At 43.3% G+C, this 72,089-nt stretch overlaps 1 protein-coding gene across 1 annotated transcript; it reads right to left on the bottom strand.

The window, feature by feature from the left end:
* Positions 1-26,610: 26,610 nt before the first annotated feature.
* Positions 26,611-71,441, bottom strand: PPAT (phosphoribosyl pyrophosphate amidotransferase). Its single transcript, XM_077477435.1, has 11 exons — positions 71,242-71,441; positions 64,913-64,979; positions 58,758-58,964; positions 52,617-52,729; positions 49,371-49,513; positions 43,165-43,237; positions 41,151-41,305; positions 40,487-40,614; positions 40,184-40,405; positions 33,070-33,190; positions 26,611-27,170 (listed from the first exon to the last, which is right to left on the bottom strand). Exons 1-11 carry the CDS (start codon positions 71,367-71,369, stop codon positions 26,995-26,997), a joined length of 1,533 nt encoding a protein of 510 aa, XP_077333561.1. The 5' UTR covers positions 71,370-71,441; the 3' UTR covers positions 26,611-26,994.
* Between the last annotated feature and the right edge of the window lie 648 nt (positions 71,442-72,089).

The following is a 72,089-nucleotide window of genomic DNA, read 5'->3' as shown; positions in this document are numbered from 1 at the left end:
CGCTGGTCGGGAACCGGTTAAAGTAGCAATTCAGTGTGATTTCAGGTGCTACTTGATAGACATCTGTGTGGCTTCATACAGATTTCTATTGAAGGCACGCCTGAAATCAGAAAAAAGAAGTGCAGCAACTACTTTAGCAAATCGGTGTCGCATTGATTGGAACAGTGCCATTGCCGCTAATAGGCTGTGACTTGTCATGCAATTTGATGTCTCAAATTGCATGACAAATCGCTCCAGTGTAAACCTAGGCTTCAGCACGCCTGCAAGTGAGAAAGGTGGAATCTTTATATAACAGCTGTGGAGAATTGCAGGTAATGAATTCAGCTGGTGGATAGGCAGTGTTGGAATGTGTCAGCTCTGGTTCACATTGGTGCGATTTGACATGTCAAATCGGTGGCAACTGCACTGTTCTAATTTGTGTGACTTTGGGGTGCGATTTGTATTGATATCATTCTCCCCCCCCACAGTCAGGACTGACATGCGGTAATGAAATTGTGAGTTCAGCTGAACGATTTCCTCCCGCTGCCAGTGTGAACCAGGGCTCAAACTGGGCTTTTTGTCTTTGTAATTCACCTGCTGCTATCCCAGGGACACAATTTCTTATCAAACTCCTTTAAGTTTACCATCGCATATCATATGTAGAAATATAGATTTGCATATCTGCAAATAAAAATACTTATTTTGGTTGTGATCAAATATTCGGAGCTGCAATCGAAAGAGCGTGGTTTCACCTTCTAACCTGCAAATGAGAGCTCCTTTATTTAAAATATATGACTTGTTTCACAGTTGGGCGAATTTTCCAGCAGATTTGGACCTCTGAGTTGCATGACAAGTTGGACCCCATGCTTCTCAATGATAACCATTCATATCTGTGCTACTTTAAGTCGCACCAACTTCAAAGTAGTCTCTGTACTACTTTGGTGTGACTTGAGGTAAATCGGGCGCAATATTACATAGGTATTCCCAGAAGTTGGGGCAAAGTGGCAGCAAAATAGTGTGACTTTCAGGTGGCAGCAGTGTAAATGAGTTTCAAGGATAACACCTTTGAATTTGACCCTATTGTCACTAGTGCATCCTGAAAGTGTGGCAAATTCGTCTCTGCACTACCTTGGTTTGATTCTGATGCGATTTGAGGTCCATACACCACAAGATTACACAGACATTGCTTCAAGTCATGGCGAAGCTGTGCAATTTTAAGGTCGCACAAGTGCAAATGGGGCCTTATTCAAAGGTGTTATCAATTAATCTCATTAGGTTGCTTTCACACTTGAGTGACTTTTTGTGCAGCTTTGGAACTCAGAGTCAATGGAAAAGTTGTCCCCCATGATTTCCATTCATATTTATTAGAGCTGCACGATTAATCGTCAAGAATCGTTATCGCAATTTTTTTCCCCTTTGTGATCTTGAAAAAAAGCGTTTCATGATTCTTGCTGTGCAAAGAATTCTCTCTTCTGAAGCCACAGCCTCTAAAGAAAGGAAGAGAAAAACCAGGCAGTCTGCCAAGAATTTGAACATTCTTTTTCAGTGAACTTAACTAGAAACATTGTAACAATTTGTCAATGAAATTGTTACACTTACACTTCTATGTAAGTGAGGAAAGTTTAACCACTTAAAGTGGAGGTCCACCCTAAAGTGGACCTTCCGCTCATTGGAATCCTCCCCCCCCTCTGGCGCCACAATTGGCACCTTTCAGGGGGGAGGGGGGTGCAGGTACCTGTACAGTACAGGTATCTGCACCCACTTCCTGGATAGCTCTCTGCGGAAAGGGGCGTAGATTACGCCCCCCTTTCCGAAAGTCCCCCGCTGCCTGCTGGGAAACACACAGATCCCAGAGACAGCGGGTCCATCCTCATTGCGCAGCGCGACTCGTGCATGCGCAGTAGGGAACCGGGAAATGAAGCCGAAAGGCTCCACTTCCTGATTCCCATACCCAAGATGGCGGTGGCAGCACCCGAGAGACGATCGACAGATCGGCTTCGGGTGCCGACATCGCGGGCGCGCTGGACAGGTAAGTGTCACTATTTTAAAAGTCAGCAGCTGCAGTATTTGTAGCTGCTGGCTTTTAAAAAAAAAAAAAAAAAAAAAAATAACGCGGACTCCCGCTTTAAACACTAAACCTTTTTCAGACATTTGTTGGTTACAAGTTAAAATCATATATATATATATATATATATATATATATATATATATATATATATATATATATATATATTTTTTTTTGCTAGAAAATTACTTAGAACCCCCAAACATTTATTCGCATAAAAATCTCACAACTTTCAGGTCACACAAGTGTGAGAGGGGCCTAAGTCACTGTTCTGAGTACTATTATACCTAGGATATAAAGTAGTCCCAGTAGTAAACCTATGTTCTCAATATAATTGTGCTCAAATGTGTGAAAATCACACAGATGTTATCACCTACTGAAAGTTTGCGTTAGACTCAGCAGCATATGCTGAAAAGAGGCGAATGCCTGTTAGCCAATGCCCCATCAGCATGATTGTTACTATAATATTAATGCCTGAAATGAAAACATTATTGTATAGAATCAAACATTAGTAAATATATTTTCTCCATAGGTATGAGTTCAACTCTGTAGCATAGTGGTATGCCCTGCTGCCCTCAAAGGTTCAATTCACGAGTTCAAATCCCACTGACAGCATCACCTCCTGAAAGTTTGCATTGTACTCAGCAGCATAGTTAGCCAATGCACGTCAGTTTGGTTTATTTCATATTTTAACTTCAAATGCATGCAATGGTATGTAGTTATTCAATAATATTATGTTATGGAATTCCAAAATTCAAGGAAAAAAAAAAATGTCGTAGGGTCCACCCCCAGTACATACCAGGCCCAGGCCCTTCAGGTCTGTGCTCCCAGATCCTGCCCCCCACCCCCCCCCCCCCCCCCCCACCCTTTCACCAAAAAAAGCAGTGAAATGTAAAAATAAATCAGTCGGTTTTTGGCAAGTCCTTTGTTGTAAAATAGCTCCAGACGCTGTCTCTCCCTCCTCCATATTCTCCTCGAGCTGTCTCTCCTGCCACCGCCGTCTTCTCTATCTGCTGTGTTCTTCCACACAGCGTTACCCGCTAATAAAAAAAAAAAGTTGCTCTTCGTCTGCGGCAGTCTTCCTCCGATGTGTTGTCACCCGCCGTGTGGCGTCTCTTACACAGCCATGGAGCTGACTTTCTGGGTGACATTATTGGATGGCCACAGAAGACCACCACAGAAGAAGAGCGGCTTTTTTTTTTTATTAGTGGGTAACCGGCTGTGCGGAAGAACACATCAGCGGGAGAAGACAGCGGTGGCAGGAGAGACCGCTCGGGGAGAAGAAACATCAAACACTAGTAAATGTCATTTCTATGTATTAATTGTGCTACCTCCAATAGGCTAGTGGTCAGTACCTCAAACTTGAAAAACTCAGGCTTTGAAGGACTCATGGGTTCAAATCCCACAGAGAGATACTAAAAGATTGAATTGGTGAAAAAACAGGCAACTGACTATTAGACAAAGCAGCATATGCTGAAAATAGGTGAATGCCAATGCAGTTTTATTTGGCTGATTGTATTATATTAACTCTTCAAATGCATGCAATGATATGTAAGTATTCAAAACCATTATGCTGTGAAATTACAAACACCACACACTAGTTAATGGGCAGATTACATATCTTTGTTTGTTTATTTTAATTTGCTTGTGCACTGCAAAAAAAAAAACACAGCTGGTGGATGGTTGGTATTTGAACTTGTACCATGAGTGCTGTGGAGATATCTGAGTAGACCACTAAGCCATTGTGCTAAGTACAACACCTGAATAATAGTGTAGTATGATTAAAGAATGATCACAAATAATTACGGTTTTATAGTCACCTAAATCAGAAAATAAAAAATAAAATACAACATACAACAAATAGCTAACCTAAATGTTTAATACATGTAACTACGGAATAACAGACATTACTGTGTAATAATCATTCATAACTGCATTTGTTAGCAAAAGAAGGAAAAAAATCTAGGAATACTAATTGCAATATACATCAACAGATGCACACAAAGTAGAGCACATCCCACATAAAAATGTTTCTTTCACATACATGGATCATGGTTACAGTGCAGTTCTATATAATAACTTGGAAAAAATATGCATTCGTGTATACGCGGAAGTGCTAATTAGCGCAAATTTTCGACTTTACTGATGCTTGTTTGTGGCTAATAGCGCTCATATTCATGCGCATTCGCCTGTTAAACTTTTACTTGGCTAAAATACACGTTATTATTTTCAATAGTGCCCAGTACTACCTGTCGCTATAGTTAATGACCCCCATTGTTGCATAGGGCTTGGGAGGCCAATGCATCGGAGATGGGCCCAGCATTGGCCTCTGCATGTGTGGCCAGAAAAACGGACGCATGGCTCAACAAGTTGATGGACCATGTCTCATGTAAAAAAAAGTCCAAGGAGGTGCTAGACTCCCTGGAGGTCATTGTGAGGGCTATGGCTTACCCTAGCAAACGCGGCGGTAGAGACAGTAAGAACGATTGCTAAGTCAGCATCATTACTGAACTCAGCTAGGAGGGCCCTTCAGGTCAAAACGTGGGATGAAGACTTTAATTCTGTGGTATCCCCTTTGAAGGCTCCCTGCTCTTTGGGTCGGGATTGGAACAGGTTCTTTCCCAATCCATGGAAAAGGGTAAAAAGTTCCCTACAAAGCCCAAGAAGGAGAAAGGGAAGTAGTTTATTTGTGGCCCCGCTGCAAAGAGCTAGTTTAAGGGCAAGAGCGATCAGAGGAAGAAGTGGGGATTGGGAAAGGCAAGGAATTCTTTTTCCCGGGTCCGTACCCTCCAGTAAGGATACAAAATGACGCCAGCATAAAAGTTGGCGCAAGGCTCTCTGAAATCCTTTCCCACTGGGGGGAGAAACTCAGAGTCCTTACATCCTAAATCTCATAAGAAAAGCATACAAGTTGGAATTTCGGTCACTCCCCTCTCAAAAGTTTCTAGTTACTCATCTTCCCAAGGACCCACTAAAAGCGAGAGGCCTTTTAGGCAGTGTCCGAGAACTCGTGGAACAGGAGGTGATTACTCCTGTTCCAGTCGGTCAGATGACTCTAGGCTTCTACTCACACATTTTTGTGGTTCCAAAGCCATCAGGAAAGTTTTGGCTGATTATAAATCTGTGGAAGCTAAACCGGTACTTGCTGTACAAAAGATTCAGGATGGAAAGAATCTGCACGGTCAGGAAACACTTTCAGAAAGGAGTTTTAATGATCACATTAGATCAGAAAAATGCTTATTTGCATGTACCCATCACCCCAGAACATCAAAAGTACCTGTGGTTCGCTGTACGCACGGTGCAGGGGGTAGAGCATTGGCAGTTCAGGGCGCTCCCCTTTGGCCTTTTGGCCAGTCCAAGAATCTTCACCAAGGTTCTTGCCGAGGTGGTATCTTTTTTTTACACCTTTAGGGGGTAGCACTGATACCATACCTAGATGATCTGTTGATTTACAGTCCGTCCAGAGAACAGCTACAGAGGGACCGGATTTAGTGTTGTCCACTCTGGATTCGCTGAGTTGGATAGTCAGTCATGAGAAGTCCTCCCTGGTCCCATCACAGTCCAAGATGTAGTTAGGGTACCAGCTGGACTTGGTGGCCCAGAGAATTTTTCTTCCTCTGGAAAAGGTCTTGAAAATTCAGGGGGCAGTGACAGTCCTCCTTGAGGCCGGAGAAGTCTCATTGAGGAGCATTATGAGAGTTCTGGGGCTCATGGCCTTCTGCATTCCAGCTGTTCCTTGGCCTCAACTTGAGCTACAGGTAGACTTCCTCAGCAGGCAGCCCATTCGTCAGGGAGAGTGGGAGCTGAACAAGGAGATTTTCACTCTGGTAAACCGTCATTTTGGCAAACCAGAGATAGATTTGTTTGCCTGTCAGAAGAACATGAAGGTTCAGAGATTCTTCTCCCTCATGAGAAAACGGGGGGGGGGGTGGACGCCCTCGCTCAGAATTGAGATTTCGGTTTGGCGTATGCCTTTCCCCCCCCATAGTGCCCATTCCCTGGGTGTTAGTTTTTTTGACAGTAGTGTATCTCGGGAACCCCTGTAAGGTCAATCAGGTTTCCACCATGGGATTTGTCTCTGGTTTTGGATGCCCTAACGAAAGCGCCTTTTTATCCGGTGGCTCAAATTTCATTTAAATTCCTTCCCATTAAGATGGCCTTCCTTCTGGCCATTACCACAGCCAGAAGGATCAGCGACTTACAAGCTCTGACTATTAAAGAGCCTTTTTTTTGTTAATCCTGGAGGATAGGATTGTCCTCAGACAGGATCCACTTTATTTACCAAAGGTGGCCTCTGGATTTCATAGGTCACAGGAGATTATTCTTCCATCATTTTGTCAGAACCCTAAAAATGAGAAGGAAGAAAGATCACACCTCTTCGATGTTAGACATTGTATGTTAGTCTATTTAGATGAGATTTTAGGAGATCGAACCATCTTCTAATTACCTTTTGGTGGCCAAAGAAAGGGTCTTCAGGCCTCCAATCCAACAATAACTAGGTGGGTAAAACAAGTGATAGCAATGGCTTATAAGCAATCGGGTAAGCCGATCCCAGCCCACCTTAAGGCTCATTCGACTAGATCTCTGGTGACCTCCTGGGGCAGGCTCTTCGATTGATCAAATCTGCAAGGCAGCAACCTCGACGAGACATAATACCTTCCTGGGACACTACAGAGTGGAGCTGTTGTCCCTTCAGGACTTGCCGTTCGGCAGGAAGGTCCTACAGACGGTGGTCCCACCCTAAGGTAGGCCTGTACTTCTTGCTTATCGTCTCAGGTGTGCCGACAAAGATGACTGGAGAAAATTACCAGTTACACTTACCGGTAACGGCTTTTCTGGGAAATCTTCCAGGACGGCAGGGCTACTTCCCTACCCTTAACTGTTGGTGATGTTTTTCCCATTCTTCACAGAATGCACCCTCTGGCACTGGTGTGGGCCTATACTTTGTCATAACTGAGGGTCAGAGGGAGGAGTGGGGCTTTTTAAACTCTGTTGATTGTGTTTCCTGCCAGGTGGGACCAGTCATCTCTCAGGTGTGCCGTCCTGGCAGATTTCCCAGAAAACCCGTTACCGGTAAGTGTAACTGGTAATTTTTCGCAGCCTCATTTGGAAAAATAGACCCCCTAGGATCAAACTAGAACACTTGCAGAGACCTAAAGAAAGTGGGGGTTTGGCATTGCCAAATCCTCAGCTGTATTACCTAGCAGCCGAACTGTAACATCTTATTGGCACATTTGCAACAGCGGAGGGGACAATGACTAGGCTGCAAAAAAAAAAAAAAAAAAAGCTAATTTCAGAAACTAATGCTCCACACTGTGTGTAGAGGACCAATTCCCATGGCACTGAAGGCATCAGCCTTCTCTAAATCACACAAAAGTACCCAACCTTTAGTCTAGTCCAGAAGGTATGGAACATATCCAAATATCTCCAGAATGCAGATGGCTGTACAGAGTCCAGCCCTATATGGCAAAATGACACGTACACTGAACTGGCCAAACTGCAGTCTGGAGCTAGGTGGAAGGCATTTGGAGTTACTCATCTCAAGCAAATATTCAGTGGTGGGGTGCTGTGCTCCTTCGCTGACCTAAAGGAAACATATGGTCTACCCTTATCAATGCACTTCTACTATATGCAACTTAGTCACGCTGTTGCAGCACAGGGCCGGTCTTCCGAGTGGCACTTGCCCCTGATTCTAGTGCTTAGTCTTCTTGGGGATGCTCTTTCGTCTAAAGGATGTATCTCCCAATGCTTCGCCATCCTGTTACAGTCCGTGATGAAGCAGTATCCACTGAGGGTGAGGGAGAAATAGGAGACAGATGTTGGGCAGTTGGATGGGGAACAATGGGAGGAGATTTTCAGGCGGTGGGCATGTGCTCACTGAATGTGTCCCAACGACTTACCCAGCTATACATCCTGTTGCAAACATACTATACCCCCCACAGACTCCATTTGATGAACTTGCAGCCTGAGTCCACATGCACAAGATGTAAACCAGATCATGGAGACCTCATACACTTGCTGTGGCATTGCCCCAAGCTACATACATATTGGGCAGGAGTAGTGAACATGTTCAATTCCTTGTTCAAGGTCTCTCTTCCACAGGACCCAAAAGCATGTCTCCTGGGTGCACTGGAAGAATACGAATGGATGGGGCACAGCAGAGAGGCTATACATAGAGTTCTATTTCAAGCTAAAAAACTGATTATTATACACTGGAAGTCTGAGGCTCCCCCGACCATAAAAGAATGATATACCAGCACAGGAGAAGTGCACATAAATTTGAGAACTTGTGGGTACCGTGGCTGGATGTGCCGGGACTAGCCTCGGTGGAACTAGTGGCTGACAGACTACTAGGAATAAATGCAGGGTGAGCGATGGGCTAAGAGAAACAATAAAGGGGATAATATGAAAATGTTGAGATGGCTATGTTGTTGGTTATCATTATGATTAAGATGCATTGAACCAATCCAAATTGCAATGGAAGACATTGTATGTAATACACTTCTGCAAAATAAATAACATTTTGTTTGATAAAAATAAAAAGAACAGGAATCTGATCAGCCTGAGTGTACCAACCTCACCACCCTGCTGATCACCCTGTGTGTGCCTACCTCACCGCCCTGCCTGCCATGTGTCCTGTGTGAGAGCTAGACATGCGATTCGTTTCGTACGAATTTCCCTAAATTTGTAAGTTCGGGAGGATCCGAAATACGAATTGCCATGCGTCCAAATTTTATACGAAATACGAACTTTTATTTACGAATCCCCAGGAGGAAGTCAGCACAGCACAGGGATGGTGGGAGCTCCTCATCTAACGAAAATTCATATTTCGGATAGGAAATTCTTCAATGGAATTTCGGATAAAAACCAAACTTCCATCAGCATCGACTGTCATATTGAGGTATATTTTTACCTTTAAATTCATCGTAAAGAAAGTTCGTACAAGTTAACGAACATTCGGATTTCATACGAATTGAAATTGAATTTCGGACACGAAATACAAATTAATTCTAATACGAACCGGAACGGAACAAAACAAATTTATTGACGGCGCCCATGTCTAGTGAGAGCCCTCCTTTGACAGGTCTTATCAGGACTTCACCCCACTGTGTGCTTCCCCCTAAATGGATGTGCACCCCCTACACGACTGACCCCTCTGTGTGCTCCCACTACACGACTGACCCCTCTGTGAGCTCCCACTACATGACAGACCACTGTATTTGCTCCCCCTACATGTCAGCATACTCTGACCACCTTCTGTATCCTGTCTGCATCGTCTTACCAACACCTGTACCATTTCCACATCCTTTGACTGCCTCCTGTATCCTTCCTGTGCGCATGTTCTGACCACCTCCTGCGCAATGTCTGCAGCCTCTAACCACCTCCTATATCCTGCCCGCAGCCTCTAGCCACCTCCTATATCCTGCCCGCAGCCTCTAACCACCGCCTATATCCCGCCCGCAGCCTCTAATTATCTCTTGTATCATGTCTGCAATCTCTGACTATCTCTTGTTTTTTATCATGTCTGCAGTCTCTGAAGGGAAGTCTGGAGAGGAATCAAGAGTGAGAGCACCACTGGGATGGGGATTACTGGAGGAGTCAGATATGGACTGCGGAGAAGAGACTATAGAATAAAACCAGAGCCACCAACTTGGAGCCGTCTAACTGAGCCCTGCATGGTGCACCTATGAGGTCAGTGACAGCACCATCAGGCCAGTCAGGGGGGGGGGGGGGGTGTCACTGATGTAAAGGGGCACTGATATAAAGATTTCACCTTAGATTAGTAACCCCCTCACACATCTCCCCCCCCCCCTCCCCTTAGGGTATTCACTCTGCAGAAGGTGATCTCTAGTCACCAGAGTCTCCCACCCCACCCCTGTCTTTACATCAGAGACTGTAGGATTCTCCCTTGCAGTGCAAGGGAACTCAGATGTAAATGAAAAAGCTGCAGAGTGTGATCTAAGGAGGAACTCTGACGTAATTGGTGCTCTGGTCACCAGAGCCCACTTTATATCAGAGTCCACTGCCTTTTCATTAACATCAGATTTCCCACTTACATCAGAGTCTGCGGCATTGCCCTTTACATCAGTGTTCCCCATTACATCACGGTTCGCAGAGTTACCCCTTTTACACTGTAAGATTAACCACTTGCCGACCGCCGCACGACGATATACGTCGGCAGAATGGCACGGGCAGGCATATGGGCGTATATATAAGTCCCTGCCTGCCCGCGGGTGGGGGGCCCGATCGGGCCCCCCCCCCGGTGCCTGCGGCGGTCGGCATTCCTTCGAGAGCGATCCGGGATGAGGGGGCGGCCATTCATTCATGGCCACCCCCTCGCGATCGCTCTCGACGAATGGAAATCCCCGGTGACATCACTTCCTCTCCTGTAATGTAAACACAGGAGAGGAAGTGATGTATTCTCTCCTCCGTGTCGGTATTTTTCGTTCCGACACGGAGGAGAGCGGATCGGTGAGTTGCACCAACACTCTACACACACAGTAGAACATGCCAGGCACACTCACACCCCCCCCTTTACCCCCCGATCACCCCTCCAATTACCCCTGCCCCCCAGTCACAGTGACACCAATGTCATTTTTTTTTTTTTTTTTTTTTTGCATTGGTGTCATTTGTGACTGTAATAACTGTTAGGGCAGTTAGAGTTAGCCCCCTTTAGTTCTAATGTGCCCCCCTAACCCCCCCCAATAAAGGTTTAACCCCGTGATCACCCCCCGTCGCCAGTGTCACTAAGGCTGGGTTCACATTGCAGCGGTTTATGAGAACGAATGTGATTCGCACCGCACTGCAGTGCAAATCACATCCGATCTCTGTGCGATTCGAGTTCAGCCATTCGCCGCACCCGCCGCACCCGCCGCAAATTCGCACGGGACCCTTTTTTTGGCCCGCAGCAGAATCGGATCGCATGGGTGTTCACACCATGCGATCCGAGTTTGCAGATCGCACTGCGATATGCGAACTGATCTGGGGGTGTCAGTAACATTTCACTGACACTCCCAGCAGTTCGCATAGGGCAGTGTGAACTGCCGCCGGGAGGCATGCGATGCGGGAACCCGCCGCGGATTTGCGGCGTTTCCGCATCGCTCCAGTGTGAACCCAGCCTAATAAGCGATCATTTTTCTGATCGCCGTATTAGTGTCACAGGTGACGCTAGTTAGGCAGGTAGGTATTTAGGTTCGCCGCAGCTTTTTATAGCGCCAGGGACCCCCATATACTACCGCATAAAGCCCCCTGATTGCCCCCTAGTTAACCCTTTCACCTGTGATCACCATATAACTGTTACAGGTGACGCTGGTTGGTTAGTTATTTTTTTATAGTTTCAGGGCACCCGCCATTTATTACCTAATAAAGGTTTAACCCCCTGATCACCCGGCGGGTGTCATTTGTGACTAATAACTGTTAGGGCAGTTAGGGTTAGCCCCCTTTAGTTCTAAGGTACCCCCCTAACCCCCCCAATAAAGGTTTAACCCCGTGATCACCCCCCGTCGCCAGTGTCACTAAGGCTGGGTTCACATTGCAGCGGTTTGAGAACGGATGTGATTCGCACCGCACTGCAGTGCAAATCACATCCGATCTCTGTGCGATTCGAGTTCAGCCATTCGCCGCACCCGCCGCAAATTCGCACGGGACCCTTTTTTTGGCCCGCAGCAGAATCGGATCGCATGGGTGTTCACACCATGCGATCCGAGTTTGCAGATCGCACTGCGATATGCGAACTGATCTGGGGGTGTCAGTAACATTTCACTGACACTCCCAGCAGTTCGCATAGGGCAGTGTGAACTGCCGCCGGGAGGCATGCGATGCGGGAACCCGCCGCGCATTCGTGGCGTTCCCGCATCGCTCCAGTGTGAACCCAGCCTAATAAGCGATCGTTTTTCTGATCGCTGTATTAGTGTCACAGGTGATGCTAGTTAGGCAGGTAGGTATTTAGGTTCGCCGCAGCTTTTTATAGCGCCAGGGACCCCCATATACTACCGCATAAAGCCCCCTGATTGCCCCCTAGTTAACCCTTTCACCAGTGATCACCATATAACTGTTACAGGTGACGCTGGTTGGTTAGTTATTTTTTTATAGTTTCAGGGCACCCGCCATTTATTACCTAGTCTCACTAGTGTACCCCTAAATTTAGGGGTGTCTACTTTCCAAAATGGGGTCATTTGGGGGGGGTTTGTGCCATCTTGGCATTTTATGGCCTTCAAAACTGTAACGCCCTTAGAAAGCCTGAAGGCGGTGCTTGGTTTTCGGGGCCCCGTACGCGGCTAGGCTCCCAAAAAGTCCCACATATGTGGTATCCCCGTACTCAGGAGAAGCAGCAGAATTTATTTTGGGGTGTCATTTCACATATGCCCATGGCATGCGTGAGCAATATATCATTTAGTGACAACTTTGTGAAAAAAAAAAAAAAGTTTGTAATTTTCCCGCAACTTGTGGCAAAATATAAAATATTCCATGAACTCAACATGCCTCTCAGCAAATAGCTTGGGGTGTCTACTTTCTAAAATGGGGTCATTTGTGGGGGTTTTGTGCCATCTTGGCATTTTATGGCCTTCAAAACTGTAATAGGTAGTGAGAAGTGAACTCAAAAATTTACGCCCTTAGAAAGCCTGAAGGCGGTGCTTGGTTTTCGGGGCCCCGTACGCGGCTAGGCTCCCAAAAAGTCCCACATATGTGGTATCCCCGTACTCAGGAGAAGCAGCAGAATTTATTTTGGGGTGTCATTTCACATACGCCCATAGCATGTGTGAGCAATATATCATTTAGTGACAACTTTGTGTAAAAAAAAAAAAAAAAAATTTTTTTTGTCATTATTCAATCGCTTGAGGCAAAAAAATAAAATATTCAATGGGCTCAACATGCCTCTTATCAATTTCCTTAGGGGGTCTACTTTCCAAAATGGGGTCATTTGGGGGGGTTTTGTACTGCCCTGCCATTTTAGCACCTCAAGAAATGAGATAGGCAGTCGTAAACTAAAAGCTGCGTAAATTCCAGAAAACGTACCTTAGTTTGTAGATGTGACAACTTTTGCGCAAACCAATAAATATACAATTATTGACTTTTTTTTTACCAAAGACATGTGGCTGAATACATTTTGGCCTAAATGTATGACTAAAATTGAGTTTATTGGATTTTTCTAATAACAAAAAGTAGAAAATATCATTTTTTTTCAAAATTTGCGGCCTTTTTACGTTTATATCGCAAAAAATAAAAATCGCAGAGGCAATCAAATACCATCAAAAGAAAGCTCTATTTGTGGGAAGAAAAGGACGCAAATTTTGTTTGGGTACAACATTGCATGGCCGCGCAATTACCAGTTAAAGCAGCGCAGTGCCAAAGTGTAAAAAGACCTCTGGTCATTTACCAGCAAAATGGTCCGGTCTGAAAGTGGTTAAAAGGGGTGGAGGCACAGAGACATGTCCAGGGAACACAGAAGATACATGGGTTAGATTTGAAGGGATGAAGGCCCAGAGTACACAGAGGGTACATGGGTTAGATTAGAAGGGATGGAGGCCTCCTCTATGTTCCCTGGACATCCATCCTTTCTAATCTAACCCATGTATCCTCTGTGTACCCTGGACATGTCTCCAGGCCTCCATCCCTTCTAATCTAATGCATGTATCTTCTGTGTTCCCTGGAAATGTCTCTGGGCCTGAATTCACCTCCTCTCGGGTGCACCGTGCAGGGCTCAGTTAGACGCTTCCAGGTTGGTGGCTCTGGCTTTATTCTTTAGTCTCCTCTACACTGTTCATACATGTCTAACTCATCCCGTAATCCCCATGCCGGCAGTGCGCTCACTCTTGATTCCTATCCAGACTCCACCACAGAGACTGCAGACATGATAAAAGACAAGAGATGGTCAGAGATTGCAGACATGATACAAGAAATGGTTAGAGGCTATGGCCAGGATAAAGGTGGTAGTTAGAGGCTGCAGACATGGTACAGGAGGTGGTCAGAACATGCACACAGGATACAGGAGGTGGTCAGAGTATTCACACATGTAGGGGGAGCAAACAGACTGGCCCCCTGTGTAGGAGGAGCAAACAGACTGGTCCCCTGTGTAGGAACACCCAAAGGGGTCAGTCGTGTAGTGGGAGAACAGAGGGGTCAGTTGTGTAGTGGGAGCACACAGTGGGGTGAAGTCCTGATAATAGCTGTCACAGGAGGGCCCTCACACAGGACACATGACAGGCAGGGCGGTGAGGTTGGCACACTCAGGGTGATCAGGCAGGGCGGTGAGGTTGGCACACTCAGGGTGATCAGGTTCCTGTTCTTAGGGGAGGTGGGGGCCTGGACCCCAGGGAAGATGGGTTCCTTAGGTGAGATGGGTGTATTTTTGAAGCACCTTGATTAGAGCCATAGGCTCTAGCAGGCTTCAAAAAAGGTGGACTTAGAGCGCAGAGCATTGTGCTTGCAGTCCACCCAGGCATGTTCAAAAAGCAAATTAATATTTGCTTTTCTAACACTGAATCGTCTCTCTGCCAATCAGTTGGCGCAGGTCTAATACCGGTCACCTGATTGGCTGAAGGCACATGCAATCTCAATGGCCAGCTAGCAGAAGCGAAGAAGTGACGCACAGAGGACACAGGAGCCATTGCCTGACCCACAGCTTGCTACTGTCACCTGCTGCCTGACCCACCACCAAGATGGGGTAAGTGCCGGTCAGACAGTGGTGGGGGGGATGGGGGGGGGGCACAGAGACTGCATATGATGGGCACAGTGGTTGCATTTGATGTTTTTGTATTTTTCAGAATTTTTCTTTTTTGAATCAGATACATTTTTTTATTGAAAACAAACAGAAAAGAGAAAAACAAAAAGTGGCATCTTTCCCATGTTACATTAGAGAACATAACCTATATTTGTGAGTACATGTAATTACCGCCATTACCTAACCATTTGATCTAATATGTTATATCCAACAGTACTAAACGAACCCATGTATTCCGGTGTAAATATACTTTTGTATGTTAAGGCTTCTATTGTTGGGTTTATTTGGGTTCATCTCTGCGATATGTGTTTTCTGTGTGCCATTTACTTTTCCTTCCCTCCCAGCAAAACCAAGCACGAAGGGGCCTATTTCAGAATTTTTCAGTTTGGTTGCGCCCCCCCAAACATTTTGAGCACCAGCCGCCACTGCTTCTTATAATGATTTCTGACTATAGAATTACATGTGGTACAATATGATTGGTTGTCAAACATACATAGTAGGTGAGGTTGAAAAAAGACATGTCCAACCTATGTGTGTGATTATGTCAGTATTACATTGTATATGCCTGTATGTTGCGGTCATTCAGGTGCTTATCTATTAGTTTCTTGAAACTATCAATGCACCTCGCTGAGACCACCACCTGTGGAAGGGATTTCCACATCCTTGCCGCTCTTACAGTAAAGAGCCTCTTTTCTTCCACGAGTCTTGCTAAACTCCCTTTTGCGGAAAAGTTTTATCCCTATTGTGGGGTTCACCAGTATGGTATTTGCATATTGAAATCATATCCCATCTCAACTGTCTCTTCTCCAGAGAGAATAAGTTCAGTGCTCGCAACCTTTCCTCATAACTAATATCCTCCAGACCCTTTATCAGCTTAGTTGCCCTTCTTTGTACTCCCTCTATTTCCAGTACATCCTTCCTGAGGACTGGTGCCCAGAACTGGACAGCATATTCCAGGTGCGGCCGGACCAGAGTCTTGTAGAGCGGGAGAATTATCGTTTTATCTCTGGAGTTGATCCCCTTTTTAATGCATGCCAATATTCTGTTTACTTTGTTAGCAGCAGCTTGGCATTGCATGCCATTGCTGAGCCTATCATCTACCAGGACCCCAGGTCCTTTTCCATCCTAGATTCCCTCAGTGTATAGATTGCATTAATATTTTTGCCACCCAAATGCATTATTTCAAAATTTTCTACATTGAAGCTCATTTGCCATGCAGTTGCCCACCTCATTAATTTGTTCAGATCTTTTTGCAAGGTTTCCACATCCTGCTGAGAAGTTATTGCCCTGCTTAGCTTACTATCATCTGCAAATGCAGAGATTGAACGGTTTACCCCATCCTCCATGTCGTTTATGAAAAAATTTAATAAGATTGGTTCCAGCACAGAACCCTGGGGGACCCCACTACTACCCCTGCCCATTCCGAGTAAGCCCCATTTATCTCCAACCTCTGAACTCGCCCTTGTAGCCAGTTTTCAATCCATGTACTCACTCTATGGTCCATGCCAACGGACCTTATTTTGTAAAGTTTATGGGGAACTGTATCAAATGCTTTTGCAAAATCTAGATACACCACGTCTACAGGCCTTCCTTTATCTAGCTGGCAACTCACCTCCTCCTAGAACAGTGATGGCAAACCTTGGCACCCCAGATGTTTTGGAACTACATTTCCCATGATGCTCATGCACTCTGCAGTGTAGTTGAGCATCATGGGAAATGTAGTTCCAAAACATCTGGGGTGCCAAGGTTCGCCATCACTGTCTTAGAAGGTTAGTAGATTACTGATTACTGCTAATGATACCGTTCTCATTACTAAAATCTTGTATATAGTCCCTTATCATCCCCTCCAAGAGTTTACATACTATTGCTGTTAGGCTAATTGGTGTGTAATGCCCAGGGATGTATTTTTGGCCTTTTTTAAATATTGGTGCTACATTGGCTTTTCTCCAATCAGCTGGTACCATTCCAGTCAGAAGACTGTCAGTAAAAATTAGGAACAATGGTCTGGCAATTACTTGACAGAGTTCCCCAAGTACCCTTGGGTGCAAGCCACCTGGTCCCGGTGATTTATTAATGTTAAGTTTCCCAAGTCTAATTTTAATTCTGTCCACTGTTAACCATGAAGGTGCTTCCTGTGATGTGTCTTGAGGATAAACACTGCAGTTTTGGTTACTGAAACAATGCCGCCACCGCCCCCTCCTTTCCCTTGTGAAGACTGAGAAGAATAAATTCAATACCTTCGCCATCTCCCCATCCTTTGTAACCAGATATCCTTCCTCATTCGTTATGGGGCCAATATGGTCTGTCTTCCCTTACATCAATGTAATTAACATCAATTAAAAAGTAACGGGACATCTACAGTTCAGACAGTAAACTTGTGACTGTCTTACAAAAAATACCAGCATGAAGCAGAGGTCATCTACAGTCCCCCCCCCCCCCAAAATAAAATTAGAACTAGCCGCCACTGCTCCCTGGTGATGTCTGGGGCTACACACTGCCCATGATTGTCACCCTATTAATATAATATTGTATAAATATATATATATATATATATATTGTGTTGGCGCGACTATCTATATGTATACATTTAATATACCGTATTTATCGGCATATAACACGCACAAATTTTAAGAGGGAAGTTTCAGAAGAGAAAAAAAAAAAAAACACGACCGCCTCACAAGTGCCATCAATGCAGCCTCACCCTTGTCATCAAGTGCAGCCTAATTGATGCCCATCTGCAGCCTAGTGGGGCCCGGGGGGGGGGGAGTGGGCAGGATGAGCGTCGACAGATTACATACAGTGAGAATCTGCTATTATAGACAGAACAGTGGTCCAATGGCGGCCCGGGAGATGGGACTTCCTAATACAGAGGCTGCCAAGTAAACAGGAGATTCTCACTGTATGTAATCTGACAGCGCTCGTCCCCCCCCCCCCCCCTCAGTGGCAGCTAAAATTGAAGTATTGACTTATAACATGCACTCGCCATTTGCATCCGATTTTCATGGTGAAAAAGTGATTGTTATACACCAATAAATACAGTACTTACACTACAAGTTGCAGCAATCATGTTCACGCTGATGAATATTTATGCTCCCTCACCTTTTTCACCAGACTTGCTTATTAAATTGTCCCTTACGATAATGACCCTGCCTAGTGACCCATTACTTGAGGTTGGAGATTTTAACGTAGAGATGGATTCGGCTCTTAACCACCATGGGGAAGTGGTAAACTATGAGACCTTTCTTGACTGGAAACAGATGTATAATGTTACTGAAGTGTAACCCGACACCATGCCTGCCATTCCGATTCCTTTCAGACCATGTCTCCTATAGATTTGGCTTTTGCCTCTGCCAAAACACTTCCCTTTATGTCTGCTGTTTTGTACCTCCCTAGAGGTCTCTCTGATCATGCACCCCTCTCCTTGGATCTCCACCTTCCACGGGTGGGTTCTATTCTATGGAACAGAGGGGAATACAAAAAGGTATTGCAGATTATTTAAACACGTTTTGCCCTTCCGTGGAGTGGGAGACTTTTATGATCACCCTCCGTGGAACTAATTTGCCTGTTACTGGTATACTATGTAAAAATACTCAACCGGGTGCTGAGGAATTAGAAACTGCTATGCTGCAAGCAGAAAGTGATTATGTTGCCAACTCCGACCCACCCACTCGAGAGTCACAGATACATAAAACCCAGAATATGAACTTCAGCTATTAGACCTTACTAAAAAGATGCCTCATAGTACCCAAAATTCTTTTTTTAACATGGTTACAAAGCTGGTCATTTATTTACCTGTTTAGCTAGACCTGATTCAGTCCTCACTTCTATTCCCCGTATTCAATTATATACCAGTCAGAATGGCACGGCTTGTCATGAGGTTCTGGATGCTTTCCTGTCCTTTTATACTAACCTTTATGCTTCTACGATTCAATACTCTGATGAACAATTATTTGGCTTAGACATCCCTTCCTTCTTGTAGAGGTGGACTCACCCACCTCCACTGAGGAGATTGACATTCACAACTACCTGCTGATGAAACTCCAGGCCTTGATGGCTTCCCAGCTGAATGGTATGCTCATTGTAAACAGTTACTCAGTCACAGGCCATAGGTGTTCTCCCTATGCAGGAAGCGTTTAGTGTTTTTTTGAAACCTCACAAAGATCCTCTTGAATGTGACTCTTATAGACCAATTTCTCTAATTAACGTAGACAAAAAACATAGCAAAGTATTGGCAGATCCGTTGAGTAAGGTGGTTGTGCAGTTGGTGAAAGGGCACCAAGGTGGTTTCATACCTGGTTGCTCCACTAGTATGAATATTCACAGATTTCAAAACATGCAATACCCTGATGATTTCCATCTCACTCATGTTATTGTTTCTTTAACCTGCTGAGATCCACGCTATAGTCGAATGACTGCTACAGCACGGATCTACATTGCCGGGACTACATCTATTAACGTTGTCCCCTTTCCTGGCTCCCTGCACACTCCCGCGAGCACGCATCGGGGAAACTCTGTGTTGGCCATGTCCCCTGGACACAGCATGCGGAGGAGCTGGGATGCACCCTCCTTCCCGACAGTCCCCAGTGCGCAATCGCGGACTCTCCGGAGGTAGATTGAGGACGGCCCGGGTGGTGTAAGTGCGTGTCAGGCTACACCACATGGCCGGACGTTCAAGCTGGCTACAAACTCGTGCATGGGAGGTTCAGCATCTGCCATAGAAGCCTAACTGCTAGCAACTAAAGAAAAATAAAATCACTGCGTGACCGTATCTACTGATCAGTTCTCTATGAAAATTAACGAGGGATTAGCATCAGTCGTGTGGGATATTACTATCTGCCAGGAATAGGGATACACTCCTTGGATCTCTTTAATCTGCTGTTTACCTTACAGTGGTAAGGGGCCATTTGACCTGGTGTGCTGTGAACACTGAAGAGGCACAGGAGGGTTCATTTTTTTTTCACCTATATTTTTACTGCAGAGGCACCCAAATAAGTCACTGAATATCAGCAAACTTCAGCTTGTTTACGGACTATTTATTTGCTTGTTTGCACTGTGTGATCCACGGTTTTTATTCAGCTACCATTTTTTACTTGATTTCACTGGTTTCTTCAATGCACTTGATTGGATTTACTTATTCAATAACTTTGTTGCACTTTACTATTGCACATATGGAGTTTGCCATTTAAATCTACAGATTTTAATATGCAAATGTGTTATAGTTTTATTGTGTTTATTTAGGCACTTTGTATATTTGCATTCATTCCTTTTTGAGAGACTGCTATATTTATAATAGAATTTATTTCAGTGGGGTTTGCACCCCTGCAATATAGTTTTGCACATACACACATTATTTAGGCACTTTAGTTTAAATATCTATATTTGGTAGCACAACACCATTTATTGATTTTTTTTTTTAACATATTTGCCTGCTTCTTGGACTGATCTTGTATTCTGCAACTGGACTAGTAGGATTCAACACAGGGGTCTAACATATGTGAGGGGCTCCAGAATGGTTTTGGATGAAGAAAACTATTTTCTTTGTTTTCTCATTCCTAGATTAGGGTCTGGAGACTGAGGCTTCAAAGGGATTTGGGTGGGAGAAGCCTCTACCCCTTTCCCCATTCTGTCCTGAACGAAGGCTTACTGCCATCATGCCGCACTGACCACACCACATGGACCTGCCTACTACCAGGGCCAATATTTTTGGCACTGCTGACAATATCTCTGCACTGACTCTGGACTGTATCCCTGCCTGCTACCTCACTGTTGCTGGCCAAGTCCCTGCCTGCTGCCAGGACAAGTGCTATCCTCCTGTGGACAACCGCGCTACTAAAACCACAGGTAATCTTTTGTTTACCCTTTGCTCAGCATAATGTATTTGGGAGTGCATGCTATATGGCCCTGGAACACCTGACAGTGTTCCTTGCATGTTGCGCCTCTGTATGTGGCCAGGCTGTGTAAAGGTCTCACATGTGGTATTGCCATACTCAGGAGGAGTAGAAGAATGTATGTTGGAGTGTTATTTTTGCTCTGTAAATGCTATGTGTTGGAAACATCTTATAAAAAGGACAACTTTGTGTACTGCAACTTTATAGCTTCGCCCCTCTGTAGGATAGCTTGGATACATCTCTTATACTAAGCCTGTAGCAAGAATTAAGCGTAAACTCCAACATTAATAATGCCTTACCGCCAAGTCATGGCACTCATACTCTAATGGCCTCTTGCCATTTGTATTAACAATTAGAGGTCTTCCGATTGATATGAGCACATTTCTCTATGCAGAAAATACTTTGCTTAGCTGATCCCATAACTCCTTATAATTTCCACAACAAGAAAATACTACATTTGGTGATTCTGAGACAAATCTATCTTATTCCCCTTGGACCAGGTGGATGTCTATTAGGTACCTGGAATCCAGATTGCAGGTAGTAACCTTATTTAAGTACTTGGGTGTCAAGTTTCAATTACCTTTATATATTCTCTACAGCAGTGGTCATCAACCCTGTCATCAGGGCCCACTAACAGACCAGGTTTGAAAGATAACTGAAATATATCACAGGTGCTACAATTTGCTGCTCAACAATTGTAGTATTCTAGTCTGCATCTCCCCAAGGTAAATACTTACAGTGCCTGTTAGACCTTTTGCAGGTGCTACAGCACTAATAGCACCTGTAAAGAGCCTCTACAGTGTGAAAGCCCAAGGGCTTTCACAGTGGAGAGGTGCGCTTACAAGATTATCTATCCATCTCTTTGCTGGACTGTAGGAGCAGGGTATAGAACTACTCCTAAAGCACCCCCGGACCATTCAAAACAAGGAGGCAGCGGTGCTTTGCAGGCAGTTTTAACCCCTTTTCAACCAATAGCAGCTGTTAAAACCACCCTGCTCACAGCCAAATGGCACCACTTTACCACCAGACTCCCAATCCAGTATGAAAGGGCTCATAGTGGGCCCTGAGGACAGGTTTGACGACCATTGCTCTACAGTAATGTGTGTCCTTTGATATCCCAGTTGCAACTTCAAAGCAGGCAGTGGATAACCTACTGTTGAATCTAAAGCAGGGTCAATATTCTTAAAATTTGTCATCTTCCTAAACTATGTTCTGGTCAATTCCCCTTGTAAGATACCCAAATCAATTTGCAAATGTTACCCTCCTAGAATAGCGCTTGAGATTGCCGACTCATCTGGCAGGGCTTGCCGTCCCCAACTTATTTGTACCATTTGGCATCTCAATTGGTGCACATTCATGATTGGCTGCATCCCACCTCAGCCAACACCTGTACCACCACTAGAGTTGGCAATTGTCTTCTTGCTGGAAACCCTTAATATCTCCTAGCGTTAGGTACCTACTCATCCAGGTGCTACAATGTTAAACACCCCCTTTGCAAAACAATGAAAGTATTGCCTCATATCAAAGTCATCTTGGATGACATCTCCCAACAACACTTTGTGTTTTAATCCGATTCTAGATTAGCCAAGTTCCGCCGCCGCCGACACACACACACACACACACACACACACACACACACACACTCCTGAGGTTAAACACCTATGCCGTATTTTTATTGTGCAAGGCTTTTCAACAGTTACAGGAGGACTTTACCCTCCAACTATTTAATTAATTATCGGCACCACACAGTATGTGTACAAGTAGGGTCTCTAGACAACCCCATAAATGTGACCCCCATAGAATATTTTTTTTGATGACCTGATCCTAGGAAGATTGTTTCTGCTTACTATTCGGCACTTGACCAATTCCAATTCTAGGTTCATCACTGCTGGGTGTCATAGGATATACCATTTACAAATGCAGATTGGCCTGAATTTAGTGTCCAACAGCAAGTCTGTTATTGCTTCCAAAGATAGAAATTATTCAGCTTAAAGTTTTCATCACTCACCTTACACCTGCTTGATTACACAAGATGGGTTTGTGCCAGCAGATCGTTTCAGAAGTTGTGGTCAGGTTGCTAATTTCCTACATAGTTTCTGGTCTTGCCCAGTGGTCCAGGGATTTTGGAAGGAAGTAGGCTCATTTCTTTCATGCTGGGCTTGGCTAATATTTTACATCCCAAAAATTGTCTTCTGGGATTCTTTGGGTTTCTCAGTTTACCCCTTTTGCTAAAAGCATCATATTTAACAAAAAAAATCCAGCTTGTCTATAGCAGAAGAGGTATATACCAGGTAGTAGTTCCTAAGCGGTGTTGTGTTTTTTTTCTGCCTAGTGTTCTACTCCTGAAGGTGGAGATATAAACCTCAAGGTCAAGAATCAGAAGCGCTGTGTCCATCACTGAATTATAAATTAATGTTAAAGCGCATCCAAGGTCTCAATATGTGTGGATTATGCATTACCCTACACGGTGATATTCTCAGCTCCCTGAAGCAACATCCAAAAGTAGTGCCTAAACATAGAAAAATTTACTTGATGTGTATTGTATGCGTTGTCTGGAAGCACACAAGTCAGAAATAATTGATTGCATGAGATATATGAATTCTATTTCTTTTGGAAAATTAAAAACATCACAACTTTGAATATTTTTTATAATGTTCACATGCGTCCACAAGGGTCAACACATTTTGCAGATACAAGATAAACACAGTTTAAGCATGATATCTACAGGTTAAAATATGCACTAAAAAGTGGTTACTTAGATCTGAAACAATTTCTCTCAACATAACAGATGCTCTCAGTGATATCTGTCATCTTGATCCCTACACCCCCCCCCCCCCCCCCAAAAAGGGGCTACTAGGTCCAGATATTAAAGCCCAAAAACAAGATCGCACAAGACAACCAAAAAAAGGCAATTTTACCACTGGGGATGACCTCAAGATCGGTGCCAGAGGAGCCCACCTGCTCATACTAACCTTTTGCCAAGGTGGAATGCACTGGGGGCCTCCCCAAGCACATTTGCTACAAAGTAGCACACTGCTCAAGATATAAACAGCAAGGGCAGGATAAGATATCCATAGAGGACATCATGCACAAGCGGTGGAATCAGCCACACAGGACTGACACCCTCCAGAAGGCAAGGGCACAGCCCAAAAAATAAAAAGAAAAGGGAAGCAGAAGACCAAGGAAAGGAGATAAAAATAAGATGGTAATCAAGAAAAAAAAACTCCTACCCAGAAATCCCCAAGGCATATCAGGATGCACTAATCTAAATTCAACAAATACATAGGAAACAAAACTGGAAAACCACTAATGCAAAAACGTGGCAAAACTGACGTTAATGCAGCCTGCTAAAGCTACTGTGTAGTTAGAACATCCAGTGTGCACTAGGTCTAAAGTTATTGTGCATCTTGTAGACAGTTGAAACTTGATCATTACCTGACAGAACCAATTCTCTATTCAGTTCTGAAGAACCAGGGGCTTGCCTGGTGTGCAGTGCATCTGTAAAACTTATTGACCCTTGTGTCAAAGTTTATTTTCCAAAGATAGAACTAGGAGTTTTACCTCTCGTAAATATTTCTGATTTTTAAATATATGTATTGTGTGAATTTGCCTGGAAGCAACGTGTAAACTTTATTTTTCTATGTTCGTTCCAGGTAGCTCCCAACCAGATCCCTTTTCAAGATGGGTGAGCAATGACAGCTTTCCTTCCCCAAGTATGGATCAAATGCATAAGGAGCGCAATGTACAGAATGCTAGAGACTTTGGCAAGCTTTGTAAAACATTTGTCAAGGTCCTGGAAAGTGTCTAGCAGCTTTGTTGAAATCCATTCAATTGGAAATTTTAAAATGCATTGTAATAGAAATGCAGACTCTTTAACCACTTGCTTACTGGGCACTTAAACCCCCCTCAGTCCCAGACCAATTTTCAGCTTTCAGCGCTGATGCACTTTGAATGACAATTGCGCGGTCATACAACACTGTACCCAAATGACATTTTTATCATTTTTTTCCCACAAATAGAGCTTTCTTTTGGTGGTATTTAGTTACAGCTCGGAGTTTTATTTTTTGCTAAACAAACAAAAAAAGATGCAAAAAAAAAAAAAAAATCATGTTTTAATAGTTTGTTATAAAATTTTGCAAACTGGTCATTTTTCTCCTTCATTGAAGTGCGCTGATTAGGCGGCACTGATGGGCTGCATTGGTGGGCACTGATGGGCTGCATTGGTGGGCACTGATGGGCTGCATTGGTGGGCACTGATGGGCTGCATTGGTGGGCACTGATGGGCTGCATTGGTGGGCACTGATGGGCTGCATTGGTGGGCACTGATGGGCTGCATTGGTGGGCACTGATGGGCTGCATTGGTGGGCACTGATGGGCTGCATTGGTGGGCACTGATGGGCTGCACTGGTGGGCACTGATGGGCTGCACTGGTGGGCACTGATGGGCTGCACTGGTGGGCACTGATGGGCTGCACTGGTGGGCACTGATGGGCTGCACTGGTGGGCACTGATAGGCTGCACTGGTGGGCACTGATAGGCTGCACTGGTGGGCACTGATAGGCATAGTTAAGGCGGCACTAATAGGCACAGATAAGGCGGCACCGATGGGCACAGATAAGGCGGCACTGATGGGCACAGATAAGATGGCATGGATGGGTGGCACGGATAAGTGGCATGGATGGGCACTGATAGGTACCACTGATAGATGGGACTGATGGGCACTGATAGGTGGCACTGATAGGTGGCTCTGATGGGTGGCACTGCTGGGCACTGATGGGCGGCACTGCTGGGCACTGATGGGCGGCACTGGGTCGCAGCACCTTTGAGGCAGATTGTGGGCACTGTGGGTGGCACTGTTGGTGGCACTGCTGGATGGCACTGTGGGTGGCACTGTGGGCACTGATGGGGGCCACTTTTATTTAGGATGGCACGGCGGTGGGCACTGGCAGGGGGCAGGTGGTCAGCTGTATTGCTGGCCGTGATCGGGACTGATGTCCCGATCACGGCCGCCGGTGATCGGCTTTTTTTTTCTCTCCTCGCGCTGTCAGTGCGAGGAGGAATAATAGCCGATTACCGGCTCCGTTCTATCACATGATCAGCTGTCATTGGCTGACAGCTGATCACGTGATAAGGGGTCGGGATCGACCCCTTGCACGGATCGGTGATCAGGCGAGTCTCACGGACTCGCCGATCACAGAGCGCGCCCCTCAGGGGGCGCGCAGGCCGCTCGTATCCGGGACGACGTCAATAGACGTAGTCCCGGAAATGTGGGTCCGCGCTGTTGCCGTCATTTTGCAATAGCGCGGATCCCAAGTGGTTAAACAAGCTGCTAGCTGGCTTTGAATTAAATTCACAGTGCTGAAACTTAGATTCTGCCAGAAATTAAATTAGTTAAATTGCAAGCAACCCCTATAAGATCTGTGTTAGACTACCAAACGAGATGAAATGGTACTAAATGGTAAAATCTTGCATAACACCTGCAATTAACCCCCAACTGCCCATAGTGCTGCAATTGTGCAGCAGCCAGTTTGAGAGAGCGTCCTAAATGACACAGTGCTCCTTCTATAGACTCCGCAAGCACAGGGCTGATTACCCAGCTTTACAATTGGGAAAGCCTAATGACACTGCATGCAAGTGAAAAATAAAGGCACCAGCACAGCAGGAAAAAAATCCACCGTACCTACGGAAAGGGGAGAGTGAAATCCTCCAGCAACCAGCCCATGGGTTATAGAGGGGTACAATTAAAAGACCAGAACATGCATGGGGGGTGTAATACATTAGCCTTCTGCAGCGCTTGTTACAGTAGCCAAATAAAAAAAAAAAAAAACACTTTAATAAGGTAAGGCCGCTATATATCTGGTCTTTTCCAGCTGGGCCTTGGCAAGAATGCCCCATATCACACCAAAACAAATACTGTTAAAAGTTTTATCACTGCTGAATAAAATAGCAAGAATAATGTTTGGTTGTGTGCCACAAACTTTGTGGCAATTTATAATTTTGTATTTCAACTCAGATACACAGGCAATCTGAAAATCTAGAGAAAACTAGCCAACCGCAATAAAAAGTAAAAAAGTTTTATTGCTAGCCTTCCAGATGTTAGAGGACAAAGGAAGGAGCAGCAGACTTCATACTGTACAGGTAAAGTGGTCAACTCTTCAGAACAGACCTAAAGGCCCAGTGTTTTCTGTGCGTCTTTCAGCATGGAAAAAAAAACAAAAAAAAAAAACCTTGTTTTGTTGGCATTGATGCTTTTTCGAAGCAGCTGTCCATCAGATAAAATAAATAAACCGTCCAGTGGAAACAGTAGGTGACAGGTCACACATCACGTAACGAAGATGAAATTCACCATTCGAGTTCCACTGGATATTCTCCAGTGAGACAAGCTGTACAGTGACCACCTGAAGATGGATGAGACGTTCTGCCATTCAAGCCATTTTGTTGGTCTTTAAAGGATTTAATGCCCTCGCGTACCGCAGAAGTTAATCCTTCCACGGACAAGTAAACCACGCTGTTCGCACCTGGAAGTTAAAGAACATAGAAGACTGAACTTGCAAAATTGGCAAATTTTGAATAAATTTAACTGACATTGACATGTTTGCTGTTCATTTGGTCATGCATTTCATACACCAACTAAGGTGCTCCTTCTAGTGGCTACCTGAACATTCAACAGTACTTAGGATCCTTGCTGAATGGTCACAAGGACTTTACAAGAGATAATTAAAAATTGTGAATATACCCTGCAAAACAAATTAAAAAGTACAAAAACAGCTGAATATGGCAATTAGAATGCATACAAGAACACCGTAATGTAGAACCAAACATGTACATAAGACCGTATTACGAAGCAATTGGATGATTCCTAGAACACCAGCATAAATCCATTCCATCCCTCTGAAGTAGTCATGAGTGGAGGAGTAGAGTCGAATTGACATTATACCCCAAATATTTTCTCCTATACTTAATTCTTTTAGTTTATAGGAATGATATGATTGAGCCTAACGCTCCTTTTACATGGGGCAGATCTGCGATGATCCGCCCCGTAAACATCCGCTTGCTCAGCAGGGATCGCTCCGTCAATCCCCACTGAGCGGGAAGATGACAGGTCCGTCTCTGCACACTGCGCAGGGACGGACCTGTCAGAGCGCCGCTCTCCCATATGGGAGATCAGATGAAGGACCGTAGAATCCATAGTCACCAGATTCCATGACGGATGGAAAAGTAGGGTTTTCCTTCATCATACTTTTGGATCGGAGCACGGATGTCAGTGGACATGTCACTGCTGACATCCGACGCTCCATAGGAGGTCTATCGAGCACCCGTTCAGGTCCACCTAAAAAAACTGACAGGCGGACCTGAACGGATCGTGCATGTGAAAGGCCTTAGAATACAATGGGATGACTTCACTCCCACTGTGTTTAAGCAGACATTCCAAGACAACTATACATTAAACCATAGTTATTGGCCTTATGATCATTTAGCGGAAAAAAAAAACAAAAGAAAAAAACCTGATCTTGTCGTTTTTAATGCTTTTAAGTACAATACTGTGCAAAACCTAATTTATTCTCTAGGGCCTCTGCAAAAATATACAAGCTTAAGAGGTAACTAAAAAACTGCCCATACTGAGTCCAACCAGATCCGGCTGACCTGAAGGTAAACCTCATCAAAATTGGGTATTAAACACAATGAATTTGAACCATCTCGGGGGAAAAAAAAAATAAAAATAAAAAAAAACACGTGTCCAAATAGATATTTGAATAGAAACACCTCTGATTCACAATTTGAATGGCAAGAACCACCACCACATGGAAAGCCGCTTACCAGAGGGCCAACCCACACCAGCATTCAGCTATAACCCCAGCCACGGCCTCTGACATCTAGATAGAAGATCCCAGGGATGCCTCTCAGATACTGCGGGGTACTAGGCGTTATTCATAGAACGTATGGTCCATGAAATCATACATCATATGGGAGGGCGTGCAGCAACATCACCGCGTTGATTTGAGCGAGGAAGGGCTCTATGTGCTGGCCAGCATTTTTTACATGCTTTTAATCTAATGTTTGTAAGTACCAGTATTTTTTATAATTGTCCTGCATTATGGAATTACGCTATGGTCCCCCTCTTCCATATGTAGTCGTTTCATGGACTGTACGTTCTATGGATAAAGCCTAGGACCCTGCAGAATCTTAGATGCATCCCTGGGATCTTCTATCTAGATGTCGGAGGCTGTGGCTGGGTTATAGCCGAATGCTGATGTGGGTTGGCCCTCTGGTGAGCAGCTTTCCATGTGGTGGCTCTTCACATTCAAATTGTGGATCAGAGGTTTCTATTCAACCATCTATTTGGACACACGTTTTGTTCAGAGACTAATTGTTCAAATTCAGTGTTTAATACCCAATTTGGATGATATTTACCTTCAGGTCAGCCGGATCTGGTTGGAATCATTACGGGCACAGTTTCTTATTTATATTGTTTGCGGTGTTTATCCTACCCAAACGGCAGCCTTTTTTATTAGTTTACATTTTTAAGATAGAGCAGTTTTCTATATTTTACTATAATATATAATCTATTTTCACGTGAACAAAATGTGTCAGAAGGCCTGGATTGGGAGGTGGTTAAAGCAGTTGTAAAGGGGTCAGGTTTTTTTTTTTTTTACCTTCTACATGTAGAGGATTTTCACTGGCATCTGCCATTTTAAAATCAGTGAGCCAATGAGGAGAGAGCAGGGGCAGGGCCAAACCACACTTCATGTGTGAATGGATGGACACGGAGCCCTCACAAGTGGTGTACTCGGCAGGAGCGCTGACAGGGGACCTGATAAGTGGAAAATTAGGGCTGTGTGGTACAAAAATCACTGAACAGAGCAGGTTAACCACTTACAGCCCAACATCGGACTTTGTCGTGATATCTGAATGATGCCTGCAGCTACAGGCATCATTCAGGTATCTTTTAGAGCCGGAGATTCTGTGCACCGCAAGAATGATAGCGGCAGTCCTGCTGCTTGATCATTCTTACATTTGATGGGAGGGGACATCTCCCTGCTGTGCTTCTCTGGGCTCTCCCACACCATTGGGGACCTATAGAAAGAATCGTCCGCCACCGGATAACTAGCATAGAGACTTCTGGCAACCAGATCGGTCATAGAGATGACCGGAGGCCCGGGCACGATGTTATGACGTCACACCCTGGCAGCGGTTGTAAATGCCACAATTGCGGCTGGAAAGCATGGGCTCATTTTTCTCATCTCATGCTTTCCTGCCTGAAGTAGAGACGTGGGGTCTTAGGAATAGTGCGTGACAGGTCCTCTTTATAGAGTCTATTACAAGGGATGTTTACATTTCTTGTAAAAGGAATAAAAAGTGATCAACATTTTTTTTAAAGCTTAAAAAATAAAAAATAAAGAACTTAAAGTGTCTTGTGTGCTTGCGCACAGAAGCGAATGCACATGCAAGTCCCGCCCACATTTGTAAACGCCGTTCAAACCACGTGTGAGGTAACCCTGCATTTGTTAGAGTTCTAGTGTGAGAGCAACAATTCTAACTCTAAACCTGTATAAAAAAAAGAAAAAAAAAAAAAAGAAAATTAAAGCTTTGCCTATGGAGATTAAAGAGGAAGTAAACCCTGATGGGTTTACTTCCTCTTTTTTTCCCTGCAAAGGTAAAGCATAATGGACTACTATGCATCGCATAGTAGCTCATTATGTGTCACTTACCTGACACAGGAGCCAGCGAAGTCGCCGCTATCACCTGTAGTCCGCCGCATCCATCTTGGTTGTGGCGTCTCTCGCAGCTCCGACGAATGACAGCGGAGAAGCCGTGATGACGTCACTCCCGCGCATGCGCACGGGAGTCGCGTCTCGGAGCTCCGACGCTGCCATTCGGCGGAGCCGCGATGACGTCACTCCCGCAAATGCGCACGGGAGTCGACAAATTTGGCAAATCCATTCTTGGACTTGCCGCATTTAGTGCGCCTGCGCGCCGCTGTCTACGGCGCATGCGCCGTAGACAGCGGTGCCCATTTTCGGGCAAATATCTCCTAAACCATATAGGTTTAGGAGATATTACTTGGACCTACAGGTAAGCCTTAATCTAGGCTTACCTGTAGGTCAAAGTTGTTTGGAAGGGTTTACTTCCATTTTAAGTACCGAAGTTTGGCGCCATTCCATGAGTGCTCAATTTTAAAGCGTGACATGTTGAGTATTTACTCGGCGCAACATCTTTCACATTATACAGAACATTTGGGCTAACTTTACTGTTTAATTCATGAAACTTTTCCAAAACAAAAAAAAAACTAAAAAAAAAAAAAAAACTAAACACTAGTTTGAAAAATTGTTGCGCAAGTACTATGTGTGATTTTCAAGCAAAAAATAAAAAAGGATTTTTGTACTCACCGTAAAATCCTTCTCTGAAGTTAATTGACTGACAGCACCTTTAATCTTGACCTTATATCACCACCTTCAGGAGATGACTAGGTAACATGTAAAAACAGCAAAACTGCACAGTACCGGCCAGGGGGCGGTCCTACTGGCTATAACCCCTCACACTGCATCCAGCACCTCAGTTCGTCAAAAAGCAGTAGAAACATAAATGGGAGGGGTGGGTGTGAACTTCAGAGAAAAGGATTTTACGGCGAGTACAAAAATCCTATTTTCTTTTGTTCATTGACGGACACGGCACCTTTAATCTTGACCTTAGAGACGCCCCCAAGCAGCGTCAAAAAACAAGGGGCGGGAACAAGAAAATAAACTCCACTCATAACAAAAAGGAATGGCTCAGAGTTACAACCTTAAAAACGGCCACCTGCAAAACCTTGCGGCCGAAGCACGCATCCAAAGATTTTTTTTTTTTACTATAAAGGGGCCCTTTTTTTAACCCCATTATGTTAGTAAACGTCTTAGACCTGGTTCACATCTATGTGTTTATTGGTGCTTTTTGCAGAAATGCACTACAGTTCATTTACATGGTTTCCTATGGGACACATTCACATCTGAAAGGGTCAGGGACTTTTAACGCAAAATGATTCTTTATTGGTTCAATATACTTCAATGGAGAAGCTGCAGAAAAGCATGTAATGCATTTTTGCATCCATTTTAGTTTAACCACTTCCCGACCGGCGCACGCCGATGTACGTCGGCAGAATGGCACAGGCAGGCATATTGGCATACAGGTACGTCCAATTTTAAATGCTGCCCTGCCATTGCGCCAGTCGGGACCCCCGTGAGTCCGGTCACGGGACCCGCGTACTCGATCACTGTGGGCATAGCCGCAATCGTCTCACGGGGCGGCTGAATTGGGAGATGCCGTTGTAAACAGCATCTTCCCATTCTGCCTAGCAACAAGTGACGCTGATCCCTGCTCCATGTGATTGGAGCAGAGATCAGTGTTCACTAAAAGAAAGCCCAGCCACCTCCCTCCCCCAGTTAGTAACACACCCCTAGGAACACTTAACCCCTACACTGCCACCCACTGGTTAACCCCTTCACTGCCATTTACACAGGAATCACTGCATTTGTATAGCAGGGGTTGCTGTATAAATGACAATGGTCCTAAAAATGTGTCAAAATGCCTGATGTGTCTGCCATAATGGTCGTAGTCAAAAAAAAATAAAAAACATCGCTGATCGCCATTACTAGTAAAAAAACAAACATGTTCTGCCTAGTTCTCTCCTGAAGGTGGCGATATAACCCTAAGGTCAAGATCAAAGGTGCTGTGTCCATCAATGAATGAAAGAAATTATGATTTTTACATGTAGGAGAGGAGTGCCAGAATAGGCATGGTATGGAAGTGGTTAAGTATAGCAAGTCTTTTTGATGAAACAAATCAGCTTTTAATATCACTTTAAACCAGGAATCCCAGGTTTTTTTTAAAAAAGGCCATCCTTTCGTTTAAAAGTGCCGAGAAGCATTTATTGCTGCCATGAAGAAGTGCAAATAGTCTGTGTGCCTTAGCAGTCCCTCCCACCAAGTGATACATTTTTATTAAACAGATAACCAGGTCCATTTGCAACGAAGAGATACCCAATTTATGGCCTTGTTAGATGGGTGACCAGTTAGGAAACTTGCTACAGGAACCAAAAGTGCCAGTGGCTCCAGTCCCCCTGGTTTATATGGAAGTTATTTTGATAAACTAAATTGAAACACTAGGCCCTGCCAGCACAGATTTCTGTAATATTTAAATTAGAAAGCTTAATCTGGTTTATGAAAGGCATTACTACATGGTTAAGTGCTTGTTGTGCCATCTAATCCACACACTTAATATACATATCAGTTAACTGCCACTGTGTACGCACAAGTACATACATGGAAGATGAAAGCTTTGTTGCAGAACCACATGAAGGGTGCACTATATAGCAAACAAATTCCAGAATGAAGTTACCACCGATTATTCACCTGCCTGCAAAAATGTTCAAGGTTTGCTTACCAATGTAGCCAGCCAAGTCATTGAATTCTGGACGATTTGCAATCAGCTCCTCTTTGGTAGGAATGTTAATGCCCATGTAGCAGGGATATCGGATAGGTGGGGAAGCCACACGAATATGCACCTGGACAGAATACAATATCATTTAAAAAATATTGAAGCCAGCAAAGATGGGGGAAAAAAAAAAAAAAAAAAAAAAACCTTGTCAGCAACATAGTTAAGAAAAAATGCTAAGCCAACTATGATGGATTGTTTACATTTTAGCTAGCTTGCTATAACCCCAGCAACATCTATATATGCACAATATATCAGTTGCCAAAATTGCTACACAGATCAGGACTTCTGCTAATTAACTGTCAGTAGCTCCCTGCAGCTACAAAATAGGATTTTTATAACAGCTTACCTGTAAAATCCTTTTCTTCTGAAGTACATCACGGGACAAAGTGCCATAGTAATTACTATGTGGGTTATAGTATACCTTCAGGTTCTGGACACTGGCACACACAGGAAATTGCCTCCTTATATAACCCCTACCATACTGGGAGCATCTCACTTTTGTAGCAAAGAAATACACATATATACTAGAAATGGGTGGGACCTCAGTGTCCCATGATGTACTTCAAAAGTATTTTACAGGTAAGCGGTTATAAAAATCTAAAATTACTATTTTCTTTAAATCGTACATCACGGGACACAGCCATAGTAATTACTATGTGGGATGTCCCAGAGCAATGCCAACTGAGGGGAGGGAGACATTAGAATTAGGGCAATACGAGATCAGAGGACTTGTACTGCAGTACACTGCGCTCACAAGCGACATCCTCACGTCTTTACATCCACTTGATAGAATCTGGCAAATGCACAGATTGAAGACCAAGTTGCGGCCTTGCAGATTTGAGCCATGGAGGCTTGGCGATTCACTACCCATGAAGCACTAACAGCTCTAGAGGAGTACATTTTGATTTGAGAGGGTAGAAATGACTTCTGTAAACCATAAACTAGAACGATTACTTGTCAAATCCATTTAGAATAGTAGATTTCCATGCTGCCTGTCCACTTTTAGGACCTTCAGGCAATACTAAAAACATCCATTTTCCAAATCTGAGCAGTCATCTTTAAGTAGACTGCTCTCACCATATCAAAAGAATGTAGTGTGTTTTCTTCCATAGAACAGAGTTCTGGGGAAAAAAAAAAAATGAATATCCTGGTTTAGCTAAAAAACCTGATGCTACCTTCGGTAAAAAGTTAGGATGAGGACACCATACTACCTTATCCTTGTGAATATGGTTCTTTACAAGAAAAAGCCTAGGCCAATTCTGATACCCTTCTTGCAGCAGATATGGTTACCAGAAAAGTTTTCTTGTCAAAAAAAGACCAAGAGAACATGTCGTATCGGTCCAAAAAAAAAAAAAAAAAAAAGTTTTGTAATGCAGCCAAAAACTAAATTCAAGTTCCAAGGGTGACCTAACTGGGGATTAAGCCGAACCGAAGCAAGTGATCATTGAAATACCGATAAGGCCGAGACCTGTCCTTCGAAATCACTCAAGGCAAGCTTTATTTCTCACCCCATCTGCAGAAAGTCAAGGATTCTACCTTTGACCCATTGCCTGGTTTCAGACCAGAAGACATGTTTCCCAGACTCCATAATATATAATCATGGAGGCCGGTTCCCTTGCATCAAGATTGAAACCACTGAACCTGACAGCCCACGTTTCTTCAGAGCGTGGGTCTCAATAGCCAAACCATTAAATTTAGCGTTTGTTAAGTAGGATGGAATACCAGACCTTGCGAAAGAAGGTCTGGCCGTGGCGGTAGGGTCTATGGGTACCCTGCTGTCATCCTTACGATCCCTGCATACTAAGATTTCCTGGGCCCCAATGGAGGACACAAGAATCACCAACTTCCCTTCCTGCTTGAGCCTGCAAAGTCATCATGGAGGCAGGCAAAATAGGAGGGAATGCATAAATCATCGAGAACTGATTCCACAGAAATAGCAAGGCATCCGTTATGCATGCTAGCAGATCCTTTGTTTGACACAAAGTTGTTGATTTTTGTTGAACCTGCATATAACAGATCTATGCCTGGGATCCCCCATCTTTGACAGGAAGATATCGGGTGAGGGAACTGTTTTCCCAGGAACAACGGCTGGTGACTCAAGTAGTCCACCTGCCAATTTTCTATTTCTAGAATGAAGACCGCCGATAGGCAAATTACATTGGTTTCTGCCCAAGAGGCTATGATTCACCTGTCTCTGGGCTGCACTTCTTGTGCCCCCTTGGCAATTTATAGGCCATTGCTGTGGCAGTCAGATTGAATCCTGGCAGGACAATACTTTAAACTGAACGTTCAAGGCCCTCAGAACCAAGTGCTCTGCCTGAATTTCTAGAATGGGCAAGATTATTTCTGATCTGGACCACTTCCATGGTAACTGAAGGATTTTTCCCTTTGCCGATTTTTGGATATTAACCATAAACTGAGGCTCCGGCGTACCCAGCCTACAGTACCTGGTATTTCCAGGTGGTCCATCCGGCTGCTAACCAGGCCCGATCCTGCTAAGCCTCCAAGATCAGGAGCTTCCAGGGTGATGTGGCCGTAGGCTTTGGAGTCGGACACATTAGGAATCTAGAGATTGAACCCTGTGTTCTAAGCTGATAGAATAATTATTCAGGAATAATGTTTTGCAGCAGTCTCGAATGAAATGGAGCATAAGGAACAGCCTCGAATGAAGCCACCATCTTTCCCAACAACCTCATGCCAAGTAGAATTCATCTTGTTTCAACCACTTTAATTAGTTTTAGGGTGCTGAGCTTTGCCTGGGGCCAAGAATACCTTTTTCTGGGTGTTCCCATGATCAGACCCAAGTATCTTAGCCCTTTTCCTGGTTTTAAAGATGATTTCTCCTAGGCTGAGAAACAGACCTAGATATTCCAGGTAGTCGAATGTGGTGACCATACTTTGGTCTAAGCGGGCTACCGACTGGCCTATAAATAACAGATCGTCCAGGTAAACCATAATAGTTATACCTTGGGCCCTTAAATCTGGCTAGAAGAGGGGCCAGAACCTTTGTAAACACTCAAGGTGCAGTAGCTAGACCGGAAAGCAGAGCTACACACTGAAAATTAAGATTTTCCACCTTGAAAATTAGATCTTACCGGTGAGCCAGGAAATAGGCATATGGAGGTATGCATCTTTGATGTTGATTGACGCCAGAAGTTCTCCTCCTTGTAGGATGGAGATAACGGATTGCATTGGCTCCATGTGAAAAAAAAAGTGGTTATATTCAGGAACTGAATTTAGATTTTTGAGATTCAGAATGTCCATTTGGATTTAACCAAACCCCAACCTCTGCTCTTACAGAAAACGAGGAGGAGATGGAAACTCTTGGAAGTCCAGTTTGTACCTTGGAGCTATTGAGGAAGTACCCCATTCGCCTTGACACTCTTCCTGCCAGATCCTTGAGAACAGAAGAATTCCCCCTGTTGAGCAAGTGGGGGCGTCTCCTTATGAGGCTTCAGTATCTTGTAGGTTTCCTCCAAGACCTTTTATCCCTGGGGTTAACCCTGAGGATTACCTTTTGAACCTAACAGCGGAAGCCGTCATGACTGCCTGGAGGCCGATACCCTTGGCACAGAAGGAACCTTAAAAACGAAAATACATTTACTCCTTTTCTTAAAAGAAAAATGTTTTTTTTCCCCCCACTAGAATTTCTTTGAATGTATTATCCAAAACATCCCCAAATAGCCGTTTCACCGCAAAAGGAAGACTAGCCAGGAGCTTCTGCATGGTGCTTAGCAAAGGGTGCAAAGCCTGAAGCATAGAATCTCTCAGAGCAACCATTGCACACAAAGCTGCCAGATCCTGGGCCTGCTGAGCAGGATAACCTTGAACACCTGTTTAAACTGGTCTCTCAACAATTAAGCAATTACTGTCAACGCAGATTGAGACACACACTGTCAAGAGAAAAACATTTTTTAATAGGAATTCCAACTTTTTATCCGTTGGATCCCTAAGCATTTGAGAAATGTCTGCCAGACAAGTGAAACTCTTATGCACAGAGGATAACAGCGTTAATTGCTGGTATACCCTACTTAATGAATTTACTCAACCATAGGATAAAGTTTGAAAACTTTAGGAGGGAAAATAATGCTCATCTGGGTGATCCTCTCAGATACAAAAAAACTTTTCCCAACAATGAATGGACAGGAAAATGTATGCACAGCTTGGAGGCTTTAGCAAACCCACTCAGTTAAGGGTACATAAATGTGGAGCAGATCATTCAGCAAGAAATTGTACTATCAATCTTGATTGAAACAGCCGATTCTCCCGCATTTGACAACTCATAAGGGGAGTCCGCCTCATCACAGACCCCTGAGGGAATTCATCTTCTCCCGCCCTAGTTCCTTAGTTTGAGGGTCCTGGGCAACGGAAGAGAACCTGTTGCATTTTGACCCATACTGGGATGCAATTAGTCACCAACTTTTTAAACCTATCATGGCTGAGGAAAAAACTTTAGTAAAATAAACAGGGGCTGCAGTGTTGAAAACAATTGCAAAAATTTCATGGCCCCGATGCACACTCTGACCAGCCACCCTCTCTCAGGGGAGGATGCCAATTGTAGAAATGAGTAGGCTTTCCAGAGATTGACAGACCCTTTTAGCCCTTTTTTGGGGGAGTTTCAACCCCCTTCTGACCTTAGCACGATGCACAAAGCAGAGGTACTACCAGAAGAAATCGCATCCACTACTTGAGCAATAGTCCAGCCACTGCTGCTATTAATGCTCAGCCTGATGCAAATAGTAAATGTGTCAAATAGGAAATGCCTGTGTCACTAAAACCTCCTTCATGCTCCTCTGTGCTCTTATGTGTGACAATTTTGCAGCCAGCACTCCTTCCTGCATTGGAGTACGCCAACGCCGCACCCCCCTTAAAAAAAAAAAAAAAAAAAAAAAAAAGTTTTCCTGCGCAAGCACAGGCCTCCAATCCGACGGGATCGGCTTGTGAGGGAGGGATGGTGTGAAGGAGACCTGGAAGCCACTGCCATATAGGGGCGGTGAAATAAAAATAAAAATCATTGCCGATAGTTTTCAGTTCTCCCTTATACTCAGCCTCATAAAGAGGGGAAGAGTTCAGCCTAGGTGAAGGTGCCTGGAGGAAGCAAAATCCCCCGAACTTACTGGAGGTCTGCCTGCTAGCTGGAGGAAAAAAGTGCTGCTTCTGTGACAGTGATCTGAGCAAAGCATAAGGTACGTGCTCCATACAGCCCCCCCAGTGGTGACACTTATGAATGGTCTCCTTTTAAAGTAAATGTCATGCTTAAGAAAATTAAAAAATTCCCTAGAAAGCTCCACTTTTCCCGCCACAGGTTCTTCTGTGGTAAAACCAACCCAATCTTCACCCTTCACGATGGGTTCAGTTAACTGTCAGGAACTGGGGACCCTTTGGGAACCCACAATCCTGGACCTGTAATAGCACCCCGCCAGTAAAACTTTATGGCCTTGATACCAAAAGTACTGGATCCCAGGGACCAGCTCTCTAAAAAGAGAAGTGTTTACATGTTCGGATACGAGGCCCGGGTACCATTCAATTTGGCCTAAAAAACACTGCATGGATCTGGTTGCATAGCTAGCCTTAGCAAGGATTGCTCCAGTGGAGCTCAGCACATTTTCACTCGTGACCAACACCTTAGACACTGGCGAAAAAACAGTTGCTCTTGGTATGGGAGGGGTTATATAGGGAGACAACTTCCTGTTTAGGGTGTGCCAGTGTCCAGCACCTGAAGGTGGACTATAACCCACATAGTAATTACCATGTCTGGGTCCCGTGATGTACGATTAAAGAAAAAAAATGCTAAGTCAACTATGATGTATTGTTTACATTTTAGCTAGCTTGCTATAACCCCAGCAACACCTATATATGCACAAGATTAGTTGCCAACACTGCTACACAGATCATGACATCTGATAATTAACTGTTGGTAGTTCCCTGCAGCTACAAACATGTTTTTGTGCCCACTGAGAAAGGACTCTAGCATGCATAAGGTACATGCTAGGCACTGAAGGATAAGTACACAATAAATGCACATTTGTAGGTAAACAAAGATGTGCATTTCTATATTTTTGTAGTAGGATCCTGTAAAGCATGGGTAGACAACCTTGGGCCTCCAGCTGTGGTGAAACTACAAGTCCCATGAGACATTGCAAGACCCTGACAATCACGGGCACGACTCCTAGAGATATGATGGGATTTGTAGGTTCACCACAGCTGGAGGACCAAGGCTACCACTGCTGTAAAGCATTGCACCAGCGATCACCAGATTGCTGATGCCATGCAGCTCTCCAGCACGCTGTCAGTGTGTCTGCTTACCCATACAGGTAAGCCGATACTCCCTGACAGGAAGACTCCATGAACTACAAGCCCACAGCCGCCAAGCATGTTGGAACTTCCAGATCATTCACACACAGCAGTGTATGACTGATGTGGGCAGGGCTCCACAAGGCCATGCTACTTTCAAACATTGACAGTCGGTACGGGGAACATCTCCCCGTACGGCAGCTGCAGCACCGGGATAAAGTTACATGTTCCACCCTCAAATCAGGTGGAACATGTTTCCAAAAGGTGAACTAATCCTTTAAAACAGAACTAAAGTCTTTATTAAATAAACGTGAGCAGGCAGATTATTTCAGAAGAAACATGCAATGTCTCTTCTGCAATATAATAAACCTGCCTGCAGTCATCTATAAAAACATAGATTGAGCTGCACAGTGCCTCTATGCCAGGATGCACGGCTGTACAGTGCACTCACCCAGGACTGCCGAAGCAAAGCCAATTGGGACTTTACCTCCATCTAAGGTGAGGACTAATGGACATTACTGCACGAAGAATATTTCAAAGCCAATCACCATTCCCCAATCTTGCATGACAGGAAGAGTACTCATGGTCCTCATTCATTTGTGAGCAGAGATGATACAGCTTAATCAGATTTGATATACTACTGCATTGCAGCCAGGTAAAAAGCTTCTGACAGCATTCTAGGTACACAAGATTAGGTCAAGCCACCAGATTTTTGCATGCAACAGTCCCGCACTTCATGAAATGTACCATCTTCTCCCACACTTGCCTCTTTTGCTCCAGAATCCTTCAGCAGCTTAATGATCGGAGAGATGGTGTTCCCTCTCACAATGGAATCGTCAATCAGCACTATTCTTTTCCCAACAAAGTTATCAGACAGGACTCCAAACTTTTTTGCAACCCCAAGCTGTCGTAATCTCATGTTTGGCTGAATGAAGGTACGTCCAACATAGCGATTTTTGCACAATACTTCAACATACTGAATGCCACACTGGAAAGTTGTAAAGGGAAATTAGCACATTCTGATTAAGATAGGGGAGGGGAAAGAAAAATGTAAAGACCAAATGATTACCTTCTCAGCATAGCCCAAAGCTGCAGGAGTTGCCGACTCTGGCACAGTGCTGACTAGGTCAGCTTCAACTGGAGCTTCAATAGCCAACTGCTGACCGCACCGCCTTCTAACTGAATACACCATCTGTCCTAGAACACATAAATTAAAATCTGATTCTCTGTAGGTCCTACCAGCTAAATACTTCTACATTACAGGAGTACAATATCCTATCTAGTCACAACGTTGCATTGTATACATCCATTTCCTACCAATTCACTTGTTTTGAAGGAAAAAAACACCTTAGGCTGGCTTCATGATCCATTGAGATTATAAGGTTAAGCAAGGGATGCTTATTGTCAAAACATAATTCCTTTTACCCATCTTAAGTTCTCATTCTGTTATTTGGTATCCAACAGTGGGATGGAAAACCACTAAAGTGGTGTTCCTCCATAAATGCAACCAACAGTCCAAAATCCTGGAATTATCAGCCGTATTTGGACATCTGCACTTGGTGATTACATTTCTCAAAAGGACATCTATGCCCCAGCTTGAAGGGGGGAATGTATAGTTTTCTGTTTAAATGTTTGACACACATGCCCCTTTTACCCAACTGATCCAACACCATTACAAGCCCTGTGAATATTTTACTTATTACCCCACAGGAAAAACGCTCATTCATGCCTACCTTCAAAAATAGAGTCTGGCCGTGCAAAGTAAACATATTCAAATATACAGAATGCAGATGGATCCTTCTCTTTATGTCTGGGGACAATATCCAGCGTTTGTATCCCAGTCTGAGAAATCTTCACTATTTCTCCAGGCAAGACTTCTCTGTAATATCTAAAATGTACAGAGATGGAGAAAATTCTTTAGGCATTCTAGTCAACCAGATGGCACATGTTGCTTTTTGTGCAGGAATGAACATTCACTACAGATCATTAGGTGTCAATTACTATATGTGCGAAGAGATTTGCATTTCTGTCCATGCATTTGAGGCTTTCCAATTTGGGGACCCCCACTACCAGCCTTAGATTCAGCAGGGACAGCGTTCATTGAATTGCTGCTGGTCCCATTATTCCCTCTGCTCTCCCCTCCAGTTAACAGTGCCTTCTCAGGAACTATGGATGCAGTGCACCCAATTGTATCAGAACACTAAATCCTGGTGCAGTTTTTGGACAAGTAGTCACAACAAGCTGATATTAAGCCAAAAATTACACACATTTTAGTTGTAAATACATTTTTATTGAATGTATACTGTAAATGCATTCATTGGCAATTTGCATTTGTTTACATTTTAGCTTTAAAGCAGTATTAAACCCAAAAAGGTTGCAGTATATTGCAGCTTACCAATCAGGTGTGGTGGCTGCTACAGTTTACAGGCGGTCCCTGGGTTACAAAGATATAGGTTTATTTACTGAAGGCAAATCCACTTTGCACTACAAGTGCAGTCGCTGTAGCTCTGAGGGGGGACATGCAAGATAAATAACAGCATTTTAGCTTGCAGATCTCCTCTCAGATCTATATCAACTGCACTTTCAGTGCAAAGTGATTTGCCTTTAGTAAATCAACCCCAGTGGGTCTTTAGGTTTGTTATTAAGTGGATTCTGTTTGCAAGTTGGAAAAGGTACATTCTTTAAGTGTAGCACCAGCCAAAAAACGATTAAGCTTTTTGGATAGGACAGAGAAGGGTTAACACCCCTTTAACATTTGTTTTGCTGTCTCTGCGCCCCTGTTCAGAAGATTTCACCTCACTTTGTCCCAACTACAAATTTGATTTTGAAAATGTTGGGCTGTGGATACAAGCCTTTGTGATAAAGCTTCAGCGGAGACACTTTTGCCATAATAACGCTTAAAGGAGGAAATTTCCCTTCCTAGGGGTAGATTCTCACTTCCTGTTATCTCCCTCTGCAAGTAGGAATCGTTTGAAAGTCAAATGTTTGTAATTAGGGGACTGCCTATTCTTTGCATTGGCTGCTTTCCCTCCATTTTCACCTGGGGATCTAGCCAGTAACACCAGTTGTATTAGGACAACTCTGGAGGAATGAGGGAAGGAGGCACATCAGGCAGCACAGCATTCATTGTCAGTCTGGATCATGAGAAAATAAAAGCCTAAAAAGACAGCCGTCAGTCACATGTAAGATTTGGTAAGCTTCAATTGAATTAGCTTTTGGGTCGAGTATGGGTTTTAAGGCGATTTAGTGGTTAAGAAATGGTCTTGGTTACTTTAATGTTAGAGTGAGGTTAAGTGCTGTGATTTTCTACACCAAGGCCTACATGCAAAGGCAGTGTGAACACAGCCATCATCACGTTCCCCTGTGTACAAATTGGCATATTCTGGTTCCAATATGTCTTGTGTAACAGGAGGTTACAAAATCAGTCGTTTGATTCCATCCATAACCACTCCAGTCCCTGCATCATGAGGGATCTTTCATAAAACTAATTTCTAAATATTAACAAAAATAGCTTTAGTTGGACAAAATGTATGAAAGCAGAATTTGTGTCAACTTGAGACCTGATCAGAACGATCCAAAGCCATCCTAAATTATATAAAGTTCGGCACCAAATTGCTATAAAACACAATTAGTGTTATGGAGGTTTGTGAAGCAGTTTCAGACATTTGTCACATATCATGCTTGTGCTCAATATGACATTTACATTCTCAGTTTGTTTCATGTATACAATTCTATACTAATACTTACTCTGCACCAATAGACAAAAAGCTACAGGATTCAGAGGAGACCACCCAGCCTTCTGTCTCTGATGGATTTTTTGCTAAGAAAAAGAAATCTTTAAAATCAGTAAAATAATCTGGAAATGCAGTACAGCATAGTGTTTAGAGGAAGGACATTTCATAGATTTCCGACTGTATTGTCACAATAGTGCACTAGGGGGAAAAAAAAAGTAATGGACGAAGATATTTATCAGTTTAGTTTTCGGCACTGAAAATATGCAAACAAAAATAAAAAATTAGAATAAGTCAATTATCAGAAACTGACGAAAATCAATTCCAATTTTCATTTTGTCAACTAAAATCTCTAGGACATTTTTGTTGACTAAAATCAAATGGGCTTCAATTTTACTTACGCCTGGCGTAAAAAAAAAACACTTATGATATGAAGGTTTGAACACGCACTATAGACACAGATTTAGCAGTTGATATACAGCATCTTTATAAATAAAATTAAGTTTCATAATTGAACAAAAATATTACTTTGACAAAATGGAAGTGAAACTTTAAAATAAAAGAAAAAACAAAACCTAAACTGTAAACTATTGGCTGCAATGCCAGGCTGCAAGTGGGGTCGGAAGTAAATTGTCGCGAGCGAGTGCACAGGTCAGGGTGTATTATAACAAATATAAAATTTTAGTCCACCAATAGGTCATTTCCATCATTAGAATGACTAAAAATCTAAATTTTCATCAAGATTAACATTGGGTCTTAGGTGGATAGGGGGAACTGACCCAATTTCAGATTTACTTCATGCAATCCTAATGTACTGAATACTTTAGCTGAACGTAGGGATGGGGTAAAATATAGGTTTAAAATCTTGAGTTGAGAGATCAAATAGATTCAAAATTTCAGCAAATAGATTTAAATTTCCTTCGCAAGGACCGGTCCCGAGGTGCTGCGGGCAGGAGTTTTTAGGTGAGGCAGTGAGTGGCTGCAGCCTAGTCAGCGAGGCTTGACACCACAGACTAGGCCTGAAGCCGCAGCCTCGCCTAAGAACTCCTGCCTGCAGCTCCCCAGGGCTGGTGCTGTGTTCTTCAAATAAACCCACAGAGAATATCTAATCTATGCATATGATATTCGATAGTCACTTAAAGTCAAACCATGCAAAAATCACTCAAGCAAAAGATTTAAAATGCTGTCCAGCCTAAAAGCAAAGTTTTGCACATTAAGTGTTTGCTCACACTATTGGACAGAATTAATTTATTCTATCCACATGAATGAACATGCTAAACACTCTCCTTAACATGTAATGTATTTTCTCAATTTTTCCTCCTCTAAACACCTATATGTGTGGATGGACACATCCTTGCCCCCCTTCAGAACCCCCCCCCCCCCTTCTCACATCCTTACAGTTCACCAAATCTCCCGCCTTTTCAGTCCAATTCCCATTTATAGTACAGCCACTTAAGGACCGCCCTATGTAGAGATATTGCAACAAAGCAGCCCTTTAGAAGAAAAAAAAAAAAATCACATACCCGAATGAGTATTCCCCAGTTGTGGGGTGCACACCACCGAAGCCCAGCTCCTGAAACAGGAGCCAATCAGGAAACCTGGCGATCGTTCGAGAGGCTTAAGGCAGATCACTGTTTTGTTAGCAAGGAAGACAGATCTTGTGTTTCTGCTTAGCAGAAACACAGAACTCTGGCTTCCTTCAGTTAAACCATCCCCCAAATGAATAAAGCACTGCCAAGGAACACATTTAAACCCTTTGATTGCCCCTGACGTTAACCCATTACCTGCCAGTGTCATTAGTACAAATGACCATGCTTTTTTTAACCACTGATCACTACTAGTGCCCCTGGACCCCAAAAATGTCAAAGTGTCAGTTAGGCGTGTGATTTGTCCACCACAATCTCTCAAATACCGCCAAAAGAAAGCTCTTTGAGGAAAAAGGACATCAACTGTATTTGGGTACAGTCTCGCGCGCCCGCATAAAAGCCATTTTTGCGCAGTGCCGTATTGCAAAAAATGGCCTGGTCATGAAGGGGGTAAAACCTTCTGGAGCTGAAGTGGGTAAAGGACAAACTATTACACAAACATGCTAAAGAGGATAAGCACAGATCACAGAAGAGCCATCTCATGGTCACAACTGCATTGTTGTCCTAGGGCATACAGCAAGGTTGTTTGCTATTGGTAAACTGAAGTTTGTTCTACTGAAATGCTGAACAATTTGTGTTAGACAAATACAGGAGATAAGATTAGAGGGAAGTAAAACAACCCAACACCATGAAGGTCACCAAATATCACCAAACACTGTGCCTTGGTGTCTTTCCAATTATGCTAAAACTCTAAAAACACAAATGAGCAAATGGTGACATTTTAAGGGCTCCAAAAAGCAAGACAGATCAGGATGGTCTCCAAAAAGTATAAGAATAAACATATTTTATATCCACCCTGGCCTGGATACATAAAAAAAAATATATATATATATTTAATAAATCATTTTTTTTTTAAATTCTTTTGTAGTAAAAATCTAAAGATGTTTTCTATACATTAATAATTTAGTTTATTCGGCATGAAATAGAGCTTAGTTATGTAGCTGTGTATTCTGCAATTTTACATTTTTGGTAAACTCATTCAATGAATCCAAGCTCTGGAAGCATTGATGCGTTCACACAATTTCCCAGTAACCATGAGATAAAACAAAATTCAAGAATATCCATTTTGCAAATGTACAATACAAACTGTATGATTGAATCGGTTCCGATTAAGTCTTAACCTAGTTTTAACCACTTGGCGCCCATACTACGTCATATGACGTCACGGTCTTTGTGGCGGTATATCTGAATGATGCCCGAGGCCACAGACATCAGATATCTGCATTTTCAGCCGGCGATTCCCTGCACCATAAGAATGATCATAGCAGCGTTTCTACCTCTTGATCGTTCTTACAGGCGGCGGGAGGGGGCGCGCCCTCCGGTGCTTGTACCGACTCACCGCTTCCATCAGCGAGTCGGTCACAGGATCCGCCGCCCCCCGGATGATACCATAGAGATTTCCGGTGGATCAGATCGTCCCCAGAGTCTCTATGATCGCTTGGAGGCTGGGCGCGATGTTATGACGTCACGCCCGGCCTCTGCATTCAAATTAACGGCACCGTTTGGGCTTCGGAAGCCCGGATCGTTTTTTGATTTTAGGCTTCCCAGCCTAGAGGTGAGATGTGGGGTCTTATTGACCCCATATCTCACTGTAAATAGGTCAGATCGTGCCATATTCCTATTACAAGGGATGTTTACATTCCTTGTAATAGGAATAAAAATATTTTTTTTTTTTAAAGTGTCAAACTAAAATAAATAAATAAAATGAAAGCGCCCCTGTCCCCGTGAGCTTGTACGCAAGTCCCGCCCAAATATGAAAACAGCGTTCAAACCACACATGTGAGGTATTGCCGCGAACGTTAGAGCAATAATTCTAGCCTTAGATCTCCTCTGTAACCCAAAACATGTAACCAGTAAAAAAATGTAAAGCGTCGCCTATGGGGATTTTTAAATACCAACGTTTGGCGCCATTCCACGAGCGCGTGCAAGTTTGAAGCGTGACATGATGGGTATCCATTTACTCGGCGTATCTTCATCTTTCACATTATGCAAAACAATTGGGCTAACTTTACTGGTTTTTTTTTAAACGTATGAAACTTTCTGAAAAAAAAAACGAGTTAAAAAAATTGCTGTGCATGATAAAAAGTTGCAACGACCACCATTGTATTCTCTAGGGTCTTTGCTAAAAAAAACAATGTTTGGGGGTTCTATGTAATTTTCTAGCAAAAAAATATGAATTTTACATGTAGGAGAGAAATGTCAGAATTGGCCTGGATGCAAATTGGTTAATAACCTGACAGCTTATTCCAAATTGGAAACCTTAATTTTGTTTGCAATTAACGATTCTAACTATCAGCAAGAAAAAGTCCTTACATTTAAAGAGCACCTGTCAGATCCACCATGGCAGCGGCTGTTAGCAGCATCCAATCACCTGCTGCCGCCACATCCCTCGGCATGTTGTGTCACAACTGCCACATTAAAGTGAATGGGACTGTTGGGTGAGTCAACAGCAGGTCAGGGGAGCTGCTGGACAGAGATGACAATGGCGCTTTAAAAAAATTATGATTTAAATAGAGTTGATTTAAAGCAAGCCTTTTTTCTAGCAATTTAAATAGACTTGATTTAAATCAAATCCACCTTGATCCAGGCCATGGCTGCATTAAGATTACATTTTCAGGCTCTTTTACCTGGTGATCCTGCCAGTAATACACTTGTCCTAGGGTGACAACGGATGCTTTCCATACTCCAATAGAGGAGCAGTGTTGTCACCCTATTGCAGAAGGATGTTGAGATCACCTTCTCATCTATGCAATATGGGGAGGTGCACTGTAGTTCAGAGGTGAAATGAGCAGGGGTGATACCAATTGCGATTTCAGTGCAGTATTGTCTGCTCACTACAGGACTAAGTACACACACAGGAAGCAGCTGCAGTCTCTCCTCTAAAAAGGTTTTCCAATCAAACCACAACAATGTGGTTCAGACTTTACTTGTTGTATACTTTATTCCTGTTATCACAAACTTTTAAAGCCAGAGGCAACCAAGCAACTAGTTTGTCATGAATCTCTCTCGAACGGATGAATTCTGTTCTGTCTCCCCCCCCCCCCTCTTTCCTTCTTATTTGTTTACTATTAAATTTTTTTACGTTCTTATTTGACGTTGGCTTTTCCGGGTTCCTGTCTCCTAAGGTTCACTCAGAGGCTTGTTTTTGTTTGACTTCTGCCTATGTTACCGGTTTCCTGTTACCGCGAGTTCATATTGAGCCTTGGTTCCGGTCATTTACTATATAGATGCGATAACTCCGTGTGTCGCCTGAGCCGAGACGTCTTGATGACAAAACGTGCATAGGGAGGTGGGCGTACTGACGTCATTGCGCATTCTGACAGGAGTTTGCTTGTTTGGCTGGCTGTTTTTTGCTAGTCTTGTTTTTATATCTCTAAATTTAAGTGCAACAATTTTTTTATATTAAATCAATTGTGGTTGTCTACACTATGGAGTTCTCCTTTTTTCTTTTGGGCATCATTCCTTTTAATCCCTGGTCATGACTTGATCCTTTGAGCCATATTGAAGTGTGGTCCAGGCCTCTCATCTGTCTGGTGTGACAGAACTCCCTACGGAAAAGGCCCTGGCTGGTTACTAGCTGCAGGCTTCCTTTGAGCTTGCCTCTGGCAAGTGCGTGTATATGTAATAAATTTTTTTTTTAACATACATACAGTTGAAATAAGGGTGTTTATTCATCAGCACGTTTGCACATGTCATTTTTGGATTGTCTCTTCAACGCCACAGCCTTAATCAACTTTTTCTTAGATAATTTATATAGTTTATGGACTTTAACTGTATATTTTTACTTATTTTTTGGTAGCGCTGCTGTTTTATACTGTTAAACTGAAGTATACAAGCTGCTTTTCCCTCTATGGTAGGCGATCACTGCAGGGATAATCAATTCAGTATTGTAGATTGATACATTGTATGCAGTAACCGAATACTTCCAAACCACGCCCGTATAGTTACACACTACACAAATACTTGGAAAAAATAAATGTATGAACGCATAATCAAACAGTCGTAACATTATGACCACCCACCATATAACCCTTTGAGGCACGGAACTCTACTAGATCTCTGAAGGTATGGTACCTGGCACCAAGTCCTTTAAGTTGCAAGGTGGGGCCTCCAAGGACAAGCCTGGACAACACCTCAACAAGTTCCTGAATTAATCAGACCAGGGCCCCTTCTTACATACAGGAAGAGTAAAGCATGGCACACACACTAGTATTTTGTTCAACCCAGCAGGGCTGAAAAAACAGACAGCTCAGGAGGAGCAGGTGTACCAACTATGCAATGTCAGTGCTGCCATCACATTTACTGTTCTATTGTGTTCTGAGGGGGGTCAACCCAATTCTCTCTCCCCTCTCCAGAGCACACTGGCCACTGGCTGAGTGTTGGTTGGGAGCCATTCGGCAGACCTTTTTTGGGTATTCCCCATTAAACGCCAGCTTGTCGGACATGGGCTAAAAGTCGACTGGTTACCATTGAACTGGTCGATGTCCAACATTCAGTCCGTGTGTGCTAGGCTTTAGGCAATCCTATAAAGGCTAACAGCTGTACCATTGTGTGATGACATGTGTACGTAAATTACCTTTTCTTTCATAGTTCACTGGGATGAGCCTGCCAATGCATAGAGGTCTGTTGCCATAGGGGTCACGTACCGCATAGATGAAATCATTGTGCATAATGAGCAATGAGTAGGATGTTGGAGTCTCATTCATTAAGTTCCTAATTCTGAAATAAAAATCACTGAATGTAACTCACACCACACACAAATCTATGAATGATTAACATTTTGCTTGGGCAGAATATAAAAAGCTGGTCATGCGTGCCCGCTGACCCGTGCTGCGATTGGACAGCACGAGTTGGTAGCAGATTTCAGCTGAAACTTGATCACTTGTGTCCAATCAAACTGTACAGTGAATGGCCATCTGGCCATTTCTTCTCCCTGAGAAGCAGGGAGAAAAATCAGCCAGATGAGCATGTAAAAGCAGCACACATTACATTGTTAAACCCTGGATTGCCCATAGACGTTAAATCCTTCCCAGCCAGTCATTAGTACAGTGTCAATGTAGTGTTATCACTGATCATTGTATTAGTCACCAGCAGTGGCAGTAACCCTCTCAGCCAATGCCCATTAGCGCCAGATTGCATGCCACCCCAGTCTCCGATCACCACCATTGAAGTAAAATGTCTATTAGGTGCATACATTCCATGTAGATACTATTTATAAAGAAATTTGATTGCATAGGCCTTTAACAATAGTAGAAAGTTACTCAAAATGTTCAGACTTCTTTATATGAAGAAGAAACTTTGTGGTGATCAAATACCAACAAAAGAAAAAACTTTATAAACTACAGTTAGGGCCATATATTTGTACACAGGCACAATTGTATTATTTCAGTTATTTACCAAAACATATTCAAGCTATAGTTCTATAATGGATATGGTCTGAAAGTGCGCACTCAGGATTAATTTGAGGGCATCTACATCCAAATCAGAGGAAGGGTTTAGGAATAACAGCTCCGCCAGCCACCCACCCCCCTTTCAAGCAACCAAAAGTAATTCCATGGCAAGGTGTGGGCCACTCCATTATTTCTTCATCAAATAAGTAAAAGGTCTGGATTGATTCTAAGCGTTTTATTTGGAATTATTGCTGTGAACCTACATTCATTCAAAGGAGCTGTCTATGCAAGTGAAATAGGCCATTGTAAGGCTTCAAAAACTAAAATCAATCAGTGATAACATTAGAAGTGGCCAAATCAACAGTTTGGTACATTCTGAGGAAAACGCACTGGTGAGCTCAACAAAAGGCCTGGGTTTTGTACACTGAAGACAACAGTGGTGGATGATCGCAGGATCCTCTATGGTAAAGAAAAACCCATTCACAACAGCAAGACAAGAAGGACACTCTCCAGGTGGTGGGCATATTGTCAAAGTCCACAATCAAGAGAAGACTTCAAAAGACCAAATACAGAGGGTTCCCCACAAGGTGCAAACCATTCAATAAGCCTAAATAGAATAAAGAAGCTATAGAGACTTTGCCTAAAAACATTTAAAAAAAGCCAGATCAGTTCTGGAAAAGCATTCTTGGAACAGCTCATTTTCTGTGGTCACATGGTAGAGGCAGTGTGATGGCATAGGCATGCATGGCTTCCAGTAGCACTGGGTCATTGGTGTTACAGAAGCAGCCGGATGAATTCTGCAGTGTTTAGAGATATACGGTCAGCCCAGATTCCACCAAAAGCAGCAAAGTTGATTGGACGTCGCATCACAGTACAGAGGGACAACCATAAATATATAAAAAAAAAAAATCAAAAAACCCACACACTGCAAAAGCAACCCAGGAGCTTTTGAAGGAAAAATTGAATATTCTGCAATAGCCGAATCACCTGATCTCAGCCCAATTAAGCATGCATTTCACTTTTTGAAGGCAAAACTAAAGGCAGAAAGATCCGCAAAAACTAAAGACCGCTGCAGTTAGAGCCTGGCAAAGCATCAGAAAGGAGGAACCCCAGTCGTTAGTAATGTTCATGGGTTCCAGACTTCAGGCAGTCATTGACGCTAAAGGATTCTCATCAAAATATTGAAAATTAACATTGATTATATTAATTTGTCACGTTACATTTGAGCCCCTGAAAAGGGGGGGAGGGGGGGTGGACAGGGACTGTATAAAAATGGTTGCAGTTCTTAAAATTTGTACTTGATATTTATGTTCAACCCCTTGCATTAAACCTGAAAGCCTGCACTTCAAAATCATTTAGATTGTTGTTTTAATTTTATTCTGGTGGCATACAAAGAAGAAAATTGTGCCTGTGTCCAAATATATATGGACCTCAATGTACATTTTATTTACATACAGTTAAAGTAGCGCAGTGGTGAATAGGAAAGAAAGCCCTGGTCATGAAGGGGGTAAAGCCTTCCAGAGGTCAAATGGTTAAGCGGTTATGTGGAGGGTGGGGGGCAACTAAAAACCCATCACAGCTGATGGCTTCAATTAATACTGTAGCTAACCTGGAGTTAAGTTTCCAGATGAACCGCCATTAAACTTGTAGTTCTAACTGACCTTTAGTCGCTGTGCTGACAGCAGATAGAATTCTCTCTCGGAAGATTGGCAATATATCCACATAACAGAAGCCAAACAATGTTGCAATATCAAATCATTGCAGTGTAACAGATTTTAGACAAAGCCTCATTCACACCAACTTCAGAAAAACTGATGGAAACTGATGTGCAGATTACACTTAGACATGAGTTTACATCAGTTTCCCTGCATGTTTCAGTAGGTTTTATATATGTTGCAGATTCCTACACAGAAAAATCTGCACACAATACCAGTGTGGTGGTGTGAACAGGACATATTGTGAACAATGATCTGTTTGTGTCCTTGTATAAACATTGACATCTCTGTACCATGGTGTGAACAAGGCCTTAATGTACAATGCCATCAGGGCCTAGTCGCCATATGTGCTTGGTTGTCCTGGGCACTTTTTTTAAAACATGCAGTTGAGATGGGTTTTTACTGCCCTCTAAACACTCTCCTCTATGCTGCTGGCACAATGCATTGCCCCCCCCCCCCCCCCCCATGTGCAACCATCCATCTCAATGCCTGTCAAACGCCCGCTGAAGAATGCTCTACTGTGGATAATTCTTCAAAGGGCAAAGTGTAATTGAGCCCCATGACCACACACTTGGTTACATGACCATGCACTAAACCACCCTAACAGACCACTTCATAATGTGTTGCAAGGACTCCTGCAGCCTCTTGAGACTGAACAGGAGGGAGCCTTCCAGTTCCTGGAAAAACCTTCAGCTAAAAACAGAAGTGAAAACTCACCGTGCTATCCAATCAGGTGTGTGATCTTCTTCCTCGGGAGGTGTAAAGGCCAGAAGCTGAGTGATGAGTTCACTATCGGAACTTGTAGACAGGCCAATTCCATGACGCATCAACTATATTAAAAAAAAATTATTAAAAAAAGGCACGTTATAATAGGGGCTCCACACAGAACAATTACCGGGGCCTGTACACCATGAGCCATTTATGTATATACTAGAGCCACCAGGTGCTGCATTCACAGAGCCACTTGTCCCAAGGCCTGTGGGCGAGTGGCCCAGTACAGTGTGCCATGGACTGCTGGCAACAGACCCCCGGCAAGCACCCTGACAATTTACACCCCAACACTTTACTGTAGCCACTTACAGCCTTAGTCCTACCTAAAACCAGATGAAGTGGCTGATTTCTTTCAGGCTACTCCTTTATTTTCATCTGGTAAGTCTACAAAATCGCATACTTGCTGGTATCTGGGTGGCTACACACTCATACACCACGTATGGGTGGATAGGGGTGGAGCAAAACATGTCAAGGGTATGTCCTGGTTGGAGTCCAGGCTGAGGCTGCCATTCATCTCACTTCCTTGCATCTTTTCCTTTGACATTGCTGCAGCTTGGAGCTAGGACAAGCTCCCCGTCCTTGCCTACACTCAGCAGTCTAGTTAGACTTGCCTCTGAACATCACCTAAATTGTCATTTTGGGTCATCTATGGATGGAGCCATTGCAGTCAACACCATTACATTTCAGCTTCCAATTAGGGTTGCACTAATACTAGTACAGAGTATTTGCACAAGTACCGGTACTCATGCAACTGCACCGATACCTGATACTTTCAACATCGGTTCTTTTGGCTGTCAGGTCTCCCCTTAAAGCCTGGTAATTGGAGCTGTAAAAAAATAAAAATAAATGTATATAGCAGCCGGCAATGTTTATTAACATTGCTCAGCCCTGAAACACTAAAATTAAAAAAATTTTGTATATTTCTGCAGATTGAAGGGTGAACAAATCTTCCTTCATTTAACCCCTTAACCCTCAATTTACTCTAATCAGCCTCAACTCCCTATTCTCCCCCATTTAATTATTTTCCTGCTTTTTTGCCCTTTTTGTTCACATTTTATAAACTATAAACAATTAAAACTTTGTCTGTCTTGTTGAATATTTTTACATATAAATTAACACATTTACACATTTCACATGGAAAAATCTATTTTATTTGCAAATAACTTTTCAATGCTTTGCACCATTGCTGACAGCTGAAGTTAAAAACAAAACAGTTATGGTAGGGCATTGGTAATCAGTTTCGGCGAGTACAAAAAAAAAAAAAAGTATTGGTGCATCCCTACTTCCAATAGTGACAATTACATGACTGACTACAGTGTGTTCTATGAACTTTCTAAAAATGTTATTTGCCTGAAAAAAAGTATATAGCCAACTTAAATGCAACAAAATTGAGGTGAACCTCCAGCTCACATTATAGTTGCACAAGCAGTTACAGCAAGTCTCATACTAGATTATGAAAACAACATCACAGGGGGTGCAGGAACAGGAGTGGTATAGATTAGAGTTTAACATGCATGTATCCAGCCATGCCCAATTCATTTAGTCTTATGCAAGTCACATTTTTGCCCAAAGGCAACAATTACCAAAGCAAGGATTTCAGATTCTGGAATGTAGAGTGCTGATCACACTTTATAAAGAAAGTCTTAGTAAATATATAAAACAATCCAGATTAAAGAATGTTAGGCATGTGAGCCAGTGCTCCTCTAACATTAACAGTTATTACATGACTGGCCTAAGAATTTGGGGACTGCCGGTGCACCAAACGTGAAATTGTTACCCAATACAGTGATCCAATATAATATTTATATTTATTTGTGTCTGTAACTCTACATTTAACTTAGTTGCTGCTTTAATTACATGCATTTAAAAAAAGTAGTCGAACAAGAACTTAAGTGATTTTTTTTAAATTAAAAACAAAAATTTGAATTTACAAACATGTTATGTTATACTTACCTGCTTGGTTGCAGTGCATTTCCATAGAGCAGCCCTTTCTCGGGTCCCTCTTTGGTGCTCCTAGCTCCTTGTGTCCATTCCGACATGGAGCTGCTGCCCAGCCCTGCCCCCTGATTTTCTATTCTTATTGGCTGAGGACAATTGGCAGAGCCAAAAGTGCCACGCTGCTGTCTCAGCCAATTTGGGGGGGGGGGGGTCTAGATAGGGCTCATGCAAGTATTAGGGGGGCTGCTGCACACAAACATTTTAATGCATTGAAAATAAAAAACCTGCCTTTACAAAAACCAAGCTACGGTTGACACTATTGCGTCTTCTGATGCTCTGCAAACGTGCATTGAGCTTGCATTGCCATCAATTCACATGCATTTAAGTGACAACCCACACAGAAACCCCATGCTTTGCCACATTATGGGAGACACATTGCCATGGCATGCTAATTGCACGTGGGGCATCACTACCAATTAGGCAGCAGAGCATTTCTAAAAGCACAGAAACCATGATTTGCTGCGTATTGTGGAAACGCACTGCAAACACGCATTGCATTATGGCAATGCAAGTGTGATGCAGGTCTGTGGCGAGTTTCCAAAGCGTGTGGCAAAAAGCACATTTGGTGTGCATTTGGAAGCACGCAGATATGAACGCAGCCCAATTGTTGACAAATGAGCTACAAAACACGCACTGAAAAGCATGCAACACACCACAAGCAAAAGGTTCTTGAGCTACTTTGGGGCTTTTTTGCACATAGGGCAGCCCAGTCAGTTGAATGGGCTGCCCTATGCAGGCCCCATGTCGGATGCAAGTGGGATCTCAGTTTCTGCGAAGCTAGGGTGTCAATGGAATGTGCTTGGGAGGAGAGTTTTAGGCAGCAAGGATGAACTGGGAGGAGAGGGAACGAAACAAACACATCTTAGGGGTTTATTTACTAAAGGCCAACCCAGTGTGCACCACAAGTGCACTTGGAAGTGCAGTCGCTGTAGATCTGAGGGGGAAGATCTGAAATGAGGGTGAAGCTCTGCCGATTTATATTATCCAATCGTGTACAAGTGGTCCCTAGGTTACAAACAAAATGGGGTCTGTAGGTTTCTTCTCAAGTTGAATTTGTAAGATCCAAACAGGTAACTTTTTTTAAGTGAAGTTCCAGCAAGAAAAAAAACACATGCATTTTAGTTTTTTGGATAGCACAGAAAGGAGTTAACACACCTGTAACATTTGTTTTGCTGCCTGTGCTCATGTTCAGAAGATTTCACCTCAATTTGTTTGTGACAATTGGATTTAGAATTTTGGGTGATCCGGGACACAAGGATTGGTGATAAAGCATCAGTGCAGACACTTTTCCTACAATAACTTACAGGAGTGAAGTTCCCTTCCTGGGGTAGATTTCCTCACTTCCTGTTTTCTCCCTCCGTTTGTAAGTTGGATGTTTGTAACTCGGGGACCGCCTGGTACAAACAAAAATGGTATTTTCTTTGCATGTCAAATGCAGTTGATTTGCCTTTAGTAAACCCCTTAGTGTCATAGGAATGGTTTCTCATCTTATACGACTGAGTAAAGTGGCAACAAAGTCACAAAAACGACTACAGCTAATGGTGCCTTAGATGGACATTTTCATTCATAAGACCTAGCAGGAGCATGGCCAGATTCCTTGCTGCAGTTTTTTTTTTTTTAATCACATTTCACCCCCTCATGAGGTTCAAATTAAAATATGGGTTTGAAATGTACTATATTTAGAGCGTTTCTTCCTTGCCAGACATTTCCTACAAAAGCGCATTTTAACCATCTTGTGATAGTGGTCCTGTTGTGTGGGCGAGACGGGGACAGCACAAGTGAGGGTTTGCGCGTGATTTCAACTCTGCTCAGACAATCTGAATTTAGCATGTTGCCTGATAGTGTACTGAGCCATGGGTATTCAGCAAAACAATACTCTGGTATAAATAAATAAAAAAAAAAATAAATAAAAAAAAAAAGTTGTTCTACTCAGCAGGCTGTCCCCCATAGCAATTGTAAAATGTACATTTCTATTCTAAAGTGGGGTACACACTAAAGATCAGGCAGTCTGATTTTTCTCGATATTTCACAGCAAATCAGAATTGATGAAAGAAAATTTGTACAAAAATTCTGGTACGACTAAGGTGGTTTTGTTTATGGTTTCTGATCATGCACAGTCTGATTTCTCTTGGATGAAAATCGTACAAAAAATGGTATACATTAAAGGGAAATCATTTGAATACCTTACGAGAAACATTCTGAAGTGTCCCTTCGGCTGTCGAAAGTTGCGTACACGTACAAAAATTCTTTGGATGAAAACGTTTGCTTGATTTTCTTAGTGTATACAAGCCCTTAGACCCCTTTCACACCAGGGCGTTTTGCAGGCGCTATAGCGTTAGAAATAGCGCCTGCAAAACGCCTTAAAGAAGCTGCACCATTGTGTGTAGTGTGAAAGCCCCGAGGGCTTTCACACTACAGCGGTGCGCTGGCAGGACGTCAGAAAAAAGTCCTGCCAGCAGCTTCTTTGGAGCGGTGAAGGAGCGGTGTGTTTACCGCTCCTCCACCGCTGCTGCCCATTGAAATCAATGGGGCAGCGCTGTAATGCCGCCGGCAAAACGCCGCTATTGCGGCGTATTGCCGGCGGTTTTAACCCTTTCGCGGCCGAAATGCGCCGCAAATCCGCTGCAAATCTGGCGGTAAAACGCAGCTAAAAATAGCGGCGTTTTACCGCCGCCATCAGCGGTGTGGTGTGAAAGGGGTCTTAGAATACTTGCCCTGCAAGTTTTGGGACAAAGCCAAACATGGCATGAAGAGTTCTTGCCCATTAGTACATGGGCTTCGTAGGCCCCTTTACCATAAATCCGTGTTCTGCATTCACCTCACACTCACTAACTGCAGTCCTACTACAGTCTGATTTCTGGGAACAAATGGCAACTTTACTGCGCTTATCAAATAGATAATAAAATGCTAAGGCATGGAGGAACAAACTCAATTTTCAAGGTCTGCAAAAGCCTTCTCTACATAGTGCAGTGAAAGTAAAAGGCCAAACTACAAATTAAACATCTACAAAGCAGATTCAAGTATAAAGGAAAAGCTATCAGCAACCACCAAGTCATGAGATCAGGAAACTGCTGATGCGCACGATGTTCTCTAAAGACATCCTGGCCAAGATTGGTGAAAGGTGTTGTATGTTTAGCACTGAGGGGCAAGAACATAATAGACCACCAGTGTAATGTCCCTCAAAAAAGGGGACTGAAACAAACATCTGTATCAGTAAAGAATAAAAACGTAGCAAGACAATTAAAGATAAAACATTTTTAGTTTTGGATAGAGGAGAGGGATTAAACACCTGTCTGATTTACTGTTAACAGAGGCAGTGGTAAACTGACAAAGTTCCACTTTATTTAAAGCCATTTATAGTGGTGCAAGTTTTAATTGTAGCAGGGGGTGGGCAACCCATGTCACCCCAGCTGTGGTGAAACTACAAGTTCCATGAGGCACTGCAAGACCAACAGCCACAGGCATGGTTCCCAGAAGCATGGTGGGATTTGGTATGTCACCAGAGCTGAAGTGCTGCGGCTGCCTACACCACTATAATGAAAACATACACCACTATAAATTGGTTGGGGGGGCTTTTTTAGGCCCCTTTACCTCATGGGATTGTGGTGTCAGCATTTTAGAAATATAGGGGTTTTTAATGGGGCTCATTCCAATTGGTCAGTCAGGGTCATGTGATCAAGAAGGTTCTGCAAGGTTAGGTAGGGATTGGTCAGTTGGCCTTTTAGAACCTTCTAGAAGGCCTTTTTGGCCCATTTAAGGAGCTGCTTCCCATGGTTTGACATCAGTCGCCAGAGAAGAGACAGCACAAGGAGGAATATTGAACCTTGCAAAAAAACAACAAAACAAACACACACTGTGCATCTCCCCCCCCCCCCCCCCCCCCTTGCCATTTTTAGTGCACCCCGGAGGACAGGTGCAGCATTCAGTACCACTGGGCAGGACTGGCCCTATGCATTCAGGGACAAATGCCCAGAACACAGAAGACCACATCTGTTCTGGGCATGAATCTTAAAAAAAAAAAAAAATTTAAATTAAGGTGAACATACAAACTGCATTTAAGTGGATTTCATGTGAGCTTTATCAGATTACCTTTCGCCTAAGTCGAGCTGCATTTATTAGTTCTCCATTATGTGCCACAGCAATCTTTCCATGGAGCGTTTCAACGACAAACGGCTGACAATTCTCCAATGCAGAATTTCCCGATGTCGAATACCTTGTGTGCCCAATTCCCAGGTTGCTCATGTTCAGTTTCTTCAAACTTTCCTCGCTGAACACGTGATTGACCAAGCCCATTCCCTGTAGGAGAGAAAATCATTAGCATAGCACTGGAAGACTTGGTGGCCATCCAAGCTATAAAGTTGTTCTACTACACCAACAGCCCCAAAGCTAGTCCCTGTATGGAGGACAGATTGCAGTCCAGGCATAGCACTGAAGACTGTATGAAAGTCTACAGTATTTGCACACTACAGTCCCAAAGCTATTCCCCATAAGGGGAACAAACCAATTAAAGCTCATTCCATGCAGCAGTGGTAATAAAGTTTGATATAAGGGGCTCCAAGTGCAGCCTAATCACCAAAAGGCCACCCATAGTGTGTGAACGCAATTCTCCCAAAAGCAATCAGACATACCCCAAAAGAGATGGTCAGACTGCATATAGGCTTTAGGCGTTGGAGATTTGGACATGCTTTGTGAGACAGTTGTAGCCTGGAGAAACATAACACGAGACTGCTGGAGACTACATCTATTCCAGACCCTTAAAGCCATGCTTCCATATTTGTGTTCCCTACAACCCACTACTTGTGACACAGCAAGGTCCATTAAAGATCAGAGAAAAAAAATAAAATAAAAAATAAAAAGTACAAAAAGGGAACAATAGCACAGAAAAGCAAGATAGTATGACAATTCCACAAACAACCCTGCCACAGGTCCACCTAATCAGAGTTTTGATCAATATTTAGAATTCTAGGTTATTGATCAAAATAACTTTTAAAAATTGAGAACACCTCTTTACCACTTGACTGCCCACTGCAGATCATATCCATTTAGGTATCTGGGTACTGATATTCAACTATAGGATAATAGTTTGGCCTCTTGCATTTCCCTTCTTTCTCACCAAGGTTGCTCAATGAGTTAAACTCGCTCTGATGAGACGAGTGAACCTATTGAAAATTTTCCTTCCCAAATTTTTATACACAATGTTAAAACGGCTGAGTTTAAGATATTTTTTGTGCAATTGATTTAATTGCTACAAATGAGGAACCCCAAGTCTTCCAGGGAGTCCTCAGCTACCTTTCAATTGCCTACTAATTGAGGAGGTTTGGCAATTCCCATCTCTGCATACATTACTATGCAGCCTAAATCATGTATATTGGTGGATATTTCCACAACTTGGACTTGTGGGCGGCACAGTGGTGTAGTGGTTACCACTCTCGCCTTGCAGTAAAAAGGGTTGCTGGTTCAAATCCCAACCACGACACTACCTGCCTGGAGCTTGTATGTTCTCCCTGTGCGGGTTTACGCTGGGTACTCCGGTTTCCTCCCACACTCCAAAGACATGCAGGTAGGTTAATTGGCTTTGGTTCAAAATTGGCCCAAGTATATGAATGGGGACCTTGGATTGTGGGCTCCTTGAGGGTAGGGACCGATGCAAGTGTGCAATGGATAGGGATAGGGACAATTGTAGACACTCAGGTTGAACTGTATGGACTGGTGTCTATTCAACCTTACTATAACTTAATAAGTTCACCTTTGGAAACATGTTACACCCTAAAACCGAGTGGAACATGCAACGTGTTTACACTGCCTGATCTCTGCACTGACAGCAGTACAGGGGAGTAGCTGTCACTTTGATAACCACAAAGCCATGCGGGACTCTGCCCACATCATTAACACCGATCTGTGTGAATGAACTACAAGCTGACATACTTTGAGGATGTTTGCTTGTAGTTCTCAATGAACTACCAGTGCTGTGGTGCACCATGGTGGTTCATATATTCTCCCTGTCAGATTGTATCTGCTTGCCGTATGGAATGTATGGGCACACAAATACACTGTCAGATCTGGCAACCAGCATGGCACCAGCAATTTGCTTATCACTGATACAATGCTTTACAGGCTTACAAAAAAAAAAAAATGCATTTACTATTTTTCTAAAAAGTGAACTTACCTGTGAAGGCCACTACTGCTACAGGGGCTGCAGTAGTCTCTTGGTATGAAACCTATCCCACCTTTTATATATAGATACTCCCCTGCCAGTGACTGAGGGTACTACTATCCTTAATATGTCCCTTCATATTTATACCCAATGTTTAAATATTTTGGAGGGCGACCACCCCATAAGCAACTGCTCTGGCACAACCAGAGATTGCCCAATTTTTTTTAATCCCCATGTGCTATACTGCCCAAGATGGGGATTACTGTAGTTGCACAAACTGTATGAGGGTGGCACAGTCAATTTTTTTGGGCAGCACCGTTGTGTTGCATATGCCGCTACAGAGGTCATTCTATTATACACAGCTTCGACACGCCAGACGCTCAATTTGGTCTGCACGACGTATGCCTCAGCAATATAAGGTCTGAAAGCTCCCTCCTAGGCTCTGATCATACAGGCTTCATCTCCTATTACAACTTCCTTATTGATCAGCAGACAATATCAATACTCAATATGCAAAATAGATGGTACATCTGTCTGGGACATCCCGGATTTTACTTTAGAAAATTGGCAGGCATTTTACATGCACTCAAATACAGTTCTCGGCCAAGGACAGCCATCTACGCTATTTGCAAAGATTATACTATACACCAACACATCTGTTTTATATGTGCAAGAAACCCACCCCATCAGGTCATAAATGAGACTGAGCAGGGGGACTGATGTGGCCACGAGTTGCATATTGCAGATACATTTGCTCGCCCCAACGTCTTCTGCCCTAAGGGGTGCCTTCTTGGTATATCCAAGCAGCTGGAAGCCTCTGCTGTAACCAAACTGACAGACTCCCCCAGGACAGAGGCTTTGAGGGGACTGAATGCTAGCCTCTTGCATACAGACTATAGGCCCTGGCATTTGAGAAAGCTACAAGCATTTAGGAAGATTCTGTTATGTAATGCAAAAGGACATTATTAATGAGGTAATGATTGTCTCTGCCAGTTTGAGGTGGTTGGTATAGTCTCATTTTGTTGTGTACTCCTTGCTGGGTCGTTTGGGGTGTGGCTGCATTTCAATGCTCTATTGTGTCTGCCTTGGATATTATGGGATGTGTATGTAGATTAGCTGCGAGATTGGTGGGGGAAAATTCCTCCAACTGCTGATTGGACAGTCCTATACAAAGAAAGTGCAATATTTCCTTATAACAAATACAAAGTGAAGATATAAAGTGCAATGAAAAACTATACAATATGTAAGTGATCAGAAAATCTTTAAATTTTATAAGTCCATATGTCCAATGATGCGTCTTGATTAGCAGACCCACAAGGAGGAATTCCTTCACCATATATTGAAATCCACCCAGAGTGCTCCAAATTGAAAGCTGCTCACCAGATGGATGTGACCTCTTTAAAAAGGTCTAATGGGCTTCTGGGAGCGCCTGGATTGGATACCCTAGGTTACCAGATGAATCCTTTAATATGAGCTCTCCACCAAAATATCCCATATGGACCTTAACTTCTTTCTGACCAATGAATGAAGATAGTTCCATTTAACTATTTAGGTTTGCTTACAATTCCATTCTCTTAATATGATCATGGTAATGGGCTACAGTTTATAATATCTATCAGGGTTCATGCTTTAGTGACTGATCGTTTTAATTTCATTATTAACTTTTTAATGTAGTTTATTATAAGTATTCATAATATTGTGGTTGTCCAAGATGCAATATTTGTTTACGAGTGGTCAATGCAGTGGGTTGTTTTGCATAGATAGCCATGTAAGATACATTGTGGGTGTGGAGGGTGGACATTTGATGCTCCACCAATCGCAGCTTCTTCCTAGCCATTTAAGTCAAGCATGCCTAGTGATCGGTACGCTTCTTGATGACATATTACTAAACGTACGTTCATGCACGTGTGGTCTCCACAACAGCTATGGACGCGAGCCCAGCGGCAAGCGGTTCCATAATACAATCTCTGCAGGCTATGGCCCACCTAAATGTAAGCAGACAACCTTCATGTTTTATGTACAATTTTAAATAAAACCGTATTACGCTATGCGGTGTCCCTTTGTTTTTTTCCATCTGGGATATTTTGGTAGAGAGGTCACATTACAGTGGTTTCAGCTGGTAACCTAGGGTATCCAATCCAGGATCTCCCAAAAGGGCATTAGACCTTTTTAAATAGAGGTCACATCCATCTGGTAAGCAGCTTTCAATTTAGAGCACATTGGGTGGTTTTCCATAGATTTATGGAGAAGGAATTCCTTCTTGCTTTCAGTGTGGGTCAAGACACATCACTAGACATATGGACTTATAAAATATAATGATTTTTTGATCACCCCCATATTATATTTGGTTTTTCATTGCACTTTATGTACATCTTCACTTTGTTTATGGTATTTGTTTGATAAGGAGATATTGCACTTTATGCACACATTCACTTTAAGTTATATGATATACAAGGAACATAAATCACCTAGTGCCCACTATTACTTTATTTGGTTATATTTGCACAGTGATAGGTTCACTGTTTTTTGGGGAGCAGCTTTGTACACAAAGGCATTACTATGGCGCAAGTCTCTTTTTACTTACATTTTCTTTGCCAGAAAAACAATTTTTCTAGGCTGGACTCATACAAAAAGGTCCTGCGCCTTGGTTGATGGGGGAAAAAAAAAAAAAGCTAATCAGGCCCTGCCACTCTATAAATTAACATGAGGAAAGAAGATTTCCTCAAATGTTTTATAAGGTATGGGGTCCATGGCACGACACTCAGGAAACTAGTGATTCTATGCTGTCCGATTTAGGGCCCCATTTAGCAAAGAGATGATACCAGGACCTTGATATTTGAGCACAAAGAGCTCCATGACCACATTTCCTAGACCTGTACGATTCGCTGGGTGAATGAACGTGTATACACTATATTGTCCAAGTAGAGGTTTATACATGCAGGTGAGTTCCTGCACTGTTCAGGGGTCTGTTTCCCATTTTCTTGTCACCTTGCACTTTATCAAAATTTGATAATTTATTTGAGATGCTGTTTTGGGTCAGGTCCCGTTTGTCCTCTTACTTTACTGGGATACAAGTCCTATGGCGCCCATATGTATTATGCATTAACCTTTGTCTGCATCTTCTGTAGGCAAATGTACATTTGTAAAATGGAATGTCAATGTTTGCCTTGCATGCTTAAAAAAAAAAAAAAAAAAAAAGTGTGAAATAAAGAAAACCCTTTAGCTACTGAAATCTAGGTCTACAGACTTTTTTCTTCAGCGGTCCAAGTAAGCACCTAGGTAGGGTAAACAGACTGCCTGCAAGGGCCCAGAGGGCCACAAAAGTGCCAAAAGGGGTGCAGGTTGGGCACCAGGGCCATAGGGTTTGCCTTATGGAAAATTGTCTAGTCTCAAAACTATAGTGCTTTCACTGCCACGTGTAAACAGAATGCAAGGGGAGTAAAGAGCAGCCGGGTATTTATTTAAATTAATGCACAACTTTTCTCTGCATGGGGGCAAACAACTCGCTTTTGGCAACATCTCCAGCAGGCTGAGTTTTCTTTGCGACAATGCAGCTTCTTTTGTCAAACTTTTGTATGTACTTCCAGAATATCATAGGACCCACCTTTGTGTAATTTAGTATAAAAATTGACCTTTCGGTGCAAACATTTACAGGCATATAGAAATCATGCGCCAGCATGGTCTACAGAAACCCTTGGGATTTGGCACAATACAATGCTGAAACCCCATGGGAAATGACTGGGTACCAGGTCAGCCAATCACCTGCACTGTCATGTGGAAGGCAGGGAGGCAAATCACATGCTCTTAAATGCCTAAATCAGGTACATCCCTTTGCTTCGCTGAATGAAGAGATCATTTTAGAAAGTTCCTTGGCAATCATGGGTGTCATTGGGAAACCCAGGCACCCATGCTAATGAGACATTCAAAGCAAACCTATGGCTTCTAGGGAGAATTGCGATTGCCCAAGCCAAACCAAAAATGTTACAGCAGGTTAAGTTTTTGGGGTTGGCGTTTAGACTCTCATAGGCCTGGCAGTCAGGGATTCTAGGACTTGTCTATTCTTCAAACACATAAAGATGATCAATTTTACCTTGTGCATTCTGTATGTTGGAGCAGCACCTCCATCACTTGTCACAATGCCGGCACTTTCCTGTCCCCTGTGAAGATTAAATTAAACAAGCATTAACAAATTAGATATTTAAATATTTGTATACTTCTGAATTTCATGTCCTCACAAACTTGTACATGATCAGTTTTGATAATACACAATGTATCAGGTAAAAAAAAAAGAAAAAAAGGTGACAGGGTCACCTGTGCCCACACTGCAAAAGTGAACTGCCTGTTTCGTCTAGAGTATTCCAAGAGCACTTTTTACAAGCCAAATCTCTGCTCCTGGGGCAAACAGTGTTCCCACCCAGGAGAGGGCTGTCCTTTGGCATCTTCAGGTCTAGTGCAGGGGTATAGGGGCTGCATCAGTCTTGACCTCAAAGGACCTTACACTTGCAAAGGAGAGTACAGGGGAGAAGATGCTGCAGGGCCTGATCTAGCAATGTTTTGCTTTCTCATGGTCTACTAGGCAAACAAGTGGTTGGCCTTTGCAGTGAGGGTGCAGTCCCACAGCAAGGAAGGACTCGGTTTTCCCCAAGTTAAGTTTAAAGAGGAAGTAAACCCTGATGGGTTTACTTCCTCTTTTTTTCCCTGCAAAGGTAAAGCATAATGGACTACTATGCATCGCATAGTAGCTCATTATGTGTCACTTACCTGACACAGGAGCCAGCGAAGTCGCCGCTGTCCCCTGTAGTCCGCCGCATCCATGTTGCTTGTGGCGTCTCGCAGCTCCGACGAATCACAGCGGCGCAACCGCGATGACGTCACTCCCGCGCATGCGCACGGGAGTCGCGCCTCGCAGCTCCGCCGCTGTCATACGGCGAAGCCGCGATGATGTCACTCCCGCGCATGCGCACGGGAGTCGACAAATTTGGCAAATCCATTCTTGGATTTGCCGCATTTAGTGCGCATGCGCGCCGCTGTCTACGGCGCATGCGCCGTAGACAGCGGTGCCCATTTTCGGGCAAATATCTCCTAAACCATATAGGTTTAGGAGATATTGCTTGGACCTACAGGTAAGCCTTAATCTAGGCTTACCTATAGGTCCAAGTTGTTTGGAAGGGTTTACTTCCTCTTTAAAGGGATAAGCTCACCTTTTGTAACATGTTATACCCATATTCAGAGTGAAACATGTTACAGATGTACCCCCCCCCCCCCGGTTACCTTTTTTGATAGCTAGGGAGGGACAACGACTTCCCCCCCGCTAGCTGTAACAACCTGCAAAGGACATGCCTGTGTCATCCATTCACAATGTTCTGTAAATGGGAAAACTACAAGGTCTGGCAGCCTTTGCAGCAGTTGGCTTGTAGTTCATTCATGCTTCCTGGCAGAGTGCAAGTGCCTTGCTGTATCTGAGTTATGGCCAGACAGCCACATAGTCTGCAGGACTGTGGCATTACACCCACAATCTATTATCATGGATAAAATGCTTTACAGGTCCATTACAGAAAAAAAAAAAATTTACATGCAAGAAATTTGCCTAAAAAAAGGTGAACTTGTCTTTTAAGCTAAGCATTGTATTTAAGAAAATACCATATTACACAATAAAAAGAAATGGAAAAGAAGATAAAAATGTTGGAGTTATTGTTGTGTTTAATGTTTTTTTTTTTTAATTCTTTATTTACGGATTGCAGGTAATACAGAAGCAGATTGTAAAAGAAAATAGTCACCCAGTTCTCTTATTACATCGAATAATACATTTTACATTGTGGGGAGCATTTGGTAGCATAACGTATTACATCAGTATCAGACCTAGAGTAACTAAGGCCATAATACCATCTGTCTTCTGTGGTCCTCCCGCTTAGTACTCTCCTTTATGCTAATGCGGCTCCTGGAGTGGTCCCCTTTAGGTCGACCCAGAAGGGCCTTCGTTAATGGCTTGGTATCATTTGCATAATGGAAAGCCCAGTCGGGACCACTCCCAAGGCCGACAGTCTTTAGTAAGAAAACTGGGTAAATAGTACGATAAAGCCCTCGCAATCACCAGTTATTTTTAGTGGGATTGGGGGTTAAGGGAGAGGGAATGGAAGGGGGGGGGTAGGGAGGTAAAGGATAAGAAAAAAAGGGGGGGGTAAGTTGGGTCAAAAGGTAGGAAGGGAAGAAAGAGGGTGGGGTGGACCAGAGTGGTCCTCAGGTGGAGAGAAAGACTGGGGGGACCCTGGTGGTATGCCCAGATCGGGACAGTCTCTCTGCTCTTGCCAAAGCTCACAAAAGTTCTGTATTCATCGGAATACCTAAACAGGCTCCAAGGCATCCATCGAGCGGTGTGTTCCTCCTATCACTCAGGGGTGATGTAAGCTGTTCCATTCGATAGATGTCGCAAACTCTTGCAAACCACTGAGATCCTGTCGGGGCGGCCTGCTGCTTCCACATACTAGGTATACATGTCCTGGCTGCGTTCAGGAGGTGTTTTAATAGTGACTTATGAAATTTCTTACCGGAAAGTGGAGTCAGGTTAAGAAAGATCGCCGATGGATTATCCCTAAGATCAATAGCTGTGAGGTCAAGTATAATCTTGATAACTTGCCCCTAGAAATGGGACAATTGCAGTGTGTTTAATGTTAACTTTAATGGCCTTTACATTTTTTACGTGCCTAAGTGTTTACTTTACAATTTCTTTTACATTGCGATATTCTTGCTATTCCATATTTTTATTGTTATATTAAATGTACAACTAACGTATGTAGATCAGTTACTAGTAAAGTCAGCTTAGATTTGTCACTCCCTTTCTTCTAAACACATTTTAAGATAAATCCAGGATGCAGGAGTGTAATGATTCCACTGACCCATAGACTTACATTGTGAGGAGTAGTTAAGTGCCACCACGGAAGCAGAAAGCACAATCTGTGTGTAATAAGCATATATGGCTGACCCCAATCACACTCAAAAACACCAACACAAGATTTGTAAACCATTTTACCAACCTGAACATATATTTACGTATATGAATCAGGAAGGTAGTCTACAAGATAGCAAATGACTTGAGAAATGCACCAAGGTGGACATGGACATCATTTGAGTGCCTCCTGCTCATTTAATAAGCCTAATGATCTTCAGCATTCAATCTCATGGACCTGCATTTCAATTCAAGTTCCATTGGGGCCAGGCAATGTTCTTGCACTGGGGTCCTCCATTCAAATCCAATCCAGGACACCATCTGCACAGAGTTTCCATGTTCTTACCTCCCACACTCCCAAGACATGCTGGTAGGTTAAAGCTAAATTTCAGGTACAGTAATGCATGCAGTCTTAGTCCTGTGTCGAACAGCTACCCCGCAGCATACTGAACACTGGGTGTTGACACCAAAGACAGCTTTTTTTCTTCTCAAATAAATGAGAAGCATTTTCTGATTAGATGAGCTGGTGATTGTGACACCACCTTGTGTTTCTGACCTCATCCAGAGAACGATTCGCATTGAGAAAGTGCAAAAGCATTCTCTGAATAGTATGGCACATGCATATTGATATTGGTCCAAGCTGGACAAATCTCTCATTTTACCACCACTAGCCCAGCCATATTTGATGGGGGAGCCACTTTCAGGACCTCTTCACAAGCCTAGGACTCAGAGCGGACCTCTGACCAGTATAAAGCTAGCAGTCCATCTTGGGAAGGCCATGTGGTTTTCATGGTCAGCACCATTTTGTTTGTCACAGAAGGATGTCAGCAAAGATCATGAAGTGTCTATGCTAGTAACCTGATCCACTGTATACACAAACACCCCACCACAGTCATGGAGATATTTCTAAATCAATGGACAGGATGGAAACCTCCTGGGTTAAACCCAAGCCTTCAGACGTATACAGGCAGGGAGACTTTGCTCCTGTTTTGGCAGCGGGGCAATTGAAATGGTAATTCAGCCATCGGCCAGTACTGGATCCATGTCAGTGAAAAGGACAGTGGGGGTGTTGGGTGAGGAGCTTTCCTGTCCTGCTAGAATGTCAAACAAAAGCAAGGGTCAGTACAGTGCACCAAATCAGGTAGAACTAGTAAAAACAAAAAAACAAACTTTCCCTTAGGAGAAATAGCAGAGAAAACAGCCAACAGCATTGTACACACACCAAGTGGGACATCGGAGAAATGTCGACAAACAGTCCCAATTGTTTGACACCGCAATAGAAACAACCCATTTAATATGGACCAGATTGACTTGATTTCACCAGGAGCAATAGTTACATTTTGAGAAAAATTGGATTGATTGTATCAGTTTTCCAGTGGCGTCTTGAAAAATGCAACAGCTTCATTAAAGTGATCACTACACTAAAGCCTAACCATGCATGAAATAAAAATGCCAATACATGCATAGCCAGGATTATAGATCAGCTATATGGGCTGTAGGATCATTTAAGTGCTATTGATCACATCACCTTTTTCAATGTAATTTTGAATGATACAACTACTGTACATAGTAGTGATTATACAATATTTAGAAAAGCTCCAGTACATGCATGCTAGCATTACATAACTATAAGGGCTGTAGCATCTTCAGTGCAATTTTTGAAGGCTACAGCCACTTCATCAAAGTGATCACTATACGGAAAACTATGCATGCACAATATAGATTAAATATCCCTAATGCATACTAGCATTATGAATGAGCTATAAGGGCTGTAGCTTACTGATCACCTTTATAATGCAACCCATGTTTTAAAGAGCCAACCACTTCAAAGTGATTATACTGAGCAATCCGAGGCATGCATGATACATTTTTAGTAAATACCAACACATGTATAGCCAGCATTATAGATCAGCTATACGGCCGTATCATCTAATTGCACCACCTTTTCAGTACAACCACTTCATCCAAGTGACCACTATATTAATAGCCCAATGCATGAATCTTATAGATTCATAATTTCATATTAAAAATAACCCCAGCACATGCATGCATACTAGAATTATGGATGAGCTACAAGGGCTGCATCAACCCATTGGTCATATAACCTTAATTTTTTCTTTACAAAATGTTATCTGGTACAGAATGGTGGTACAAATAGATTATCATACATTAAAGTGGTTGTAAACCCTTACAGACCACTTGACTACAGGTAAGCCTATAAAAAGGCTTACCTGTAGCTACCCCAGATATCTCCTAAACCTGCATGATTTAGGAGATATCCCCTGTACCAGCATGTGCCGACGTCAGCACATGCGTATTGCAAGACAAAGGTATAATGAGCTAGTATGCATAGCAAGCTAGCTCATTGGGAAATGCTCACCTTAGATCGAAGCCCCTGCAGTAGTCCCCATACCCCACTGCAGCCAGAGACATTGCGCCCAGAGTTACTTCCGGGTATCATGAGCTCTGATGTTGCGCCCACGCATGTGCACGAAAGCCTCCGGTAATGGCACGTTTGTGCCATTGCTTCAGCTAGTGTGCCGTTACCAGAGGTTCCCACACGCATGCGTGGGAGCGACATCACAGCTCTAGCCAATTGCAATGCCAGAGCTCACGATACTCGGACATAACTGGGAGCAATGTCGCTGGCCGGAGCGGGGTACGGGGACCACTGCAATCTAAGGTGCGCATTTCACAATGAGCTAATGCATACTAGCTTATGCCTTTGTCTTGCAGGTTTTTTTGAGTGTTTACAAATCACTTTAAGATTGAATTAGAAATTTTGTGTAAAAAAACAAAAAACAAAATAAAAAAAAAACACAACAAATGTGTTACGTTAAGAATTAGATTTATATTGTTGAGGTTAACCAGCACCAAATCCAATATCATTAAAAGGTCAGTAGCCAACAGCTGATGGCATCAAATTGTGTTATTTGATCACAGGTTCAAAAAGTATTTAGAATGTGTGAACCAAGGGTCCATTTTATAATTATATAAAATGAAAGAATATGTTATAAAAAAAAAAATGGATCCCCCATGAGATTACTATCGTTTATTCTCACAGGTGCGATTTTTTTGAAAGATCCAAGCACTTAATCAGTGATCATTCTACTAAACAGTCGTATGACATAACACACACACACTTCGCATTATAGATCCTCTGTAAGGTCTCTGCACAGTAACCAGGCCCCCCATACAACATGTAGAGTCGTGTCTATACAAAGTTCGCTCATCTGAAGATCAGCAAACAGATCCAGCCTTAGGACAAGCCCGACCCCTCCAGAGTCTCGGTGAGGTTCTGCAGCAGCTGAGGCCCATCGCCAGATCTGCACATATACAGGACGATCAGATCTCACATGTAGCAAGCAGCCAGGGCACAAGCTGGGCAATGAGGTTCTGCAGCAGCTCCCAATATAGATCACAGATCCACATGCTCCCCGCCCCCAATCGCACACAAGGGCCCGGTGATCGGTTACCTGTGCTGCAGCCCCACCAGCCCCAGGGTGATGACATGGGGTACATCCAGCTGGGTGGGCCATGTATCGGAGGCGATACAGCCGAACACCCCGCACTCCTCCCCGATCCCGAGCTCTTCCAGCTCCATGCCGAAAACCACGTGGATCTCGGCACACAAATACTTCCTGGGCAGCGGCGGGGGCCCGAGCCGGGCTATTTAAATGTGGGGGGAGGGGTAGGGGAGGATCCTCCCTGGAGGGAAGGAGGGGGGATCGGAGTACAGGGCCATGTGAGAGGAGAGGGGGAGGAGCTGAACACTCACAATGTTGACTGTGCACACATAATGCTGATTAATAAACTCATCAGTGACAGGAGGAGAGAACCTCCACATCACCACATAGAACATATCATCTGATCTACATAGACTCCTCCACAGACATCTACTTCTACTTTACAACCCCAGATATGACTCTGGAAAACCCACTGTGACATCATCACTATGTGGTACAAAGCCTATGCAGAGGGCTGAGCTGTGGGAGGGGCCCAACAGCTCCACCCACTACAGTCCACAGGAAGGGGCGGAGACAAGACCAGTCATCCTGCATGAGGAGAGAGAGCAGCAATGACTGGTCTTTATTACAGGAAGTTCCTACGCACTGGATTACTGCACACACCTGGAAGAATGGCACAAAGCACACCAAGACACAAGGAAGAATACATATGGTTCTTCTATCATGGAGTTCACCTTACTTTATGTCAGGGATCTCTCCAAACTTTCTAAACCAAGAGTCGAATTGTCCTTCAAAATTTAGTGGGGCCATACATTAGAAAATGTATCAGGCTTGATGGTCAGTGGGGGTAACTATAT

The sequence above is a fragment of the Lithobates pipiens genome, unplaced genomic scaffold (genome assembly GCF_037356315.1).
Source record: "Lithobates pipiens isolate NorthernLeopardFrog02 unplaced genomic scaffold, aLitPip1_a1.2 Scaffold_13, whole genome shotgun sequence".
In the NCBI taxonomy this organism is placed as follows: domain Eukaryota; kingdom Metazoa; phylum Chordata; class Amphibia; order Anura; family Ranidae; genus Lithobates; species Lithobates pipiens.
Note: the sequence above shows the minus strand (reverse complement) of the source record. Positions and strands in the feature narration are given on the sequence as shown.

What these genes read in the sequence shown, in the direction of transcription:
- PPAT (XM_077477435.1), bottom strand. Translation starts at nt 71,369, where the DNA reads ATGGAGCTGGAAGAGCTCGGGATCGGGGAGGAGTGCGGGGTGTTCGGC. An exon ending in TTTTTGTCTATTGGTGCAGA is followed by an intron (nt 41,306 to 43,164) that starts GTAAGTATTAGT and finishes TGTACATTTTAG; the next exon opens with ATATTACAGAGAAGTCTTGC. An exon ending in CTTTGGGCTATGCTGAGAAG is followed by an intron (nt 40,406 to 40,486) that starts GTAATCATTTGG and finishes ACAACTTTCCAG; the next exon opens with TGTGGCATTCAGTATGTTGA.